The following is a 72089-nucleotide window of genomic DNA, read 5'->3' on the forward strand; positions in this document are numbered from 1 at the left end:
ACGAGCTTGAGGACAAACTCTTTCTCCAAATGGAGGGGGGCCAAATGTTGAGGACTCAATAGGTAACCAAGTCACCCAAAGTTGGTGCCACTGACTCACTGAGTTAATTACTTTTACTTTTATATTTTATATTTTTTTAAGTATATTTTTCATTAAATATTTAAGGCAACATGTTGTAAGGGAAGAAATGTAATTATGAAACCTTAAAATCTATTTGTGTCAAACCCTATTTAGTGGGTAAAGGAATGAAGAGAAGGCAAGTATTGATTTTTTTGTTAAACAGGGTTTAAGAGTTCTCCTTGACGAGCTCTAGGTCCAGGTTCCCTCTTGAATCTGATTTCTCTTCTACCCTTTTGATCTTTATTGTTCTTTACAACATTACCAAGAGAGAGAAAGCTCCTATTCTCATTTTTCGTGAACCACAAGAGGATAAAAACCCTCTCTTTCCGTGAAGAACAAGAGGGTTCTCAACCTTACATCCGACACCAGCAAGGGGGCATTGAAATCTTCCTTTTCCGAGTTCCATAAGAGGTCACTATACCTCTTATTGAGACCAGCAACACCTACCAGTGCTGAACTCGTTTTTCTCACTCTGGATTCACCACTCCCATGCTGAGTTACTAGATTCATGGCTAGGGACCATAGCAATCAATTCCTTCTTATTGAGTATTTTGCCTAAATAGTTTCTTTTGGTTTTAAAAATCCATTTACAGGCTATGGCTTTTGTTAAGCACCCAGTCAATACTACTCAAAAGACCGGCCTGTTAGGAGCGAAAGACATAGGTTCTTAACCCATGACCATAACATCACACCCACCTTCGCGAGCTGATGACCACTGTGGTGCAACGACATTGACCCGACCGCGATAATACCTAGACGCGACCTACCAGTATTTTAATCCAACCTTTGCGCCTACGCAATGACACTGGCCCTACCCAGGGCTTATCACAAGGACTTAGCAGTATTTTAATCTAGCCTTTGCGCGTCCCGGGACTCGAACTCGCGACGTGGGAGCCCGCTCTGATACCAAATGTTAAGTACCTAGCCAATACTACCGAAAAGACCGGCCTGTTAGGAGCGAAAGACATAGGTACTTAACCTAGGACCATAACACCTTAGTACCAGGTTCCCCTCGACAGTTGTGCCCCATGATACATAGACTATTCAACCCCTAGAGCAAGTGACTGACACCACACTTGCCTAGTTAATAGATCCAACAGAGGTAAGTCCTTCATCCCCAGTTATTTTCGGCCCTCAATATGATACTCGTCCTATTTTTGTAAGGAAAGAACCTAGATCATGCACTAGACCTTCTACTTCTCATCACATTTCAAATTTTGTGTCTCATCATCGGCTCTCACCTTTATGTTGTCAGCTTCTTTCTTCTATTTCCTCCATATCTATTCCATAGTCCTATCAGGAGGCTCTACAACATCCAGGGTAGAAGGCAGCAATGGATAAAGAAATGAAGGCACTTCATGACAATCAGACATGATCCGGATGGGTCAATTGCAAGATCGAAGGCTTGACTGGTTACCAAAGGTTATACTCAGTGTTATGGAATTGATTTTGAAGAAATCTTCTCTCTAGTGGAAAAAATGAACTCCGTACGTATATTATTATCTCTGGCAGCCTATTCATCATGGCCGATATTTCAACTTGATGTGAAAAATGCATTTCTGAATGGGGATATTAAAGAAGAAATTTATATGCAACAACTACCTGGGTATGTGGTTGAGGGGGAGTTAGTATGCCACCTCAAAAAATCTTTGTATGGTATAAAGCAGTCCGCTCTGGCATGGTTTGAGAAATTTAGTCAAGCCCTCATACTGGCCGGCTTTTACAGATGCTCTGGAGATCACTCAGTATTTATTGAAAACACACCGAGAGGTAAGGTAATTTTGGCTGTATATGTTAATGATATCATGTTAACTGGTAGTGATTCTGAGGGCATCCCGAAAACAAAGGAAAAAATATGTACTGAATTCAAAACGAAGGATCTTGGACTACTCAAATATTTTTTGGGTATTGAAGATTTACAATCCAGACATGGGATTGTGCTATCCCAAAGGAAGTTTGCCCTTGATCTACTAGAGGAGACATGAATGATGGGATGCATACCAGTAGACACTCTTATGGACTCAAATACAAAATTATGTGGAGGCACTGGAGAAGATGTAGATATTGGGAAATATCAAAGACTAGTGGGAAGACTTATTTACCTGTGTGTAACAAGGCCGGATATATCATATCTAGTAAGTTTGGTAAGTTAATACATGCACAAGTCACAACATAGTCATTGGAAAGCACTTGAAATGATACTACAATATCTGAAAGGACCTCCAGGAAGAGGGTTTCTCTATAAAAACCATGGTCACTTCAACATAGAAGGATTCTTAGATGCAAACTGGGTCGGATCCCGGGATGACAGAAAATCTACTTCGGGATTTTGTACGATGGTTGCAGGGAATTTTGTTACATGGAAAAGCAAGAAGCAAAATGTAGTAGCACGATCTAGTGCAGAAGTAGAATACAGAGCCATGGCACACACTATTAGTGAACTCCTATGGATAAGATCTCTTCACACTTAATTGGTATTCTATAAAGAAGCTCCGAGTGATCTATATTGTGATAATCAAGCAGCAATACACATTACATCAAATTCAGTCATCCATGAAAGAACAAAGCATATTGAAGTGGACTACCATTTTATACGAGAAAAGTTTCAAGCAGGTTTTTTATCTCTAAGGTAGTTGCTAATATTCTCACCAAGCCAGTCACTCACAAGATTATGTCTACCATCTACAGTAAGCTGGGCATTTATGATGTTTTCTCACCCCCACCTTGAGGGGGAATATTACAATGTGAGACCCACCAAGGTGAACGAGCTAGTGGGATCCACCATGAGGATGTGGGACACCAAGAAGAGTCCTCACCCAAGCTAGCACGAGTTAAGAAGATAAGAAGCACAAGCTGAAATGAGTTAGAAGACTTGAAGATTTAGTGGGACCCACAAAGATACCACAAGCTGGCAACCTTATCAATATGAACTGGAAGATCATGTGGGACCCACAAGGATAAGGCCATGAGCTGGCATCCTCCCTTATATTCATGTTCTAGAAGAAGAGTTCTTGTTCAACTCATATTAGACTTCTAGTAGATTGTGTTGATAGACTTATATTAGAGAGTTAGAGTTGGAATGTAATTAGGAGATTGAAAGGCTAAATGTATAAGGACTCTATCTCTTCCTCTACTATAAATAGAGGTGTTGTAATTCAGAATTAATCAAGTTACACATCTCCTTCTTGAGTAAATCTCTCTCTCTTCGCTTGGCACACATCTCTCTTTTCTTTTTTTATTCTCTCTACCCGAGAGCTCTTCTTCCCTTTTCTTCTTTTTCTTTCTCCTTTCTCTTGCTTAGAATATTGGAAAAGGGATCCAAAATTCAACAGAAGGTAGCAGAGCAATTAAAATATTTTGTCAACTGACTAACAGATAATAGATTCAAAGGGAAAGTAGGAATGAAAAGAATTTCAGTGAGCAAAAGTGATGGTGTGACAAAAGTGGATCCTTTCCCTTGGACTTTGGTTTGAGAATCATCAGCTATGGTAACAATTTTGTGTGAAAAACTTAGAGATAGAGAATGTAATAATTTTTTGTTACATGTAAGATGCTCGGAGGCTCCTGAGTCAATTATCCAAGATGAAGATGAGACAAGCAATAGTGGCAACAGTAGTTATGGAGGAACTAGGAGAAGAAACCAACAGTGTCTTCATTTTTTAAAATAGCTCATACTCTTCATCAGTAAAAGATTTTTGTGCTGCTGATTTTGTGGGTTGTTCTTCTTTTGTATCACTTACAAAGGCTTGATTAAACTATGTCAATTCTAACTATCCATTGCCTTTGTAGCATATTGCTTTATAATGACCATATTGTCCATAGTAACTGCATGCCTTGTAATCCTTGTAATAGCGTTGATCTATAGTGTGGCCAAATTTCTTACAATGAGTATATTCTTTCCGATTTGCCTTTCCAACACCAGTCCTTCTACCTCTTCCTCTGCCTCGGCCTTGGCCGTGGTCAGATGATGATCATCTATGATCGAAATACATAGCGGATGATACTTCAGTAGTGGAGGAAGAAGTGTCTTGAATACGGAGTAGTGTTGCACAGACATCATCAAACATGGGGACAACAAAAGCACTCAGAAGTTGACTCTTGGCAATCTCAAGATGGGGTTTAATATTTGCAAGGAAAATAGCAGTAATTAAGGCTTCCTTTTGCTTTTCTTGGATAGAAATATCTATGGTTGAAGGCTGAGCTAACTTCCACTCTTGAAGAAAACCTCTAAAGCGGGCCAAGTACTCATGGATATTTTCTCCTTGTTTAGTATTTAACATCCTTTGGAGAATATCATATAGTCTATGTAGAGTATCCAGGAAAAAGTACAATTTAGCACATATCTCCCAAATTTTTTTAGTAGTGTCAAGATTGTTGGAAGATAGGGCTCAATCCCACACGACTAAGGAAGGCCCACATACCTAAGAGTATTATAAGATGGGCCAAACGACCAAAGAAGGCCCAAAAGATGGGCCCAAGTGTTAGTGTGTCAATGCCCACCTCTCACGAGTTACTTCTAATCTAATGTATTCACTGGCCCCCAATTATGAGGAGCTCCAATGTCGATAGTGAGTAAATTAGTTAGCAGTTCTGGCTTAGACGCTGATGAGGTCAAATTGTGACCGTAATGGTTATTTGTGAAGAAACTGTAAAATAAAGGCAGGGTTCGGGGCGTCAGCCCCAACGGGGGTCCAAGGGGTCTAGCCCCCTTGGCTGTGGGGTCCAGAGATTTTCTCTGATTTCCGCAGCTGTCTCCCAGTTGTCTTCCGCGATTCAGTGCTGCAAATCACCTATAAATAGGGGTGTTCTTCAGCAACAAATCGCATCTAAAGTAATACCTATTCCCTGTTTTTTTTTTCTTCTGTAAGTCCAGAAGCCATTGAAGCTCTTCTAAGAGTGTGTGGTGGGATGAAATTAGTTTTGTATTGAAATAAATTTTAGCGTTAGCTTTCTTCTTGATTATTGTTAAGATGTTTCTGGGTTGAGCTTACTCTGTTTTACACCAATCCCATAAGAAGTAGGACCCACAATGATTACCATGAGCTGGCATCCTTATCACATCAGTTGGAAGATCAAGAAGGACTCAAGAAAGTATCTTTATCTAATGCTCCCGTCGTAGAAGAGTTTTAGTTTGAATTAGGTTTGTCTTTTATCTATATTGAGTTATTTAATTATGCTAGGACTTATCTTTAAGTGTTAGAGTTTGGGTGTAATTGGGACAAAGGTAGTTTTATTGTAATTGGACTCTACTATCTTCCTCTATTATAAATAGAGGTTCATGTACACTGATTACATCAAGTCAATGAAGTATTTCTCTTTTCCATAAATTCAACAAAGATGAAAGACATTGTTGGATACATGTTCTTCCATGCTGCTGATTAGCCAACTAATCACCAAGGTATCATTTTTCAACCATTTGTTATAAAAAATATCATCTTCATCAATAGGTGGTCCTCGGGTGGTGAGGTGACCAAGTAGATTTTTTGTTATAAGAAACCTTTGAACCGATGTGGATCAACTCATAAAATTTGATACCCCACGTAAGGGTTTAGTGGTAATTCTCAGTATATCACTTTTGATATTCATATTCTCCTCGGCCATGATAGGTCCTTCTTCAAAAAATTCTAACAATAACATCAAGTAGTATTCTTCAAACAAATCGATGTATGGGGAACTTTACCATTAATGCTAAATTATTAATCTGATTTTTTTTCTCTAATACCACTCATAAGAGACTCAAAAACAATCTTCTATATTAGGGGACTTGATCTCACATGCAAACAACTGCTCATCGGGGAATGTTTCTTGGATCATTGAATTTGGTCTTACTTTACTCTTGCTCCTGCCGAGAGAGATGATCAACAACTGAATTCTTGCTTCCTTTCTTATCTCAAACCTCCAAATCAAATTCTTGAAGAAGCAGGATCCATCGAATCAGCCTAGGCTTAGCATCCTTCTTGCCAAACAAATAACGAAGTGCTGCATGATCAGTGAACACTATCACCTTTATACCAATGAGGTAAGACCAAAATTTGTCACAAGCAAACACCACAGAAAGCTTCTCCTTCTGAGTTGTTGTATGATTAGTGCAAAGTCATTTGCATCACACATGATTTCAAAAGGTTGACTCCAATCAGGTACAGTCATAACTGGTGCTGAAATTTAACATAACTTGTTGATTTACTGAGAAAATGTTACGTGACAATGTTAAACTATAGGCAATGACCCTTTTGGCGAGTGAGTCTCTTCAGACCAGTAGCCGTGCAGCCTTGGGTATTCCAGCCGATATAATGCAAGTCTCAATATATCAGTGTTTCAACACAAGATACTCTCCTAAACACATATTAGGATCTAATAGGCCCAACATAACTTCTGCTACTACTCAGAACTATTCAGGGTTTGACCCTATTCCTGCCGGCTGAACACCATGTGGGTTAAATTATTATACGACCTCATGGTTTTCAGAGGTCCCCAAGCCATACATGTCAACCGATGTAGCTCCATGGCTGCTTCAACAGGGTAGAGTATAGCTCCGTTTCGTTTTCTACCTTAGAGCGTAGTCGAATATCACTAAGTACCTAGCTTGGATCCTATTAGGCACTATTTTGATATTATTAAAATTATGAGTGAATAGTAAAAATAAATAGTAACTTTTGAATAGTAAAAATATTTACTGTAGATTTATATATATATATGCGGAAAATTCAGTAAAAACAAACACTGTGTGAATTTAAATATTACACACATGCGGAAAATTGAAATATTGTTTCAAACTATAAATATATACTACATAACTCCCAAAGTTACTAACCATGCTACCGGTCGGCTCCCTCTTTACTACTCAGCCATTATGGCTGTTTTCCACATACCGTGCTTTAAGAACTTTGCCGGCGGATGCTGATCGGAAATCGCCTTCTTTTTCAAATCATCTTCTTCTTCTCAGAAACCTCAGAGTGATTTTTCGAATGCCTTGAACACTGTCGGAGCTTCAAATTTATAGCCCAAGGTTTTTTCTTTTCTTCCCTTTTTACCTTCAATCGAAGGGTCTATGTTATAAGACAAAGGGTATCTTTTGTCTTTTTGTTTTTCCTATCTGCCCTTGCATTATTTACCTTTCGACGCCGAAATCAGGGGTAGTAGTGTATTTTCTTCTTCTAACATCATCTTGCTGATGTAAAGGAATCTTTTATCTCTGTCATTTTGCTGACTCAGATATTTGTCTTCTGCCTTTGTGGCTACTGACGTGTCTTCTGCCTTCATGGCTGCTGACGTTCCTTCATTCTGACATGCTGTCTTCTAATGGTTTCTTGGTGCATAGTTGGCATTTATGCAATTTGTTGAAATTAAGCTAGGCCATGCCGCAAAAACTTTCTTTTGTGTTTTTATTTGCTGGGATTTTCCCGTTCAGTATTTTTTTGAGTATTTCTTCCAATGATTTTTGTACATTGGTTGGAGACTCTTTAAAGCTTTTTGATACAATAGTCAGTGGAATTGATGTTTTGTATATGTAGTTCTTTCTTTTTTGAACCAGTAGTTGAAAGTACTGGATAATATTTTTAATACCCATGGTCCTTCTATTCTTCCAAACCTCTTTGGGACATGATCATGATTTTTGTTTTAGCTTGGGATCGAAACCCGGAAGCTTTTCTTCTTTGTCAAGGATTTCAATAGTAATCACTAACAGATTTGGTATAAATTTGTTGTTTTCAACAATTTCTGCTATGGAAGAAACAAATTTCAACCTTATAGCTTTAGCCTTGGTAGCAGAGTAGAAACTCTTGCAAGCCTCGGTTATTTCTTTTGGTAATATTTTGAGTACAGTTAAATCTGTTGCTCTTATAAAAAAATTTCCAATTAGTCCATATGTGTATAACATACTGACATATTTACTATCTATTTTTGGATGTATCACCAAACGGTTCCGGTGTTCAATGGCGTCTGTGGTCATAAAGGGAGTATGAATCCTTATGCCAAGGTTTTCATTCCAATTTTGGAACTAATTCTTATGAAAAATAGACTCTTTTGAACTATCACTGGCCACCTTTTGAGGGCGTAGCGAAGGTTCTGTAGACATAATGTCTTACAGTTTTAGAGGTTTGACTTTCATAAGGAAATCGAACTCATTAAACTCTTTTTTATCTGGTTTACCCAGGCTTGTCAACCTAGTGAACTCAGATGGGGTAACTAACTATGCCTTGAAAGAAGTATATTTCTTGGGCATGTCTGTCTCCATGGGTTCTGGAGTCGTTTTGGCTTCCTTTCCAGCTCGAGACTGGCAAGTAGAAGTCACTGATTCCCCTTTCTTCATAGAAGACTGGGTTGTGATTTCCTTTTCGCATGACCAGTAGAAATCCCAGGTTGACCTGTGTTTATCAAAACACTAAAGTCATCTGGCTACTTGTCGGCCGACGTTATGGCTCCCTTTTCTCGCGATGGAGATCCGGTAGAAGTTTCGAAGGAGCTTGGCATATCATGCCTTTTTGTGAGTTCCTTTAACTCTTTGGTTAATTCCTTAACCTTGAGTTGTAAATTTTCTCCATTTAACCCGAAGCGGGCATAGTTCTCAGACAATTCTCCTCGTTCAGAATGAACTAAGAGTGTGTCGAAAAGAGACTGTAATGTTGTGAGCAATACCATGAGGGTGGCGATTGCTGGTGCCAGATCTGTCAATGTGCTATTGAGGGGATCCATTTTACCTGTCTGTAACACAAGAAAATTCTCGAGTAAGAGTATTAGGTAAATAATTTTTGTCTCTTTTAATGTGTTCAACAGTAAAGAGAATTGAAAGAACCACTACTGCCAGCAGAGTAATCTACCATGAAAAAGTAAATCTTCTTAATTTCTTGTCATAAAACTGACAAAATTCTTACAGTCAGTTCTAACTAGAAATTCTTTGGGGGCAAGATATATATAAAATTTCTTTATCCCATTTTTTATTGCTAAAATTTCTTTTCCATAAGAATAATAGTTTATTTCAGCTGATGTAAATGTTCCTAAGGTATATTTACATATTCTCTCAGAATCATTGGTTTTACATTTTAGTATTGTTGCCCACGTATGATCTGAGCCATCCGTTTCTAAAATTAGTTTTGCATATGGATCTGGAAGAGTTAACTCCGGGTGGTGTTTTATCATTTGTTTAATCTTGATTACTTCTGAACTGTCAATGGGAGTCCATTCCCATTTGACATCTTTCTTTAACTTCTGTTGAAAAGGTTTTCTAATTTCTGATAATTTTTTTATGAAATTTTCAGCATACGTTAGGCATCCTAAGAAATGTTTAAGTTGTTTTACATCTTCAATTTCATCTAGAAAAGCTGCTATTTTTGTCAGAATACCCGCAGACATATACTGAATAATCATTTGCAGTGGTGTCCAATGACATACTGTTTATCACAGTTAAAACAAAGGCCCTTGGCCTTTCTCTGGTCCATTTCCTGTCTAGTAAGTTTTTTGAAATAAGGAACAGGTGGAGCCGAATTAGAGATGTCTGGGCGTGGGGCTGCACTGTCTCTGAATCTTGGAGGTCCATAGGAAGGATTTGGCGCTGAGGCATTGTGCCTCCCTGGCCAAGCTGGTTTTCTGACCAGTGATTCCTTTAGAACATGCTACTTGTGCTCAATTGGCCTGGCTAAATTCATAGCGTGGTCTAAATCTGTAGGAGCATGTAATTCAACTTCTAATCGCAAAGCTTCTGTCAAACCAGCAGTAAAAATATTAACATACTATGTGTGGCTAACAAACTGGTTTGCTCGGGCTAACCTTTCCTGGAAGGTCTTTTGGTACACCTCTAGTGTTCCAATTTGTTTGTAATTGATTAATTCTCCCAATGGATTGCTACTAGCTGGAAGACCAAATCTCATCATGCAAGACTGTCAAAAAGTTGCCCAACTCTGAACCACTTGGTCATTTCGGAATTGGTGGTACCATAGAAGCGCTTCATCAAGCATGTGGTAGGCGGCCAAATACACTTTCTCATCCGCAGGTGTTTTTTGATGATAAAAGAACTGATCACACTTGGCCAACCAAATCAAAGGGTCCTTAGACTCATCATACGTAGGCAAGTCAAGTTTTAAATACCTGGGCACAGTGTTTGGTCCTTGAACGGCAAGCCCTAGATGGAGATGGTGTTGACGCATTGGTGGTTGTGGAGGAGGTGGTGGGTGGAATTGATGGTGGTCGGCCGGTAGAGAGTAGGCAGCTGGTGGTTGGGCTTGTGTATCATAGTCCTCTTGTCGACGGAGGAGAGCTTGGATGGCAGCATCCATTGATTTTATTGCCTCACGCAAATCAGAGGTTGTTTGACGCACCTCTTCCAGGGCATGAGCCTGGTTATCTGTCCTCTGCCTAGTATCTTCCACTAACTGCCTCAAATCGTCAGGGGGAAGAGGAATCCCCAAGGGTGGACCTGTCTGATACCAAAATGTTAGGTTCTTCCCTTGCCATGGATCGAGTCACCCTTCTTTCCTCTCTTCCCTCCATGGATGATCTTGACGTTGGAAGAGAATTCTTGTTTCTTGAACGAGTAATGGTGAAACTCAATTAGAACGAAGGAGCTTTGGAGGAAGCTCAACCTTGGACCTCAAAGGGAGAAATCCAACCTAGACCTCTGAGGGAGAATCTGACTTGTAAAATATAATTTTCTCAATACTTGCCTCTCTTCTCCTTCACGTCCCCCTAAATAGGGTTGAGGACGAAAATACAAAGATGACCCATAGGTCAAGTGGTTCACGCCACATTACACTGAACCAACCCAAATAAAGTAAACCAAACCGAATTAAAATTACATGAAAAGTAAATTGACATAATTTAATTCCTATGCCTATGGATAACTTGTGATGTTATGGCCATAACAAAGATGGAGGGACGCTGTGAGATAGAGCTTCAAAGGAGCTCCAACCTTAGGCCTCGTGAGAGAAAGAACCTGATCTCATTTACCTATTGAAATTCCTCCTCATTCCATTCAATGACGCCCTTATAAAGATAAGGAACGTCCCCTTACAACAGCTAACGTAAAACCAAAGTTTTGAAAGAAAATTACACCCATGCCACTAAGTTGAGAAATTCAAAAAATTACATACGCTACCCTCTATGTCTACCTGCTACTCTGGATGCTATGGAGTCCATAACACAACCAACCGGTCTTTTACCTTTTGGGAGTGATGTTAAGGACCAGGTTTGATTTTCCTAGTGCATTTCTTTATCCATAGTGGCCTTCCATCCTAGATGCCTCAGATCCTTCTGATACGACTGTGGAATGGAAGTAGAAGAAAGAGACGCAAGGAACTAAAAACACTTAGAAGACAAGCGATGGTGAGACATAAAATTTGAGATAGGATACGAAGTAGTACAAGAACAACGTTCCTATCTTAAAGCAATAGGCTGAGTACCAAATTCAGGCCCATACATAGGAGGAGAAGGTCTTACCTCTGGTGGATCCGACAACTCCAAAGATGAAGGTACGGCAGGTGTATCAGGGGTTGGGTTAACTTCAATATTGAAAGGCACAAGTGAACAAGGAGTGGTAGAAGGAAAATTCCATCTTGGAGGAGCATCATGGGAGGAGTAGAAGGAGGTGTCCTCAAAGAAAGTAACATCCCTAGGGATAAGCATCCTCCAAAGGGTAGGATTGTAACAAACATAACCTTTATGGGTGCGAGAGTACCCAAAAAAATGCACGTCATAGATCGAGTATCAAGTTTATTTTTATGTGGGGATGTAACATGAACAAAACTAGTACATCCAAATACTTTCAAAGGAAAAGAAAAAGGATCTTCACCATTAAATAACACAGAATAAGGAATTTTATGATGAACAATTGATGAAGGTAACCTATTAATAAGAAAGCATGTCGTAAGTATAGCATGAGGCCAATAGAAATAGGGTACCTTCATGGAGTAGAGGAGGCCCCGAGCAACTTCAAGAAATGACAATTCTTCCTTTTAGCAATACCATTTTGTTGAGGGGTAGGCACATGATGTTTGATGAATAAGCCCATTACTCTCACAAAATGATTTGAATTCATTAGACATGTATTCCTTAGCATTATCAGATCTAAGGATTTGAATTTTCTTCCCAAATTGTACCAAGACCATAGCATGAAAATTTTTAAACAAAGGAAGAATTTATGAACGCTCTTTAAATAAATATAACCAAGTCACTCGAGTAAAATCATCAACAAAAATAACAAAATACTTAACTTGGGAAATATTTGAGACACATAAAGGTCCCCATACATCAGAATGTATTAGCTCAAAAGGAGCAGTACTTGTAGTTGTAAGACGAGGAGAATATGTACTCCTAATATGTTTATTTAATTGACAAACCACACAACTGAAATTAGAAAGTTCTTTTAAGGACGGAAGCAAAGAACGAAGTGAAGGGGTAGACGGATGACCAAGCCGGTTGTGCCAAAGTTGGGCCTCATATGTAGTGGATGATAATGCAGCTAATGGTGGAAGATTGAAGTAGTACTAGCCCCCCTTTTCATGGCCACCACCAATCACCTGCTTCATAGTGAGATCCTAAAATACACAAGAATACGGTGAGAAGGTCATAGAGAAATTTAATTGTTTGGTTAATTGACTAACCAAGAGCAAATTTAAAGGAAATTGAGGGACAAACAAAACATCTTGAAGGGGAATAGATGAGGTAAGAGAGGAGGAACCTTTGCCAAGGACCTTGGTTTGGGTACCATTAGTAATAGTAACAAATTTTTGAGGACGACAAGGAGATAAAGACTGCTACAAGTGTATGTTACCTGATAGATGTTTGGAGGCCCTGGAATCAATGATCCAAGAGGAAGAGGAAGGAGAGGAAGAAAGCATAACTGAGGCAATAGTAGTAGCAGCAGTAGATGATGGGGGAACAGAGGATTCCATGAAGGACGTAATTTTCTAAAATGCAACATAGTCTTCAGCAATAAGAGTCAGATTTTTGGAGGATGATTCAGCCTTATCTTCATGTTTCTCAATGTTAACAGAGACTAGGTTAGCCATGGCCCAATCAGGCTTGCCATGAAATTTCCATCATGTTGCCATAAGGTGGTTCTGACCATCACAATAAGTGCAAAGTTGAGGCTCAGTACAGGAATTATTCGGACCCGTTCAACCACCTCTATTTTCAACCCCTCTCATAGTTCTACCCCTCTCATATTTTTGCCCCGTCCTCGGTATGATGAAGATGTACCCTGATTGCCAGAGAACACAGCCGATAAGGCATCAATAGGAGAAGGAGGGGATGGATTAGGTATCTGAAGTAATGTAGCACTAATGTCATCAAAGGATGGAAGAGTGGAAGAACTTAGAAGCTGATTTTTTGCAACCTCAAGGTAAGGTTTAATATTCGATTAGCAAATAGCTACTGCCAAGGCTTCTCATTTTCGTTCTTGAATGGAAATATCAGTGAAGTATGGCTGAGCTATTTTCCATTCTTGGAGAAGGCCCCAAAATCGGGCCAAAAATTCGTGAATATTATCTCCATGTTTAGTATGCAGCATATTTTGTAAGACATCATATACTTTTTTTAATGAGGAAGTACTTGAGTAAAGCTTAGCACAAGTGTCTCATATGTCCTTGGCGGTTTCCAAGTGGACCACATTGTTGGCCACATGCTCTTCCATGTTATTGATGAGCCAACTTATCACCATGTTATCATTTTTAACCCACTTGTGGTAGGTCTCATCTTCTTCATCAATCGGAGGACAAAATTTAATACCATGGCTTAAGACACAAGTTACATAAAGGTAATTGAATCTCGACCATCAATCTCAATAAGACACAAACAACAAATGATCTTGATCACGCTTGTAATTGATTTATAAAAAGATCAAGATTATAACATCAATTTAGTCATAAAAATAAATCTTCACAACATATAAAGATTTATCTTGACTTGATGTGATTCAAAGTTCAAGAAGTAGAAAAACAATAAAAAGGAGTATGTAAATAAGGAAAGGAAACAAAATGTAAATAAGAAGAGAATGAACTTATCTCTTCATGACTGAACTCCTTCTTTTACAACTTCTTGAACAGATTCCATAATAACTTCATCAATAGGGATCCTAAACTCCTTGCTCTGATACCATGTAGAATTTAGGATCTCATGAAAGGAACTTTAGATCAACGAGGAAGAAGAAGAAGAAAAGAGAAGGAGAGGAGAATAAGAAGGACAGGGAAGGAGAGAGTTTGGATTAAGGGAGAAGAGGTTTGATTCAAAGAGAAAATGAGGGCTAGACGAATTTGTGGAAAGAGATGAGAGTGCTTCAATGCTCTACCTCTTAGCCAATGCCTTTATTTATAGTCTTTACAATGCTCTTAGGGCTACAACTTGATGAAATAAAAGACATAAAAAGAACACATATTTACTCCTCTATGCCATCTTTAACTGAAGTATCATATTTCACACATATGCAACTCCTTTGATGTATGAGTTACTTTCCTTGAGCTTGTGGGCGTGAGCCCATCTTCCAACAGAAGTGGAGGGTGAGGACGTAGAAGCATCAGAGGTAGAACAGCCAGAAGAGGAAGACTCTGCCATTTCCATACACGCTATAACAGGCCTCCAGTCCACCAAAACAATGCAAGTGTGTACCCTGGTCAGAGATCAACCACTCTTAAGGCTTGTGGACTCAGGGAGTACTCATACTTTCTTGAAGTTCAATGCTGCCAAACTTTTACAACATATTCAATCGAGAACAATAGCTTCTATTTCAAAGGCAAATGGGGAAAATGTTCCAATTTATGGGGTTAGCAAGGCAGTGATGTTTTTGGTTGATGGTAACCAATTTTTTACAGAATTTTTTATCATTCCACTAGCGGGCTTTGATATAGTTTTGCCATCAAATGGCTTCAAACGTTGGGGCCAATCTTGTGGGATTTTGCATCCTTAACCATGAACTTTGAATTTTAAGGTCACACAATTACCTTATAGGGTCTTCAGGCATAGGTTACAGCACATTTACATGGACTCTAGGAACAGCAAAATCCGACTCCCACGTTGGACAATTTGTTGGATGAGTTTACCGACCTCTTTCAGGAACCGACTGCTCTACCTCCATTGAGACATTGTCACCACCGGATTTGTTTAAAGGCCGGATCTGAAGTGGTAGTTGTGCGACCATATAGGTACCCACACCTCCAAAAGGATGAAAGTGAACATCAATGCATAGTTATGCTTGAACAAGGACTCATTAGACCGAGTAAGTCTCCTTTCTCCTCTCCAGTCTTATTAGTGAAGAAACATGACAATACTTGGAGGATTTGCATAGACTACAGAGAATTAAATGCCAAGACCATCAAGGAGAAGTTCCCTATCCCAGTAGTGGATGAGTTATTAGATGAATTACATGGGGCTAAATTTTTTACTAAGTTGGAATTGTGTTTGGGGTATCATCAAGTCAAAATGTTTCTTCTGGATATTGAGAAGACAACATTCCGTACTCACCATGGCCACTTTGAATTCATCATGATGCCCTTCGTTCTGTCCAATGCTCTCTCCCCTTTCCAGACCCTAATGAATGAGGTATTTAGTGCCTATCTTATAAATTTTGTTGTTGATATTTTAATCTTCAGCAAGTCATGGAATCAGCATTTACAAGACTTACGTCTGGTTTTCCAACTTATTTGGGCACATCATCTTTACGTAAAAAGGTCCAAGTGCTCCTTTGGTAGAACACATGTGGCTTATTTGGGACACATTATTACAGCATCAGGGTCACAGTGGACCCGAGAAAAATTGCATCTATCACACATTGCCCACCGCCTAGAATCATTTCTGTATTATGAGGATTTTTGGGCTTAGCGGGATACTATAGAAAATTCATTCCTAATTATTGCCACTCGCACCTCCCTTATCCAACCTTCTCCGACGCAATGCCTTTCAGTGGAATGAAACCACCGACCAAGCATTCCAAACACTCAAGCAAGCATTAGCCTCGGCACCGGTATTACAGTTACCAGATTTTGAGGTTGTATTTGTAGTAGAATGTGATGCATCGGGAGGAGGTATTGGGGCAGTTCTTCAACAATCTCAGCACCCTATTACCTATTTTCGCCATCAAATCGCACACCACCCTCACAAATTACCGGCCTACAAAAGAGATCTTATTGGTTTAGCCAAGGCAGTCCACCATTGGAGACCTTACTTATGGGGTAGATATTTTATCATTCGCACTGACCACTACAGTTTAAAATTTATTTGGATCAGCGCATATCAACCTCTCCCCAAAAGCACTGGATTAGCAAATTGATGGGGTTTGATTTTATGGTGGAACATAAAGTGGGCACATTGAACAAAGTTGTTGATGCACTCTCTCACCGGTCTGAAAAACCAGTGCAACTGTGTGCAATTAGTCATCCACAACCCCTTCTTTTGGAGTCCATAAAGGAGGAAAACCGGAGCAATCCAGAACTATAGGAGTTGTCTCACCAAATTGCAACAGGGACCCTGCCAAAAAATGGTCCTTTAAGGACAACATTATTTTATATAAGCAGCACATTTATTTATCTCTGTCTTCACCGTTGGTGCCAGTGGTGTTATCCTCTTATCATGACAGTTGTCATGAAGACACTCAGAAAACATTACATCGGATTCGAGGGGATTTTTATTGGGATGGGATGAAATCCTCCATTCCAACATATGTGGCTGCTTGTCAGGTGTGTCAGAGGAACAAGGTAGATCATTTAAACCCTGTGGGGGTGCTACAACCACTCGCTCTTCCCACCCAGGTTTGGTCTGATATCTCTATGAATTTTATTGAAGGCCTCCTTAAGGCTTCGGGGAAATCTACTCTTTTTGTGGTCGTGGACAGATTTTCCAAGGATGCCCACTTCCCTCCATTGGAACACCCTTATACAGTGGCGACCATAGCACAAGTGTTCTTCTCCATTTGGTCAATGACCAGGGGGAGATTCTAGTCCAGTGGACAAATACTGAACCTGAGGTTGCTACATGGGAGCGGTTGGACATCTTCAAATAGGTCTACCCAGCTTATGAGCTTGAGGACAAGCTCTTTCTCCAAGGGGAGGCAGATGTTGTGGATTCAATAGCACACCGAGTCACTCAAAGGAGGAGACAATAACTCACCGAGTTCATTAGTTTTATATTTATATTGCTTTTCTTTAAGTATAATTTTTCATTAATTATGTAAGGAGTATGGACGTAGGGGAAAATTTGTAATTTTTAGCCCTAAAACACTTATGACGTCAAACCCTATTTAAAGTGTAAGGAAATAGAGAAAAGTCAAGCATTGATTTTTAGGTTAAACAGGCTTGGAGTTCTCCTTGATGAGCTTTGGGGTTTGGAGATCTCCCTTGATGATCTCTAGGTCTTGATTCCCTTAGAATATTCATATCTATCTATCATTCTTGATTTGTTTTCCATTGATCTATATCGAGGAAGGGAAGGATAGTTTTTGTCCCTTTTCTGAGTTCAAAGAGAGGCTTCCCCCTCTTCTTCATCAACAGAAGCTATGGATGGATCTTACCCTCCTTACCGAGCAAGAAGTGTGGATTTTCCATCCTCATATCACGAGCAGCATTGGTGCAAAGTGTTGAGGCTTGAAGATCAGCAAGAAGAAGGTAAGGATCCTCCAATACATGATCCTAAACTCATTCAAGATAGCAGCTTTTCAGCCCTATCACGAGCAGCAACCAATTGGGTTCCCAAACCCTCTTTTCCATGATCAAAAGAAAGAGGCTTTCTTCTCCTATCTGAGCAGTAGCAGTAAGGGTTATCTGCCCTTACCCTAAGACAGCAGATCAGCCTAAAAAAGAGAGCTTCTTTCCTCCAATCCGAACAAAGAAAGGATATTTCTCTGTCCTTACCGAGGCCAAAAACTCACTTACCGTGCTGGAGTCTCAAGTCCCACACCATAAGTTGTTACGGTCCCTAGTCATGGATCGAGTAACACGGCGTGGGACTTGAGACTCCAACACTGTAAGTGAGTTGTTGGACTCGGTAAGGACAGAGAAAAATCCTTTCTTTGTGCTGATCTCAGATTGGAGGAAAGAAGCTCTCTTTATGAGGTTGATCTGCTGTCTTAGGGTAAGGGCGAATAGCCCTTACTGCTTCTGCTCAGATAAGAGAAGAAAGCCTCTTCCTTTTGATCATGGAAAAGAGGGTTTGGGAACCCTCTTGGTTGCAGCTCATGATCAGGCTGGAAAGCTCCTATTTTGAATGACTTTTGGATCACGTATTGGAGGATCCTTACTTTCTTCTTGCTGATCTTAAAGCCTCAACACTTTGCACCAATGCTGCTCGTGATATGAAGATGGAAAATCCTCACTTCTTGCTCGGTAAGGAGGGTAAGATTCCTCTCTAGCTGCTGTTGATGAAGAAGAGGCTGAAGCCTCTCTTTGGGCTTGGAAAAGGGACAGAAACTCTCCTTCCCTTCCTCGGTATAGATCAATGTAAAACAAATCTAGAATGATGGAGAGATATGCATATTCTAAGGGAATCAAGACCTAGAGATCATCAAGGGAGATCTCCAAACCCTAGAGCTTGTCAAGGAAAACTCCAAGCCTGTTTAACCTAAAAATCAATGCTTGCCTTTTCTCTATTTCTTTACCCTTTAAATAGGGTTTGACGTCATAAGTGTTTTAGGTCTAAAAATGACAATTTTGCCCCTACATCCATACTCCTTACATAATTAATGAAAAATTATACTTAACGCAAAGCAATATAAATATAAAACTAATGAACTCGGTGAGTCATTGTCTCCTCCTTTGAGTGACTCAGTGTGCTATTGAGTCCACAACACAGATCCCTTCTAACTAAACTGTGATTCTATAAAGAAGCTCCTATGGATCAACATTGTGATAATCAGGCAGCAATACATATCACCTCAAATCCAGTCTTCCATGAGAGAATAAAGCACATTGAAGTAGATTACCATTTCATATTAGAGAAATACCAAGCCGACATATTATCTCTCAAACATATCTCCACACTAGGGCAAGTTGCAGACATTCTCACCAATCCTATCACTCATAAGATCTTATCCACCATATGCAGCAGGCTGGGCATTTATGATATTTTTTCACCCCCAGCTTGAGGGGGAGTGTTACAAGGTGGAACCACCATGATCACACGAGCTGGTGGGACCCACCATGATAACGTGAGGTGGCATGATGAGTTATCACACAAGCTAGCATCCTTATCACATGAGTTGGAATATTTGGCAATCTTCTTTAATTAATGTAATCGATTTATCTTCCCTTGATTTATGTATATTTGGATTATCATGATTGATGTAATTAGGGATATTAGGGATCTTATCTTATCTCTAAATATGTAATGAAAATAGTATAAATAGGGGTCTTGGTTGAAGGGTTCAATCAGCTCTCCACTTCTGAACTCGTGAAGAATCTCTCTCTAGCCTAAACTCTTTTTCTCTCTTTTCTCTTCTCTCCTCTCCTCTCTTCCCGAGCTCTCTCTCCCTTTGCTTTTTTTCTTCTCCCTCTCTCATCTTGCTTGAGGTTTCAATCATGGGGTCCTAAATTCAACATTAATCAACTATATCTGACATATTATGAAATTTTAAAAGTCTGCTATTAGTAGTATTTACACTAAGTTAATGTATAAATAGAACTCTAAAACCACCATTAAATCTAAAAATCGCAATCACATAACAGAAGAAAAGAGAGAGAAATGGGAGAGAGTGTTATGGACTCCATAGCATCGAGAGTAATTAATAGACGCAGAGGGTAGAATATGTAATTCCCAGCTTTATTCCATTAGCATGTTTTGATGTAATTTCCTTCAAACTTATGGCCTCTTATTTGGCCTGTGTTGGTGACGTTCCCTAATCCTTTTATAGGGACGTCGGGTTATGAATGAATCAAGCATTGAATAATTAGAGTAAACGAGGTCGGATTCTCTCTCTGATGAGGTCCAAGGCTGAGCTCCTTCGAAAGGTTCAAACTGTTACAGCAATAGGTTGTTCTAAGCATGCCAAATCGTCTTCAACATCACCATTTAATCTGGAATCTAGAGGTGATCGCCGGGTGACTCGATCCATGGCAAGAAAACTCAACAACTTGGTATCAGACAGGACCACTATCGGCGATTCATCTTCTCCCATTGATTTATGAAATCTCATTGAAGAAGTTCAGCTAGAAGGCTAAACTCGCACAGACGCCCTCTGAAATGAAATGATGTAACTCAAAGATGCAATCATGTAGATAAATCTTCGGATTGGGGAATGGTTTGCGCGAGAGGCTGCTCTGCCAGGAAGCTCTAATCGAACCACCGAACAACCACCTCTTCATCCACCCCCTCCTCATATGCCCAGGCATCCACCACACCCAACCACTGGGGGTGGCCATGGCCCCAACCCCACCAAGGTTCCTAGGTATACCAAGTTAGAATTTCCACATATGACGGGTAATCCGATCCTCTGGTCTGGTTACATAGATGTGACCAATTTTTTGGAACGAACGAACACAAGCAAAGAACAAGGTACCTTTAGCTTCCTTCCACATGCTTGACGAAGCGCAGCTATGGCACCATCAGTTTGATTCAGAGCATCATATCCACGATTGGGAGATTTTCAAGGATTATTGCATGTTAAGATTCGGTCCCCCCGCCCGCAGCAATCCCTTGGGCGATTTGGTCAATTTAAAACAGACCGGTTCCATCGAGGCATATCAAAAATAATTTTAGGAACGGCTGGCCCGCGCCAGTAGGTATGTGCATCCTACTCAATATGTGCACTTATTCTCTACTGGATTAGTTGAGGCCCTTCATCTTGAAGTGGAATTACATGACCCACCGGACCTAGAACATGCCATGAATCTTGCCCGCACTGTAGATGCTAAAGAGTCCTTGGGGCATAGGCCTCCATGGCCAGGCCGGGTGGCCCCTGCTGTCCCCACCCACCCTTGCATTACCACAACGCCAAGGCACTACTACTTCTTCCATATCGGAGGAGCCAAGGCACCCCGACCACAATACATTTGTTGCCTGTCTAGACCGGAGATGGAACAACGGAGGGCCAAAGGCCTCTGTTATAATTGTGATGAGACATACAAATAGGGTCATATATGCAAACGCCTGTTCTAGTTAGAGATGGTTGATTCAAACAAGCCTACACCGTTGGAAGAGGTTGTCCAACCTGAGCCGGAAGAACCTAAAATTTCCCCCCATGCTATGACCGGGCTGCACAGCACAAACACAATGCAGGTCTTAGCTGCCTTCCAACATGTACAGTTGCTGGCCTTAGTGGATCAGGCAGTACCCACAACTTTATTAGCCAACCAGCAGCACACCAACTCGGCTTACTGATTCAGAAGAACACTAGAATTTTGGTCTCGGTAGCCAATGGGGAGAAAATTTCCAGTGCTGGAGTTTGCACTGTTGTACCTTTTGCAATTGAAGGCCACACATTTGTGATAGACTTTTTAGTCATTCCACTCGCTGGATTTGACTCGGTGTTGGGTATTAAATGGCTGCAGCAACTGGGGCCTATTTTGTGGGATTTCAAATCCCTCACTATGAGTTTTACACAAGACCAGCACCAGCTCACCCTTCATGGGACTCATGCTGAGTTACCGTGGACTCTACAGCAACTCCAAGTGATGGGCTCTAATCGAGGTAAGTCAAATTCACTCCTAATAGAATTTGCTGATTTATTTTAGGAGCCCACTGCACTTCCACCCATACGTACTTGTGATCATCGGATACGGTTAAAGTTAGGCACTGAGCCAGTAGTGGTGAGGCCATACCGCTACCCCCACTTGTAGAAAGATGAGATAGAGTGCCAATGTTAGCACATGTTACAACAAGGCATTATTCAGCCCAGCCACTCCCCATTTTCTTCGCTTGCATTGTTGGTGAAAAAGCATGACAACTCTTGGAACTTTTGTGTGGATGACAAAGAGCTCAACACTCATATGTTCAAGGATAAATTTCCCATACCTGTGGTGGAAGAACTCTTGGATGAATTGCATGGGGCAGAATTATTTACCAAGCTGGATTTGAAATCAGGCTACCATCAAATCCAGGTCCACCCTGCCAATGTGGAAAAAACTGCATTTCGTATGCATCATGGTCATTTTGAGTTCTTAGTTATGCCATTCGTGCTCTCCAACGCTCATTCCACTTTTCAGGCTCTTATGAACGAGGTATTTCGTCCACTCTTACAAAAATATGTCATGGCATTCTTTGATGATATTCTGATTTATAGCAAGAATTGGGAAGACCATCTCCAGCACTCCTACGTTCCCATTATCTCTTCCTCAACCAATCCAAATGCGCTCTGGGGACTTCAGAGGTCACTTATTTGGGTCATGCTATCTCAGCCTCAGGGGTTAAAGTGGACACTAGCAAAATACGCAGTGATTGACTAGCCTACTCCGCATTCAGTCATGGCCTTATGGGGATTTTTAGGCCTGGCCGGGTATTACAGGAAGTTCATTCACGATTATGGCCAGATTGCGGTGCCACTTACCAACTTACTCAAGCGTAATGTATTCCATTGGTCCGAGATTGCGGCTTCATCTTTTCAGCAATTGAAACAAGCCTTATCCTCTGCCCCGGTTCTCCAACTTCCCAACTTTGAAGAACCATTTGTTATTGAATGTGATGCTTTCGGAGGGGGCATTGGCACGGTCTTACAACAACAAGGCCACCTCATCGCCTATTTCAGCCGCCACCTCGCCCTGCACCACCACAAATTAGTTGTGTATGAAAGGGAACTATCTTTGTGTAAATTACCTAGCCAATACTACCCAAAAGACGGGCCTATTAGGAGTGGAAGACATAGGTACTTAACCCAAGACCATAACATCACACCCCACCTTTGAGAGCCGACGACCACGGCGGCGCAATGACACTGGCCCGACTGCGATAATACCTAGACACAACCTATCAGTATTTTAATCCAGCCTTTGCACCCACGCAATGACACTGGCCCAACCCAAGGCTTATCACAAGGACCTACCAGTATTTTTATCTGGCCTTTGCACGTCCTGGGACTCGAACTCGTGACATGGGAACCCGCTCTGATACCAAATGTTAAGCACCTAGCCAATACTACCCAAAAGACCGGCCTGTTAGGAGCGGAAGACATAGGTACTTAACCCAGGACCATAACACTTTGGGGTCGACCTTTCGTGATCTGGACAGACCAGTAGAGTTTGAAATATTTGTTGGAGCAACGAATCGCTACTTCGCCGCAGCAACATTGGCTGAGTAAACTAAGGGGTTTTGACTTTTAGGTGGAGTACAAACCAGGACACCTTAACCGGGGGGCGATTCCTTGTCCCAACGGGACATGTTGGAACCGCAGTTGCACGCCATTATCAACCCGGGTCACTTTTGCTCGATTCCATCAGAGATGACATTCAACAACATCCTGAGCTTCTGGAATTGTATAACAAAATCGAGCAACGCACTATGGACAGCAACTAGGAAATTCAGGACCACCTCATATTGTATAAGCATCGCAATTATCTCCATCACACTTCTGCCCTCCTCAACAACATTATCTCTTCCTTTCATGACAACACTCATGAAGGCCAGTAGAAGACCTATTTCCATATTAGTCATATATTGGAGGGGCATGAAAAGGATGATAGCTGAATATGTAGCTTCATGCCAAGTTTACCAACGGAACAAATCTGAATCCTTAAACCCAGCCAGCCTATTGCAACCTCTTCAGCTACCTTCACAGGTATGGGCATACATCTCCATGGACTTTATAGATGGCCTTCCCAAATCTTCATGCAAATCTATTATTTTGGTAGTCGTGGATTGGTTCTCCAAATATGGGCACTTCATGCCCTGGCGCATCCTTATATGGCCACCCATGTCGTTCAGGTTTTCATGGATCAGATTGTTCGCTTTCATGGCTTACCAGAGTCCATCACCAGTGACCGAGATGCAGTATTTACCAGTAACTTCTGGACTGAATTGTTCAAATTATATGGCACCAAATTGGCCTTCTCCTCAGCCTACCACCGTCAGACCGATGGGCAAACCAAAGTGGTCAACCATACTTTGGAGATGTATTTGCGGTGTTTTTTAGGGGACACTCCCCACATTTGGGTCCGATGGCTGGCCTGGGCCGAGTATTGTTATAACACATCTTACCACACAGCACTAGGCACCAAACCTTTCAAGGTGGTTTATGGACGAGACCCCCCTCGTCTCTTATGTTATGAACTTGGGTCATCTCGGGTAGTAGCGATCGACCAAGCTTTGGGGTAACGGGATACCTGTTAGGATCCTCACGAGCCATGGATCTTGTCACTCCCTCTTTCTCTTCCTTCCATCACCTTGCTTGACGTTGAGATGGAATGAGGGATTGATGGGTATTGAATTTTGGAAAGGAGAATTGGGGGAAAAATGGAAGAGAGCTTAAAGGAGCTCTTGACCTGTTTATCTAATTTACTCTAGCTAAAGTAGACTCAATTCATACTTCTCATTACCCTAGTCGTCCCCTTAAATAGGGTTGAGGACGTCCAAAACACTAAAGATCTCTTGGGTCAATGGTTCAAACCAATAAATGCTAAACCAAACCAAGAAACAATTACATGGAAATTGAAAAACACATTCATTAATTCCTACGCATGTTATTAACTCGTGATGCTATATAGTCCATAACATCACCCCCCATCCTATAGAAAGAGCTTGTCCTCAAGCTCGAAGGAAGGATATAAGAGTCGAAATGCTAAAAACGGCTCCCATGTGGTGTCACTGGGGTCGGCCACCTTGAATGTGGCGTGCTTGTACTACCTGAACTGGAATAGAAAGGACTCTGCCCTCATGTAGTGGCGGCAGTGGAGTGTGCAGTAGGGGCGAGTCACCCTGGAAGGGTTTCAATTGGGAGACGTGAAATACATTGTGGATCTTTGATTCCAGTGGTAGTTGCAAGCGGTATGCCACGGGCCCAATTTTTTCCAATACCTGAAATGGACCATAATATTTTGGAGACAGTTTATGGCGCTTGGATGCAATCAGGGACAGCTGGCGGTAGTGTTGAAGCTTTAACCACACATAGTCTCCAAGGAAATAAGATGCCTACCGGTGCTTCTTATCATAATAGCATTTCATAGAGTGTTGGGCCTCCTGTAGATGAGTACGTACCTCAGTAGCGTCTCATTCAGCTAACGCTTGGTCCAAAGTGACGACTTTGTATGCCCCAGGTTCATATGGTAACAGAGGAGGTGGATCTCTGCCATAAACTACCTTGAAGGGTGTAGCTCCCAGTGCTGTGTGGTAAGATGGGTTATAGCAAAATTCTGCTCATGAAAGCCATTTCACCCACCTTCTAGGTGCGTCCCCAAAAAAACAACGAAGATACATTTCAATCGTGCGATTGACAACCTCAGTTTGTCCGTCAGTTTGTGGATGATATGCAGACAAAAATGCCAATTGGGTGCCCTGTAATTTGAATAATTCCTTCCAAAATATACTGGTAAAAATGGCATCCCTGTCACTGATAATGGATGAGGGAATTCCATGTAATCGGACAATATTGTCCATAAATAATTGAGCGACTTGAGCAACAGTATATGGATGCACCAAAGCAATGAAGTGACCATATTTTGAAAATCGATCAACGACGACGAATATCACAGATTTACCTATTGAAATGGGAAGTCCAGAAATGAAGTCCATGGAAATGTCAAACCAGATTTGAGATGGTAGTTGCAGAGGTTGCAGTAGGCCGGCCGGACTTAAAGATTCGGCCTTGTTTCGTTGATAAATCTGACAAGCAGCTACATAATCAGCAATTGTGCTCTTCATGCCCTTCCAGTAAAAGTCCCGACTGATTCGGAAATATGTTTTCTGTCGACCCTCATGTGTGCTATCATGGATAGAGGACAGGATGGTGTGAAGAAGTGGGGATATATTATGCAAAAAAATCCTGTTTTTGTAGAGTATGAGATGGTCCTGAATCGTCCAATGAGGAGCTGATGTCCCCTGTTGAATATCCTGATATAATGACATGAGATCCGGATATTGATGTACTTCCTCACGAATTGAATCTAATACCAGTGAGCATGGGTGACTGATAGCATAAATTTGTGTGGCTGAATTATCTCGACGTGATAAAGCATCATCCCCCAAATTCGAACTACCTAGCTTATAGTGAACCGTAAAATCAAAGCCCATGAGTTTAGTTAACCAATGCTGTTGTGGGGATGTGGTGAGGCGTTGTTCAAGAAGATACTTGAGGCTGCAATGATCTGTACGAATGAGAAACGGTCGTCCCCAAAGATAAGGTCGTCAATGTTGGACAGCCTTGGCTAACCCAATCAATTTCCTCCACGCTCTGATACCACGTTGTTAGGATCCTCACGAGCCATGGATCTTGTCACCCTCCTCTCTTCTCTTCCTTCCATCACCTTGCTTGATGTTGAGATGGAATGAGGGATTGATGGGTATTGAATTTCGGAAAGGAGAATTGGGGGAAAAATGGAAAAGAGCTTGAAGGAGCTCTTGACCTGTTTATCTAATTTACTCTAGCTAAAGTAGACTCAATTCATACTTTTCATTACCCTAGTCGTCCCCTTAAATATGGTTGAGGACGTCCAAAACACTAAAGACCTCTTGGGTCAATGGTTCAAACCAATAAATGCTAAACCAACCCAAACCAAAGACAAACCAAACCAAGAAACAATTACATGGAAATTAAAAAACACATTCATTAATTCCTACGCATGTTGGTAACTCGTGATGCTATAGAGTCCATAACAATACCATGCTTGCAAGGTCAAAGCTCATTTGCAGAAAGCTCAAGACACTATGAAGCACACCTATGACAATGGCCATCACGCTCTTTACTTTGCGCCGGGAGATTATGTATGGCTTAAACTTCAACCCTACCGCCGGCTTTCCCTTGCAACATAAAAACAGCACAAACTTTCTCCCAACTTTTATGGTCCCTTCCCAGTGCTGAACCGTATTGGCAGTGTGGCTTATCACCTGCAACTTCCGCTAGAAGCCAAGCTCCATGACGTCTTCCATGTCTCTCTATTGAAGCCCTTCAGGGGCGACTCTCCGCTGCTGCACACACCTTTGCCACCAATACAAGATGGACGGGTTTTTCCTACTCCAGAGAAGGTACTGCATGCTCACCGTGTCCAGGGATCTTGGGAGGTTTTAGTCCAAGGGGTTGACTGTTATGGTCCTAGGGTTAAGTACCTATGTCTTCCGCTCCTAACAGGCCGGTCTTTTGGGATGTATTGGCTAGGTGCTTAATATTTGGTTTCAAAGCGGGCACCCACGTAGCGAGTTTGAGTCCCGAGATGCGCAAAGGCCAGATTAAAATACTGGTAAGTCCTTGTGATAAGCCCTGGGTCGGGCCAGTGTTGTTGCGCGGGTACAAAGGCTGGATTAAAATACTAGTAGGTCGCGTCTAGGTATTATCGCGGTCGGGCCAGTGTCGTTACACAGCCTTGGTCGTCGGCTCGCGAAGGTGGGGTGTACTGTTATGGTCTTGGGGTTAAGTACCTATGCCTTCTGCTCCTAACAGGCCGGTCTTTTGGGATGTATTGGCTAGGTGCTTAATACTGATGCAGATCTGGTTGAAGCTTCCTGGGAACCACTCGAGGCCTTCCACGCACTCTACCCCACTTTTGAGCTTGAGGACAAGCTCTTTCTCCAAGAGGGGGGTGATGTTATGGACTCCATAGCATTGAGAGTAATTAGTAGACACAAAGGGTAGAATGTGTAATTTTTAGCTTTATTCCATTAGCAGGTTTTGATGTAATTTCCTTCAAATTTATGGCCTCTTGTTTGGCCTGTGTTGGCGTCGTTCCCTAATCCTTTTATAGGGACGTCGGGTTATGAATGAATCATGCATTGATCAGTTAGAGTAAATGAGGTCGGATTCTCTCTCTGACCAGGTCCAAGGCTAAGCTCCTTCAAAAGTCTCAAACTATTATAGCAATAGGTCATTCTAAACATTCCAAATCGTCTTCAACGTCGCCATTCAATCTGGAATCTAGAGGTGATCGCAGGGTGACTCAATCCATGGTGAGAGAACTCAACAGAGAGTACCTCTATTCCATTACTTCCGTCAGCGACGTTTGGTTACAAAAATTGATTGAGCAACAAAGATCGAAGAAAGTGAGGAAGAAAAACCAAAACCTAGTAGAAATATAGGATGAAATCTAAAACCATAATTAAAACTAAACAAATGCAATCATTGTCCACATAAAAAAAGGCCAAGAGAGAGAAAGGGGGGAGAGTACCTTTGTTCCATCACTTCCATCAGAGATGCATGGTTATAAAAATTGATTGAGTGACGAAGATCGAAGAGATTGAGGAAGAAAAACCAAAACATCGTAAAAAAGAGGATGAAATCTAAAACCACCATTAAAACTAAAAAAAAAATCATAGTCCACATAATAGAAGCCGAGAGACAGAAAGGGGAGAGAGTACCTTTGTTTTGTCACGTCCATCAGTGACGAAGATTGAAGAGATTGTGGAAGAAAAAAAAAACATCATAGAAATTGAGGATGAAATCAAATAAGAAATCATAATTTACCTGAAGGGACAGATTACAGTCTGATTCTTTCCCTGTTTAAACTTGGGAAAGATCAGAGAACCACAGCGAAGCAACTTCACATCGCTACCACACCGTTTTCTTCTTATTTTCTCGAGCTCTGAATCCTTGATTGCTGATTCTCCGATGCCCAAAAGTTGTCGAATGCCAAACTCTGAAGTTTGAAGCCTTGTTTAAGTAATGAGCCAGCTCATGAGCTTCTGAATTAACTAGGGTTCCCTCATGCTCGGCCCGTTTACTTAAATGAGCCAGAGTCTGAATTGAGCCGAAATCGAGCCCAACTCAATTTGATGCCACCCCTATTTGATTGAGGAATTATGATTGAAAATGAACTCCTCAGTTGCTTGCCTTGGGTTCATTATTTGTTGATTATTGTCAGCATTGGTTCATATGATGAAGAATTGGAATTACTTAGGAAAATAAATACATGATGACCTCGACTTCTTCATCTTATCTTCCTAATTACTCATTACCCTTTTATCATTTGATTGCCTTTCTTCTATCGTCCGTTATTTGACTCTCATTACCTCCTTTGACCAACCCTTATGGTGTGTTACTTTGGTTGGTCCTTTCCATTGAGACTTTGTATTGGTACCCTTGAGTTTCTTATAGCCATCTTGTGAATGATAGGCATTACCTACTTTAGTGATTATTTTCACTATATTTGTTTGAAATCATTTGAAGTTGTCTTAACTTATGTTTTATCACCCATTTCTACCCTTTGAGAGTTTGTGCCTAGTTTCATACTTATCATTGGGACACCGTGATGGAGGAGATTATTTTTACATCTATATTATTTGTTTCAAGTTGGGATCATTGCCATTACCTCCCAACTTGAGGGGGAGTGTTGGATGATATGAATATGTTGGAGTACCATTGATGTAATTAGTTTATGTTTTTTGTCTCTTCTTCACTCTTACTAGGGTGAAGGGTATAATTTTTATATTTTTACTTTTAGCATCTATAAATATAGCTTAAGTGGGAGGGTTTGGACAATGTCCATAACCCTATTCTTCCTCATGTGCTCTCTTCTTTCTTCTCTCGTCTCTCCACTTTTCCTCTCTTCTTCTTCCTTCTCTTCTTTACCCAAGATGTAATCTATTGCACACTGGTTGTTTGTGAATCATGTGATATATGTGTTTCCATTATTATCTTTAGTTTCAGGTTTATGCTACGAAAATGGGTAAGATTTTGAAATAGAACTTAAGTGAATGATGCTATTGTAATTTACTTTATTGAGTTAGAGATTATTTTGGAAACTAACAAAATGATTTATTTTATACTATTAATAAAAATCATGTCTACATGCATTGTGGTAGACCACTCCTTCGGAGGAGTTAAATGTGACATAGTAAAGCTACTTGTCTTACTTTGAAATTCTTGCATTTATGATAATCAGAGAAATGAGTTCGTGCCATCAATGTGAACTGTATGTGCAGTTACATGGCCAAATTGATGAGTTGCCATCATTGAGGTTGCTTGCATGTGTTACAATCACTATTTAAGCTCCTTCTTTAGTAGGTTTTGCTAAGAAAGAATCGATTTTTTTAGGATGTGAATGACTAATTAAAAAAAGGTTGATACCCTTCCAATTGATTGTTGCTTAATTAGTTATAATCTATTGCAGTTATGAGTTTCTTGCATTAAACACAGGTTGACTCCTATTTATTTCAAAGTTTTTTTGTGACCAGGAGTTGGACATATTGGGCAAAAGCTCACCCACCTATATGGATACTTTTTCAGGGGAATAAGGGAATTAGGTTGCTTGTTTCATACATGGGTAGAAGCACTTAAGGAGTTAGAAGTAGGAGGATGTTGGAAGATAGGGCCCAATCCCACACAACCAAGGAAAGCCCACATATCCAAGTGTATTAGAAGATGGGCCCAAGCCCATAAGACCAAGGAAGACCTATGTATCCAAGAGATATAGAAGATGGGCTCAAGGTCCACAAATCAAAGAGAAAGCTCATAGGCCCACATACAATGATGGTAGATGGTAAATAAAGAATCATCTCATAGAGATGGCATTGATGTAATTAAGTTAAAAGTTCCAGGGTTAAAACCCTAAGTTCAGGGGTATTATTATAGTATAATAGTTTTATTAATCTATAAATAGAGCTTCAGGGAGAGTGTTAGGACATCAAGTTCATAACCTCTTCTTCCTCTGGTTTTCTCCCAATGGGTCTCTCTCCCTTTTTCTCCATCAGCTAAATTCATGGAATACTGAAAATCAACATGGTATCAGAGCATTCATTTTCAGGATTCCGACAATGGTTTTTTAAGGTTTCATTGTTCATCATTATTTTTTTTTCTTTTCCTTTATCTTAGTCTCCTGAATTGATATTTTTGTTTCCTTATTTTGATTAAATCATATTGCCTTGTAGTCTTGAGTTTAGTATCCTTGCTTTCATGATTCATATTACCTCATGGTCCTGCATGATTTGGAATTATGCTCTGTTGCGGATGTTTGATGATTAAGCCATAACGATTTACTGAAATCAATTAATAGCAGCAGTAGGAAGAAGACAGTTTGTTCTTCTCTTTGAGAATACTTATTATAGCTATTCTTCTCGTTGGTACGAGCATAATGAAAATATTTCTGTTGTTGCTCTATATGATCACCCCAAAAACCCACTACTCTGGTTGATGATGAGAAAATCTCATACCTCGTGGCTAAATTCTCCGCAGAGACCTTGGCGAATTTCACGACAACGTTGCCGAGGCCACCGAGACCAACATGAAGGCCAGACTCGGGGAGGCCAAAGTATTTGAGTGGGCTGTAGGCGGTTATACCGATGCAAAGGAGCAGTGTTGCAACGTCTAGAGGCAGACCGTCAGGAACTTGAATGATAAAGTGATTGTTGATGAGCTTGCGAGATCGTTCGGCGTGTGGTATTTTCTCTCCGTCAAGTGTTTCTGGTTGCGGGAAGAACCTCCAACTGGATCAACAGAAGATACACCATTTTCGGCGTCGTGGAAGAAGACGCTCTGTTGCTTAATTCAGGTGCAACTATTTTTTGACTCATTGCCTACTCTGGTTTTTCCAACATTTCCTAACATTGCTGCCATCAAAAAATCATATCTTCATTGCTGATACTCCACTAAATCCTGCCGTTTTTACAGTTCCATTAATAGAGGAAAGTTTCCCTTCCCGACTACTTCTCTGGGTTCCTCGGTCCGAAAGTTGTTGCGGTTGGAAAGTTCCCTCCCAAAGAAAAGGTTTTCCACTCTTTTTAGCGCGGGGAAGATGATACTTCTTTCTATTTTTCGTTTACTTTCAGAGAGTGCAGAATCCGGAACAACCGCTCTGTTCGGCATCAGGAGGAGGAAGAAGCATTGTTGCCAATCGGAGTGTGGCTTCTGGTATACCTAGTCAACTTGGACCAACTCGATCCAGGTCAACCCGGTTTGGGTCAACTTAACTCAGGCCGCTTATTTTCTGCCTCAGTATACGTGTTTGGCATAAAGCTTATACATATTTCTACAACAACTCAAATATATTGGTCTACTATTTGACTCGGTGCAACTCAATAAATTTTTCTCTGGCTATTATTTTGAAGAATTGATAGATTATTCCTTGGTCAGCATATTATTTGGTACAAATATTTGCATTGAGATTATTTCATGGGTCAATTTTACAAGGATTTTTTTGGTTCGTGTTATATGGGCCCAAGCCCATTTCAACTGTTGTTATTGTGTCTCTTTTTATGAGACATTATTATTGAAGAAGAGGTGGCCTCATACCATTATTTATTTGTCCCCGTCAAAAATATCAAAAATATTTGTGATTGGGATTCCATGACGGAGGAACTTAATACCCTGTCAAAAATATTTGTGGTTGGAATTCCATGTCGAAGGAACTTAATACCTCGGCAAAAATATAAAAAAAAATTGTGGTTGGGATTCCATGACGAAGGAACTTAATACCCCGTCAAAAATATCAAAAATATCCGAGTCGATTAGTCGCACCAGTTCGCGGTCGATGACATGAGCTCGGACTTGCATTGTAGTAGGCGATTTCTGCCCAGTAATAGCATGCAAGGATATCTCTGGTGGTTCCTCCTCGATAATATCCTCTGGTTCCTCTGGATCCTTTGACTCTTCCACCTCGAGCCAAAATAATCGTTTACATTGGTGTCCGACCCGATATTGCTCATCGTATTTATAACAGAGATTTTTGGACTGCCTTTCTGTCATCTCAGCACTCGTCAATTTTTTTATAAAGCTAGGTAGGGAATTACCAGGGCGGGGATCGGCTACCCGAGTCGTAGTTGGAGTGTGTCTGGATGGTGCTGCTGTAGATGCTCCCTGAGATGAATTATAGTGACGCCCTTGCCACGTGGAGGAAGTGTTCCTCTCACTCGACCAACCCGACTTACGTTGCTGCAGTTGTTGTCGTTGTTCCATTGCTCGGGCCATATTCATGGCATGAGCTAGATCCGTGGGCATAAGGAGTTCTACCTCTAGCCGTAAATACTCATTGAGACCTGCTGGTCAACCAATACCCTCTCCCCAACATGAGCCAACTTTTCCTGGAATAGCTTTTTATATTGTTCCACCGAACCCGTTTGTCTCAATAGGACTAACTCTCCCAGGGGGTTGCTGTTGGCGGGAGGCCCAAATCTAACTGTGCATAGATTTTTAAATTCTGCCCAAGTCATTCCCGGTCTCTCTTTCTCTACTTGAGTCACCCATAACATGGCTTCATCTGTCATATGGAAAGAGGCTAGTTGCACCTTATCCCATTCAGTAGTCCCTTGGTTCAAAAAAAATATTTCACATCTATGCAACCAAATTACGGGATCCACAAAACCATTGAAAGAGGGAAACTCTAACTTGGTGTACCTTGGGGTTGTGCCTCCATGCTGAGGTGCTTGGACAGCAGTGCGCCCAGGCCATTGCTCCCCTCTTCTGTGATATGGTTGAGCAACCTCTCTCACCTCTGGACTCTGATGTCTCTTTGTCCTCAACTCCTGTAGCATGCTAATGATTCGGCTCCTCTCTTCTTCCAAACCACAAACCTTTCCCAACACTGGTTGTGCTATTTCAAGGCTATCTTCTATCTTTTGTATCCTGATTTGGATTTCCCTTAAATAGGTCACGTCAAGGAGTTTTAGGGTTAGGGTTACAATAATTCCCCATAATGCCCTTACATATAAAGTAATTAGAAATAACTCCTACTTAAAACAATATAAGAAATAAATCCTACTCAAAGAAATATAAGAATTAAATCCTATTGAGTGAGTTGTTGTTGTCTTCTTCGTTGTGTGACTCGGTGTGCTATTGAGTCCACAACAAGACCCGTGGAAATTTTGCCTATGGCGTCGACGGAATTTCCTGTTCCCCTCCGATTTCGGATTTGAGGTCACCCCTAAACCGTCCAGTGCCGACGATTTTGGAATTTCCTCTGTTAGGAAATCACCTCCCCGCTGCAGCTTCGGTTCAGAGAGACACGACGTCCATTGGGAAAGGGTGAGCTGAATACCCTTCCATTTTTTAAATCCTTTCGTTTTCCGTGGGTTTCGCCAAAGGGATTTTGTGATATCCTTCCGATTTGGGACATGTTGAGTCCCCAATTTCGGAGGTCACCATCGCAGAATCGATGCCGGTGGTCGGCGCTGGTGGAGGGGAGGGTAGATGGTGGTGCTAAGGCATTTGGAGTGAATCTGGATTTGAGGTTTCCCCCAAATCCTTCGCAGGAGTCTCAATCGGTAGACAGAACGAAGCCAAAGCCTCGGCGTTACCCTTTTCCCATCAGAGACAGTTTTTCCATGGGATGCCTCTCTATACCTCGTCATTCGCCATAATTTCACTCCATCAGAGATATCTTCTTCTTGGAATGCCTCTCTGTACTCCGTCCTCAGCCAATATTGCACCAGGCAGCACGCCAGATCTGTATACTTTCCGGCGTGTCACCATCTTCAGCCATTTCATGGACTTGTCTGTGCATCGCCAAATATGGGTCTTCAATGGGCATCATGTTCCTACTCTGATACCAATTGTTACGGCCTTGGATCTGACACGTGAGGAAGACGATGGCGATGAATAGGAATGGGATGATTGAGCTTTGTAGGAAGCTCGACCTAGATCTCAAAGGGAGAATCTGACCTGTTTACTCTAAGCTTACTCTAAATTAACTTCAATACTCAATGCCTCTTTTTCACATTAATCTTACCCCTTAAATAGGGTTTACTCAATTAGGGTTTACAATAAAATATTCTAAAAATACCCCTATAAATAAAATATCAAAAAAATACCCCTATAAATAAAATATTCCTAAAATACCCCTGTAACCTAAAACTGAAATAAAATAAACTAAATTAAAGAAAAAAACTAAAATAATAATGTTATTACATACATAACATTTAATGTTATTGCGTGCATAGCATGTGAACCAAAGGAGATTGATGACCCTGAAGCTAAGAAGCCCAAAGATTGGGATGATGATGAGGAAGGTGATTGGGAGGCACCGAAGATTGATACTCCTAAGTGTGAGTCTGCTCCTAGCTGTGGTGAGTGGAATAGACCTATGAAGAGAAACCCAGTTTACAAGGGTAAATGGCATGCACCATTGATTGATAACCCTCACCATAAGGGTACCTTAGCAGCTTATAAGTTCAAGATCATTTATGTCATTGAGAAGGAAGGGAATCAGGCTAACCTTACTATTAGCATTCTGGGCTCCGTGGTTGTTGTCCTTATAACAGTCATTTTTAGGGTTATCTGTGATGGAAAGAAACGAGCTCATGTTCGAGTACCGCCCAAGGAAAAGCAAAGCTTTGAAGCTGACATTAACAAACAAGGAACTAGTGGTGACAAGGAAGATGAAAATGAGAAGGAAAATGTTGTTGCCCCACGACAAAGGAGGTCTAGAATGGACACATAAAACTCCAAGTGGGAGATCCAAAATTTTGAGGAGAGTTGGTTATGTAGTCACGATGTTTAAAAAAAAATTGCTTCTCTGGTTGGATGCTCAATTTTTGTAGTCCAAAGGGCTGACACAGATACCGCGGTTGACAATTGCGAATGGATGGCAACGTCGGCATACAGATCCTACTTTTGAGCTTGAGGACAAGCTCGTTCTTCCATGGGGTGTAATGTTATTCACACAATAACATCAATGTTTTAATTGTTTTTCTTTAATTTATATTTTTTTTTTCAGTTTTAGGCCATAGGGGTATTTTTGTAATATTTTATCTTAAACCCTATAAGGGTGAACCCTATTTAAGGGGTAAGAGTAATGAGAAAGACAAGCATTGATTTTTAGGTTAAACAGGCTTGAATCTCTCCTTGACGAGTTCTAGGGTTTTCAAGCTTCCCTTTGGCTATCTTCATCTTTCTCTTCTTCCTCCCTACGAATCCCTGTGTCAGATCTAGGACCATAATAGTTAAGGTTACTTATATTTTCAAAATATTCAGGTTGTTCAACATATACTTCTTCTTGAATGTTCCCATTTATGAATGCACTCTTATCATCTATTTGGTACAATCTGAATTTCAAGTGACAAACATAGGCAAATAGGATCATAATTGCCTCTAGTCTTCCCACGAGTGCATAAGTTTCCTCAAAATCAATACCATCTTCTCGGTTGTAACATTTGGAAACTAACCTAGCTTTGTTTCTCACAATTTGATTTTCTTAATTAGCTTTGTTCACAAAAGCCCGTTTTGTTCCTATCACTTGATGATTTAGGGGTGTAATCACTAGAGTTCAAACTTATTTCTTTCAAAATGATTTAGTTCTTCTTGCAATGCCATGATAAAAAAATCATCTTTTTTAGTTTCATCAAAGCACTAGGTTTGAATTTGAGAAAGAAAGGTGTTATTTGCCAGAACTTCATGAATTGTCCTTAGCATTTTTGCCTTGAATGCAACCAATTATTTGTTAAATTATGGAGCTTAATCAACGCCATAGGCTAAATCTATCAACAATATATTAATTATTGTTCCGTTAAGGGTAATTTTGGAATTTTACTCTTATATCGTAGTTGCCCTAATTTTTTCTTTATAATTGAGGATGCCACTATTAGGGTTTGATCATCCAAGAAACTTCAATTGTAGTCGAGTGAGGTTAGAGAAAAGTAACACCTGTCAGTGTGTGTGATCTCTCTTGTAAACTATTTCATCTTTATAGTGGATTACTGCAGCGGCGGAAGACAGGACATAGTCTCACCTTGAGGCGAACCTGTTTAAATCTTGCTTGTATTCTCGTGCTTGTTTTTTTCTTCTTCCACGATTATTATTATTACTCTTATTAGTTTGGAATTAGGGTGTCTAATTCCTAACAAGTGGTATCAGAGCTTTGGTTTGGATTGAGAGCAATGGCTGGTGGAGAAAGATTGGCACTAGAAATCAACAAGTCCAATGGTATGGATTTTGCGTTTTGGAGGATGCAAATTGAAGATTATCTGTACAGTAAAAAAATTGCACATGTTATGACCTCAATAACAGATCGAATCATGCAGAGGCAATGACTGGGTCATTTAGTATTAAGTTACTTATTTTTCTTTCAATTTACTTTTACTTTATTATATTTCAGTTGAAGAGTTAATATGTCGTAGAGGCATTATTGTAATATTTTATCTAGAACCTTGTTAGCGTGAACCCTACTTAAGGGGTGAAAGAAATAGGAAAAGGCAAGCATTGATTTAGAGTAAATAAGGGTTTTGAGTTCTCCTCAATGAGCTCAGGGTTGTTCATTCTCCTTAACGAACCAAGGGTATTCAAGCTTCCCTTCAGTTTTATTTTCTTCTTTTCTTCTTCTTTCCCTACGAATCACTGTGTGAGATCTGTGACTGTAACAATTGGTATCAGAGCAAGGTAACACAGGGGAGCCCAGCAAGTTAGTTAAAAGAATTGATGATCAATTGCAGAGTAGAAAGGATTACCAATGTTGGAGTGGACCCTTCTATAATGGGCATAGGCCCAGCCATTTCAATTCCTACTGCGGTGAAGATTGCTGCCATACTGGCAGAGTTGGTAAATACTATGCATGAAATCAGTGGGTTGCAGGACCTTGATTCTGTCATTGAAGCTTCCCTAAAGGAAATTCGGGCTGGACCAAATAAGCCACCTCCAGCCTCAAAAGTGGCGGTTGCCATCCTTCCAGTCACACATGAAATCTTAGTAAACCTAGGGAGAGAGACAGAATGTGAAGTTTGTAGGTCGCACTGGGGTATAGATGACAACATGCAGGAGTTGCCTTGCAAGCATTTATTTCAACCAAATTACCTCAAGCCATGGCTGGATGAGCATACTTCGTGCCCAATCTACAGGCATGAGCTACAAACAAATGACTATGCCTATGAGAGCTGCAAAGCATGTGAAAAGGAGATTGAAGATGACAGGACAAGAACAGACTCCGAGGAAGAGTAGGAAAAAAATTAAATTTTCAAAGGAAACTTTCGGCCAATAGGGGGGACCAATGATGGGTTTAATACCGCAATCTCTCTGACCGGCATGTTACATTGCAACACTTACACAACTTGTGTCATCCAGTGGGTTGAGCCTCAGATGCTACTTGGGGAGACGTGGTGACGTTTTGGCACGCATCCCCACCTTTGAGCTAGAAGACAAGATCTTTCTCTAGGAGGGGTGTAATGTTATGACCTCAATAATAGGTCGAGTCATGCAAAGGCAGTGACTGAGTCATTTAGTATTAAGTTAATTATTTTTCTTTCAATTTACTTTTACTTTATTTTTATTTCAGTTGAAGAGTTAATATGCCATAGGGTCATTATTGTAATATTTTATCTGGAACCTTGTTAGTGTGAACCCTACTAAAGGGGTGAAAGAAATGGGCAAAGGCAAGTATTGATGTAGAGTAGCTCAGGGGTATGCATTCTCCTTAATGAACCTAAGGTTTTCTAGCTTCCCTTCAGCTTGATTTTCTTCTTTTCGTATTCTTTTCTTATTCTTTCCTTACGAATCATTGTGTGAGATCCGGGACCGTAATAGCATGTACCACTTCTGCAGATGAAAGCAGAAGGTATGAAAGATGATGAGTGGAATCTCCTCGATAGACAGGTGTTGGGAGTAGTCCAGTTAACACTGTCAAAGAACGTTGCTCACAACATGGTGTCGAAGAAAACCACTTCATTGATGATGAATATTTTGTCCAACATGTATGAGAAGCCTTCCTCAAATAGAATGTACATCTAATGAAAAACTCTTCAATTTAAAGATGACAAAAAATACATCATTGGCATCTCATTTGAATGAGTTTAGTATGATTGTTAATCAATTGACCTTTGCTCAAATTAAATTTGATGATGAGGTTTGTGCTTTTATTCTTTTGGCATCTCTACCAAATTTTTGGGAGCCTAAGAGGGATGTGGTCAGCAATTCTGTAAGCAATGAGAAGTTGATCTTTAATGATGTTCAGGATACCATTCTCATGGAGGAAGTTCGTTGAATGCACTCTGGAGAATTGTCAACATCTAATCCTGCAAGAGGTACAAGATGTTTTACCCTTGTCGGTTGATAGCTCTATTAACTCTTGGGTGTTAGATTCAGGAGCTTCTTTTCACACCACCGGACATCATGAGATCATAGAGAATTATGTTACTGAAGATCATGGGAAGGCGTATCTTGCTGATGGAGAACCTTTGGGTATTATCGGGATTGGTAATGTCAGTTTGAGGATGTTAAACGGGACAGTGTGACAAATTCACAAGGTGAGACATGTACCAAAACAGATGTGTAATCTGATCTCAGTAGGGTAGCTTGATAATGAAGGTCATAATGTGACTTTTAATGGTGCTGCCTGGAAATTCATTACGGGAGCCATGGTTGTTGCACAGGAATTTAAAACTAGAACTCTTTACATCACTTCCAGTTATAGAAACACAGTTGCAATTGTTGATGCTATTACTGATACTGATTTGTGGCATTATAGGCTCAGTCACATGAATGAGAAGGGAATGAAAGGGTTTCATTCTAAAGGGAAGCTGCTAGGGTTGAAAATTGTGAACAACAATTTGTGTGAAGGCTGCATTTTTTGGCCAACAAAAAAGTATTAGCTTTTCTAAGGCTGGAAAAGAGCAAAAGAAAACAAAATTGGAGTTGACTCACATTGATGTGTGGGGGACTTTAGATGTTACCTCCCTTGGTGGTTCAATTTACTTTGTGACATTTATTGGTGATGCAAGCAGAAAGGTATGGGTTTATTTCCTAAAAAACAAATATGATGTCTATGATACCTTCAAGAAATAATGAGACAGATTTGAAGGTGAAATGTTTATAGTCAGATAATGGAGGAAAATACATAGATGATGATTTCAAGCGGTACTGTGCTGATAATGGAATCAAGATGAAGAAGCCCATTCCTGGAAAACCTCAACAAAATGGTGTGGTAGAGAAGATGAATAGGACTTTGAACGATCGTGCTAGAAGCATGAGATTGCATGTAAGATTGCCAAAGATGTTCTGGTTTGAGGCTATTAGCACCGCTGCCTATTTGGTCGACAAAGATCCCTCAACACCGTTTAATTTTAAAAACCAGAAGAGGTCTGGAACAAAAAAGAGGTAAACCTTTCATTCTTGAAAGTTTTTTGTTGTGTTTCTTATATTCATATTGATTGTGTTGTTAGAAATAAACTTGATGCTAAATCTAAGAAATGTTTCTTTATTGGCTATGGTGGTACCAAGTTTGGTTCACTTCTGGGATGACCAAAATCGTAAGGTTATCAGAAGCAAGTAAATGATCTTCAATGAAGGTGTCCTATATAAAGAAAAGTTGAGAACAAATTTTGGGAGCAGAAGTGATGAAGCCAAGAAGTTTGAAGTGATTCAGTTCAGAGATCTTCCAATTATTGAGATGAAGAATATTGCTCAGGAAGACCACGAAAACATACCCAAATAAATAAATCAGAATATTCTTGTGACAAAACACAAGAGATCTGCCAGAATTAGCAGACCACCATAGAGGCACTCCCCTGCATGAATTATATTTTGTTGATTAATAAAGGTAAACCAGAGAGTTATGAGGAAGTCGTGCAAGTTGATGAATCAACCAAGTGAGAGTTGGCCAATTAGGATGAGATGGATTCACTATTATCCAATCAGACATGGTAGTTCACTGAGCTACCAAAAGGGAAGAAGGCCTTGTAGAACAAATGGGTGTATCGAATAAAAGACGAACATGATGGCAGCAAGTGGTACAAGACAAGATTGGTGGTAAAGGGCTTTCAACAAAAAGAAGTCATTGACTACATTGAAAATTTATCTCCAGTAGTGAAATTGACTACTATTAGAAAAGTTCTTGGACTAGTGGCAAATGAAGACTTGTACTTAGAGCAGTTGCATGTAAAGATAGTCTTTCTTCATGAAGGAAGAAATTTACATGATGCAGTCATAGGGTTTCAAAGCACAAGGAAAGGAGAAAATGGTGTACAAACTTCAAAAGAGCTCTTATGGTCTTAAATAGGCTTCAAGACAATGGTATAAGAATTTTGACGCATTTATGAGTAGTAATGGTTTCTTAAGGTGCCAAGCGGATCATTGTTGTTTGTGAAGAAGCTTGATGACTCCTACATCATTCTACTGCCATATGTTGATGACATGTTGATAGCAGGTGCTTACAAACAAGGAAAAGATAAGTTGAAAAGGGAGTTGTCCAAGAGGTTTGGAATGAAGGATTTGGGTGCTACTAAATAAATCCTTGGGATGAGGTTGACTAGGGACATTGATGTCTTGAAACTATGACAAGAAGAATATGTGAAGAAGGAGCTTAGCAGATTCAACATGAATGATGCAAAACTAGTGAGAACTCCTTTGGCTAGTCACTTTAGGCTATCTAAGGAGCAGTCACCTTCTACAAAGTAGGAGTGAACCTACATGGCCAATGTGCCTTATGCTTCTATAATTGGCAGTCTCATGGTGTGCACTAGACTAGACATAGCTCATGCAATCAGAGTTGTGAGAAAATATATGAGTAATCCGAGTAAACAACATTTGGAAGCAGTGAAATGGATTCTCATATATTTGAGAGGCACTACAGATTGAGCCTTATGTTTCAGAAAGTCAGACTTGGGATTACAGGGTTATGTAGATGTTGAAATGGCTGGAGACATTGATGGCAGGAAGAGTATCACTTGATATGTATACACATTGGGTGGTACAAGAGTTAGCTAGGTCTCTAAGTTGTAGAAGATATTGCTCTTTCACTACTAAAGCAGAATATGTTGTCGTGATCGAAGCCAACAAAGAGATGGTATGGCAGTAATCCTTCTAGGAAGAATTAGGTCTCAAGCATGGGAAGAATGTGTTGTATTGTGACAGTCAAAGTGTTAATCATTTAGCACAAAATCATGTTTATCATACAAGAAAAAATCACATACAGTTGCATTATCACTTCATCATATCGTCTCTCGAGGATGGAGTCTTAGCACTTGAGAAGATTTAAGGAAGTCAGAATCAGACTGATATGTTGACAAAGACTGTTACTATTGAGAAACTGAAGTTGTGTGCAACTTCAGTTGGACTTCTCTCTGAGGATTGAGAAGTTTTTGCAGCTGTAAAGGAGATATTGATGATGGATTAGCCACTAAATAGGAGATTGTTAAGTTGTGGCGCCTAATCAAGGATCTCCACTGAGTCGTGGTCATTAAGGGTAATTTGGAAATTTTACTCTTGTATCACGATTGCCCTGATTTTTTCTTATAATTGAGGGGTGCTGCTATTATGGTATGATCATCTGAGGAACTTCAGTTGCGGCCAAGAGAGGTTAAAGAAAAACAACACATGTAAGTGTGTGTGATCTCTTTTGTAAATTACTTCATCTTTATAGTGGATTACTATAGCAGCGAAAGAGAGGACATAGTCTCACCTTGAGGAAAACCTATATAAATCTTGTTTGTATTCTCGTGATTATTTTTTTTCTTCCATGATTATTATTATTACTCTCATTAGTTTGGAATTAGGGAGTCTAGTTCCTTAAATTTTTTGTTCTAAGGGATAATCAACCTTGAACCTAAAGTTTTTTTGATCTATTAGAAGATGGGCTCAAGCCCACATGTCCAAGGAAGAAAACCCACAAGTCCAAGAGGTGGCATCTTGGTAAATAAGAAGAGTTCTCATAAAGATGTCATGAAAATGTAATTATTGAAGAGATACATGTCTATATATGTCTTTTCTTTTGTAAAGCTTGTAGCCCTAAGGGCATTATAGTAATTGTAACACACCCTAAAACTATAAATAGAGGCCTTTGGCTAAGAGGTAGAGCATCAAGTTCTCTTCTCTCTTCTCAAAATTGTCTAAGCTCTCTCCCTTTCACTTTGGCAGTCGAGCTCTCTTTTAAGCTCTCTTCTCTCTTCTCTTCTCCTTCTTCTTCCTCTTCTTCCCTTCTTCTACTTACTTTGGTCAAGGTTCTTATCATTGGATACTAAATTCTACATGGTATCAGAGCATAGTTTTTAGGATTCCCCACATTAAGGTGAGACAAAAAGGTTTATGAAGATCTCATGCAAGTTACTCATCAAGAGATAAGTTATTTTTGGTTATTATTTAAAAATTTTCTTTGCTATATGCTGAGAATTTGATCTCTGGATTCCATCAAGGAAAGATGTCTTTCATATGAGAAGTTGTCAAAATTAATTCTCTGTGTTAAGAAGATGTTATAATCTTGGTCTTCTTGTAGCTAAATTACAAGTTTGATCAAGATCGGTTGTTACAAGTTTTTTCTTATCAAGATTGATTATTAAAGAAGAGAGTGTTTACGTGATGGGAATTATTTTACCTTCAGTTGATACTTTCATGAGACTTGTCTCAAATTCCTAATGTTTAAGATTCTTTCTTTGCTGATTTGGATTCAAGACAAGTTTTTTATATACTCGGATTAGTCTACAAAGCATAAGGAAGTTCGCTCTTTGAATTTTTCCAAGTTAAAGTGATTGATAATGTATTATTGGTACTTCCTCCTACAAGATGAGATTTTTAAGAGACCTTATTTGCAAAAAGGATTTCAAAGAAAGTTCAAAATTTTTGGTTTTTATGTGATTAGCCATGATTTTGGAATTTTGGGTTAAGCACGAGTTTTTCACTCTATCCTCTTGAGTTTTGCTTTAAGGTTATAACAGCATTTGATTTATTAATGGAAGGTGATTCCACTTGACATAGGCACGAATTTTTGGTTGATTTAGTGCTTGATTTTGTGGATAAGATACTCTATCTCAATTTAAAAGTAACTGATTTGGTACAAGATTTTTTCAAGTTTGAATTAGTGGATATTTTTTATGTTAATTTGGTACAAGATTATCTCATCTTTTTCTGCCAGGATATCTTTTTCAAGTTTTAAATCTTGAAGAGCTTTGAAAGTAGATTTTAGTTAATTGAAATTTCCAATTTTAATTTAAGCATTAAAGGGTTCGGTTTGTTATTCAAATTTGGAATGCATAGGAAATTCTCTCCCCTCAAAATGATCTATTTATCAGCCTATTCATGACTTTAAGTTACTTATCTTAGCCATGGCAACTCGATTTTACTCACTCTTAAATTTGGCAATTATGTATTTGGATCTTGAGTGTGATTTATTACCATATCCTCTTCTTATTTGTCCTTTTCTAAGCATTTTTTTGATTTAAGATGGCTGAAAGAAATACTAGTAAGAGTGAAATACCCAAAATTACTACTATTCCCTTAAAAGGATTATCCAATTATCCTAGTTGGACTCAATCAATTAGGAGGTTTCTTGTTACTCGAGACTTTTTGGGTCACTTAACCAAGCCCTCTCCACAAATTGAGGAAGAAGATGCATCCTATGAAAGTGGGTTAAGGATGACGATTTGTGATTAGTTGGGCTATTAATAGTATGGAAGAACATGTAGACAACAATGTTGTTCACTTAGAAACAGCTATACACATTTGGAACACTTGTACAAAGTTATATTCTAGTGTGAAGAATTTACAAGATGTGCTACAAAACATGTTTAATACTAAGGTGACAATCTTCATGAATATTAGACTCGATTTCACGGTTTAATTCAAGAGTGGAAGATCACTCAACCATACTCCACCAACATCTCAGTTCAAAAAAAACCAAAGGGAAGATTTAGTGGCAGCCATTTGTTTGACAAATATCAACTTCTTAGCTCTTCCTCACTTCCATCTTTCGATTATAAAAGTGTCACTTTGCTACGAATTCCAAATACTTCTCCCACCTCAAACAATGAAGAGTCATCTACTATGTATTCAGGTAATAGATGTGTCTCATCCTCCAATGAAGGCCGCAATAGAAAATATAGAGAAAGAACAAGAGATGGAAGAAGCGGTTCTAGGTCTTCTAGAACAGAGGCTTGGTTATGTACTGTTGAATTTAAGGACAATAAAAATACTTCATTGACTTTGTTGAATTCTTATAATCAAAGTACATGAACATCTATTTATAATAGAGGAAGTTAGTAGAGTCCAATTACAATAAAACTACCTTTGTCCCAATTACACCCATACTCTTACTCTTAAAGATAAGTCCTAGCATAATTAAATAACTCAATATAGATAAAGACAAACATAACTCAAACTAGAACTCTTCTAGGACGTGACCATAAGATAAAAATGCCTTTGTGAGTCCTTCTTGATAAGGATGCCAGCTCGTGGTAATCATGGTGGGTCCTACTTCTTATGGGTTTAGGCTCATCTTGTGGGCCTTCCTTGGTGGTGTGGCCCATCATATAATACTCTTAGGTATGTGGGCCTTCCTTGGTCTTGTGGGCTTGGGCTTATCTTCCAACACTCCACCTCAAGTTGTGGGTGAGAGAACAACATGAACTCCCAGCTTGTTGCAAATGATGTATAAAATATTGTATTATAAAATGGCACATCTTCCAACACTCCCCCTCAAGTTGTTGCGTCCTTCTATGAGGCCCTGCTGGCATAATATAAGTGAGAGTAAAAATCACTCCTAGCTAGTAAGACATTGCTCCATATTCTAGTCCTAATGTTGGATGTAGGACACACTCCGTCTTCTATAGGTAGTGTGTCTATCGGCATTACTCTGAAGTGTCCACCACCGTGTCCCTCCATAGGTCAATGACTCTCAAGTGGTAGGAGTAATAAAATCCATTATAGGGGGAGTAGTGGGTTTATTCTCATGGTATCCCAACTGTGATATTTTTTAGAGTTAAATTTATCATGGTATCCCAATCTGGGAACCGACTCTCATGGTATCCCAACCGTGATAGTTTTAAGAGTTAAATAAATTATGGTATGAGAAAAGGTACTAAGGCCACGTCTTCTTCAATAATAATGTCTCATCCAAAGAGACATAATAGCAGCAACAGTAATGTAACACGACCATCTTCCAACACGTATAACATGAACCAAAATAATAAACCATGTAGAAGGACCCATGAAATAATCATAATCCGATATAAATTTTTTTTTCTTAGATGTAGAAGCTTCATCTTTTGTGCGACATACACAAAAGATAGGCCCAAGCCCACACGACCAAGGAAGGCCCACAATATGGGCCCAAGCCCATAAGAATTAGGACCCACCATGATTACCATGAGTTGACTTCCTTATCACATAAGTTGGAAGATCAAGAAGGACTCACAAAGGCATCTTTATCTTATGTCCTAGAAGAGTTTTATTTTAAGTTATGTTTGTCTTATATCTATATTGAGGTATTTGATTATGCTAGGACTTATCTTTAAGAGTTAAAGTTTGGGTGTAATTGGGTGTAATTGGGACAAAGGTAGTTTTATTGTAATTGGACTCTACTACACTCCTCTATTGTAAATAGAGGTTCATCTACTCTAATTATAAGAAGTCAATGAAGTATTTTTATTGTCCTTAAATTCAACGTGGTATCAGAGTGGGTTCTATGAGTTGACTTGGTCAACTCACAGAGATAATGAGATCCTTTTCTCTAAACCCTAAACCCTAAGTCTAGGTTCGTAGTTATTTTTTTTCAATCCCTACACTAGTAGTTTGATTTATGTTTTTCACCTCTATACTGAGATTTTCATATTGAAAATTATATATTTAGGGAAATATATTTGAGTCTACTTTCCAAAGAAAAATTATTTTTTCCAATCAAAGTTATCTAGAAAGATAAATCGATATTTTAATGAGCGAAGGTCAGATTGCAAAAGAGGTTCGAGCACCAGCAAAACACTACAACTTCTAAGGTATTTTATGTTATCAAGAACAAGACTTTATATGGAGAATTATATATCAAAAAAATATCTATAAGTTTATTTTCTTACCTATTCAACCAATTCTCGATCTGAGTTTTTTATAAGGACATATTGATCTTAGAAGAGTCAATGGTCATGCTGGAAAAAAAAGAGAAACAGTGCTTAGTTCGGCCAGATGACAGAGACCGAAATCTATCAAATTACTTATCTTCTGATAAATTTATTTTATGAAGAGAATTTATACTTGGATGAAAGGTATTTAAGTCTAGTTTTAGAAGGAGAAAATTTGATGTCAATCTTATCGATATTTAAAGATATATTTTCATTGGAAGAATCAAAGGTTATGTTGGTATTCTGTTGTATTAAAAATCCAAATTTATGCCCTTTGTTTTGTGTCACTGTTTGAGTTTCTATATCAGAAAAACATCTCACTTCTCCCTGGTTTAAGGGCTTATTACTATATCTCTATTATTTTGGCTTATTAATACATCTATGATATTTGGTTCAAGCTGGGATCAATGCCATTACATCCCAACTTGAGGGGGGGAAGTAGAAGAAGTACAAGAAAGATGTCTTTTATTCCATATATTGTGGATAAGTTTAGGTGACCAAAATATTCAAGAAATGGGTGCACAAAACATCATAAATGCTCAGCTTGTTGCAGAGGGTATACATAATAGCTGCAGTTGAATATAATACAACCAAGGATTACAACACCTCTATTTATAGTAGAGGAAGTGATAGAGTCCTTATACAATTAACCTTTAAATCTCCTAATTACATTCCAACTCTAACTCTCTAAGATAAGTCTATCTTGAAATGATAACACAATCTAATAGAGTTCTAATATAAGTTATGTACTTATTGTGGTGGTCAAAACCACCTTGTGGAGACTTGTTTGAAGCTCCATGGTAAACCCCAATGGGTCGTGGCTCCTCCAACCTCCATTACCAATAATAAATGGTAAGACAAGGCTGAGTCCCAAACTGGAAAGGTGACTCTCAATCATGAGAAAATGAAATTTTTAGTGGTATCTTTTCTTATTCATTCTCCCACGACGGTTGCCACCAATTCTTTAGGTATACTTTCTTCCACTTCCCCCTCTTCATCTTGGATTATAGACTTTGGGGCCTCTGAACACCTCACAAGTAACAAGCATGCGTTACAATCTTTATCTCCATGTATTCACGATAAGTTTGATACTATAACTAATGGCTCCCAAAACAAAGTCGTTGGCAAGGGATATTCTCCTCGCTTTACAAATAAGAGTGTTGCACTTTTCTCTTTAGTACACTCCAATGTATGGGGCCCTTTGAGTGTCTCAAACATTTCACGAGTTTTTGTTACCTTTAGCAATTTTTATTTACAGAGAGATCTGAAATTTTTATTACATTTAATTATTTTCATGCTATGGTGTTCACTCACTTTGGCAAGAAAGTTCAAATACTTCAGCCTAATAATGCTAAAGAGTACTTGTCTAGTGAATTTCAGTCCTTCTATGAAGATAATTGCCATATCCATCAAACATAATGTGCTTACACACCTCAATAGAATGGAGTCACTGAATGAAAGAACTGCCATCTTCTTGAGGTTGCCTTGGGCCTCCTCTACTCCATGAAGTTACCCTACTTTTATTGGCCTTTTGCCATACTTACGGCCTGCTTTATTATAAATAGGCTACCTCTATCTGTACTTGGTCATAAGACTCCATATTCCGTACTATTTCCTAGTGAAGACCCATTTTTTCTTCCTATGAAGTTCTTTGCATACACTTGTTTTGTCCATCTCACATCTCCTCAGAAAAATAAACTAGCTCCTCGCTCTATAAAGTGCATTTTCTTGGGTTACTTTTGGACCCAGAAAGGTTATATCTATTACAATCCTACTCGTTGGTAGTTAACTGTGTATAGGGATGTTACCCTTTTTTAGGACACCTAATTTTGTTCCTCGAATGATGCTCCGCCGGGTCTTCAATTCCTTCCAACCACTCCTCATTCATTTGTGCCCTTTAATCACAATATCACTCAGCCCCCTGAACCATCGACCAATACCACACCTATGGAGTTTTCAGATCCCACCAAGGTAAGTCCTTCTTCCCCTATTCCATTTGTTCCACAGTTTGATACTTGGCCCATTGCTCTTAGAAAAGAACCTCACACTTACACTACTTCTCACCCCAACTCTTTGTGTCTCACCATCGGTTTTCTTCTGCATGATGCCATTTTTTTGCCTCTCTTTCTTCTACCTCTATTTCACATCCATATCAAGAGGCCCTAAAATTGACAGCGGCTAGCCAATACACCCAAAAGACCAATCCGTTAGGTGTGGAAAATTATCGCCTACAAGAGTGGATAGAACCACTCTGACATCCACCCCGCCCATTCTTTACCGCATCTCACGGGATTCGAACACGAGACGTGGCATACCCAACTCTGATACCATGATAGCGGCTAGCGAATACAACCCAACAGACCGATCTGTTAGGTGCGGAAAGCTACCGCCTACAAGAGTGGACAAAACCACTCTGACAAAAATATCCAAGAAGGAAGGTGGTAATGGATGCAAATATGCATGTCTTATATGGGAATCAAACATGGACCTTAATACCTCTATCAAAAGGGAAGAAATTAGTGGAATGTAAATCTGTTTTTACGTTAAAACATAATCTGGATGGTTTCGTTGTTCGCCTTAAGGCCCGCCTCATTTCCAAATGGTACACTCATTGTTATTGAGTGGATTATGAGGAAACCTTTCCTCTCATTGCCAAATTAAATTTAGTACGTATCTTGTTATCACTCGCCCCTAACTCTTCATAGCTTGTCTATCAACTCGATATGAAATATGCTTTCTTAAATGGTGATATGCGCTAGGAAATTGATAAGATTCAACCACCTAGTTATGTGGTGGAGGGGGAGTCCATATAAAGTCCTTATATGGGTTTAAATAGTCTCCTCGTGCCTGGTTTGATAAATTTAGCCAAGCACTACTACGGTTTGGATTTTATCTGTGCTCCATAGATCATTCAGTATTTTTAAAATATACCTTAAAAGGAAAAGTATTATTGGTTGTGTATGTTGATGATATTATCTTAACTGTCAATGATGTGAATAGCTTACAAGAAGTCTATTAAGCACCTAGCCAAGACTACCCAAAAGATCAGCCTGTTAGGTATAGAAAGCCAAGTACTTAACCAAGGACCACAACAACACACGCCCCTTGGGGAGAAAGCTTGTCCTCAAGCTCTTTAAAATCCCAAGTCCAAGCTCCCTTGCTATGAACCGACCGCCCATGGACAGCCCATACCATCCAGAACGACTCTGACGGCCCACCTAGCGATGGCCCACTCTAGCGACACTGGCCCAACCCACTTTTTTGTGACCCTACCAGTGATTTTAATCCAAACTCTAGGTCGCCCCCCTCCGCTAGGTTTGCTCACACCAGGATTCAAAATCGCAACATAAGCACCAGCTCTGATACCAAATGTTAAGCACCTAGCCAATACTACCCAAAAGACCGACCTATTAGCTGCGGAAGGCAAATGTACTTAACCCCAGGACCATAACAGTACACAAATGTTAAGCACCTAGCCAATACTACCCAAAAGACCGGCATGTTAGCAGCGGAAGGCATAGGTACTTAACCCCATGACCATTACAGTACACCCCACCTTCACGAGCCGACGTCCACGGCCGCTTAACACTTAGCGACGGGAGCCGGGTCAGGATCCCATAATCCCTCACGGCCACCACATCCGGGTTCGCGATCACCCGCGTCAGGGAAGTCCCCTCAGGGATTCGAACTCGTGACGTGGGAGCCAGCTCTGATACCAAATGTTAAAAACCTAGCCAATACTACCCAAAAGACCGGCCTGTTAGGAGCGGAAGGCATAGGTACTTAACCCCATGACCATAACAAAGTCAAAGATATGATATGTCATGAATATAAAACCAATGATATTGGACTTCTTATGTATTTTTTGGGCATTGAGGTTCTTCAGTCCAAGTATGGTATAGTATTATCTCAGAGGAAGTATGTCTTGGACCTTCTTGAAGATACAGGAATGATGGGGTGTCGCGCAGCTGACAATCCCATGGATGCCAATATTAAATTATGTACTAGTTCTATAGGAGATAGAGATATTGGTAAATATCAAAAACTTGTGGGCAAACTTATCTACCTCATGGTAACTAGACCAGACATATCATATGCCATAAGTGTGGTTAGTCAGTACATGCATAAACCACAACTTATCCTATGGAAAGCCTTGGAGGAGATATTATGGTATTTAAAAGGAACTCGAGGAAGAGGACTGCTTTATAAGAAAAAATGGCCACTTCAACATAGAAGATTGCTTGGATGCAAATTGAGTTGGATCACCTAATGACAGGAAGTCCACCTCTAGATATTGCACTCTTGTTGGAGGGAACCTGTTTACATGTAGAAATAAGAAGTAGAATGTAGTTGCAAGATCTAATGCAAAAGCAAAATGCATGGCTATGGCTCACACAATTAGTGAACTCTATGGATCAGGTCCCTTCTTACCAAATTGGGATTCAATAAAGGAGGTTTTATGGGTCTATATTGTAATAATCAAGTAGTTATTCATATAACTTCAAATCCGGTCTTCCATGAAAGGAAAAAACCTATTGAGGTGCACTGCCATTTTATACGGGAGAAATTTTAAGATGGTATAATATCTCTCAAACATGTTTAATCACAAGAGCAAGTAGCAAATATTCGTACAATACTAGTTACATCAAAATCCTATCTTTTATATGTGACAAGCAAGGTATTTATGATGTTTTCTCATCTCCAACTTGAGGGGGAGCGTTAGAAGATTGGCTCAAGTCCACGCATCCAAGAAAGAAAACCCACACATCCAAGAGGTGGCATCTTGATAAATAAGAAGACTTCTCATAAAGATGGCATAAAAATTTAATTAGTTAAAGAGATACATGTCTATTTATGTCTTCTGTTTTGTAAAGCTTGTAGCCGTAAAGGTATTATAGTTATTGTAACACACCCTCTAAAATTGTAAATAGAGGCCCTTGGCTAAGAGTTAGAGCATCAAGTTCTCTCCTCTCTTCTCAAAATCGTCCAAGCTTTCTCCCTCTCTCTTTGGTAGCCAAGCTCTCTTTTAAGCTCTCCTCTCCCTTCTCTTCTCCTTCTTCTTCCTCTTCTTCCTCTTCTTCCCTTTTTCTTCTTACTTTGGTCGAGGTTCTTATCATGGGATCCTAAATTCTACAGGCTTCATCAGAGGTTCTTGGTTATTCGTGTCATTTGGGTTCTCATCAAGATTTTGGTCTTTGGGTTGAGATGTCGGGGATGAGTCAGAACGGTTTCCCTCTTGGTCATCTAAAATTGGAGATTCTCATAGATGTCTTGTTGTATACTATATATGCCTTGCTAGAGATGAATAACCTAAAAATATTCTTGTATCGTTCCTAGAGTAAAACTCTCCTAATTCTTCCTTTGGTTCTTTAAATACAAATACCTTGCATCCAAAGGTTCAAAAATAGGTTATGTAGGGAAGTGTTGGAAGATGGGATCAAGCCTATAAACTCAAGACTAGAAGCCCACATGTCAAAGGAGTGGTATATGGGTAAAATATGATACATTCCATAAAGATGGCATAAAGATGTAAATATGTAGTTCTTTTATGTTTTTTGTTTTATCAAGTTGTAGCCCTAAGGGCATTGTAAAACTATAAATAAAGGCACTTGCTAAGAGGTAGAGCATTGAAGCCCTCTCCTCTTTTCCCACAAATTCGTCCAGCCTCCCTCATCTCTCCTTTCCTTAATCCAAAATCTCTCCCTCTACGTCCTTCTTCTTTTCCTCTCCTTAATCCACTGACATTGCAGTTCAAGAACGTCAACGAGAGGCCTTGGCAGCAGCTATTTGCATGTCAAATATTAAACCTTATCTTGAGGTTGCTAAGACCCAGCTTCTTAGTTCCTCTGCTCTTCCATCCTTTGATGACATCAGTGCTACGTTGCTACGGATCCCTGATCCATCTCCTCCGTCTCCTATTGATACCCCATCTGCTATGTTCTCTGGAAATTGGGGTACATCTTCCTCATTCCAAGGATGTGGCAGAAATATGGGAAGGGGTCACAATAGAGGTGTTCAAACATGTCCAAACAATTCTTGTACTGAGCCTCGACTTTGAACTTACTACAGTGGTTAGAACCACCTTGTGGAAACATGCTGGAAACTTCATGGCAAGCCTGATTAGGCCTCTTCTAACCCAACCTCCATTAATGTTGAGAAACGGGAAGAAAAGGCCACCTCCCAATCTGGGAATGTGACTCTCATGGCTGATGACTAAGTCTTCCATTCCTCCATTACCTACAGCTGCTACCACCATTGCCTCGGGTATGTTTTCTTCTTCTCCTTTCTCTCTTCTTCTTCTCCTTCCACGTTTTTCTAAATTTCTTCTCATGGGATCCTAAATTCTACAGGAAGGGTGCTCGTGTACAACTCATAATGAGTCTTGTTGTGAAGGGGCCTTTTTCTTACGCGATTTATGATTTAGCAAGCTGTATTTACAGCTTTGGCCCAAAATCTATGTGGCAAATTGTACGTATGTAGAATAGCTCTTGCCATTTCAATTAAGGTTCTATTTCTTCTCTCAACGATAGTTGGGGAGTTCAAGGAACTGGAAAATTATGGTCTATGCAATGTCATATACAATATTCTTGGAAGTGTCACTTTTCAAATTTACCTACATGGTTGCTCCTAATTTTGATAATGTTACAACCTTGTTCTTTTTAACATTGTCACTTAGCTTTTAAAAGGCTGGAAAAGCATCATCCCTGTGTGCTAGGAAATCTACCAATGTGAACCTGGAATTAATCATTTATGACCACTAAGGTGAGACACTTTCCATTTAATTTAGGGTTCAAATAGGTCCAACTAAATCCATGTGGATTTGTTGAAGAGGTCGAGAGGTGAAAACTATATTCTTAGCTTTGAAAGAGCTTTAGTGTTGTTTTCCAAGTTGGCAAGCTTGACAAGGTTTCTCACTTACAATTATTTGATTTGGTATTCCTCTCACTAAGTTTTTCTTTACTAATTTGTTCAAGGAATCTATTCTTACATGTCCTAGCCTCATATGCCTATTAGATTTAGGATCCTATGATAAGGCCCTCGACCAAGAGAGTGAGAGCAAAGAGAAAGAAGAAGAGGAGAAAGAGAGGAGAAAGGAGAGAGAGGGACAAGTACGGAGAAGTAGAGAGAGAGAGAGAGGGACAAGTAAGGAGAAGTAGAGAGAGAGAGAGATTGAGAGAAAATTCTAAGGGTGAATTTGAGAGAGAAGAGGGGAGACTTAATGATCTACTCTATTTTTTGAGTCTCTACTTATAGTAGAGGAAGTAAGTTTACAATGACTACAATGCCTTTAGGGCTACAAGCTCTCAAAAGGAAAAGACACAAGTAGACATGCATCATCATCTTTAATTGCACCTTTGTAGCATCCTTATGAGAAGACCATTAAATTACACCCTTTGCCATCTCTTGGATGTGGAGAAGGTATTTAACTTAATGCCACTTTGAGATGTCTTCCAACACTCCCCCTCAAACAGGGGAAGAGAAAACTTTGTAGATATCCAACTTGCTGCATATCATGGCTTGTATCTTGAAATTAACCTACTTTGTGAGTATATCTACCTCTTGTCCTTGAGACGAAACATATTTTAGAGATAAAATTCCAGTTTTAAAATGTTCTCATATGAAATGGCCATCTACCTTAATATGTTTTGTTCTCTCGTGGAAGAGTGGATTTGAAGTAATATGGATGGTAGCCTAATTATCACAATAAAGTTCCATAGGAGTCTTTTTATGGAACCCTAATTCAGTAAAGAGTGATTTGATCCATAGAAACACACTAACTACATGGGCCATAGCCCTATATTCTGCTTACCCTAATTCAGTAAAGAGTGATTTGATCCATAGAAACACACTAACTACATGGGCCATAGCCCTATATTCTGCTTTAGCACTAGATCCAGCAACCACATTCTAGTTTTTACTCCTCCATGTTCCCTCTAACTAAGGTGCAATACCTAGAAGTGGACTTCATGTCATCAGGTGATCCAACCCAAGTTGTGTCAACAATTCCTTCAATGTTGAGGTGACCATGACATTTATAAACGAGTCCCTTGCCTGGAGCTCATTTTAAATATTGGAGGATTCTCTCTAGAGCTTGCCAGTGAATAACTTGTGGTTTATACATGTACTGAATTACCACACTTATGAAATATGTTAAGTTTGTTCTGGTCACTATAAGATAAATGAGCTTTCCAACAAGTCTCTGATATTTTCCTACATCCATATCTTCGACAGAGCTAGCACACAACTTGGTGTTAGCATCCATAGGAGTATTTACATGTTGACATCCCGTCATCCCTGTGTCTTCTAGCAGATAAAAAACATACTTCCTCTAAGATAAGATAATCCCATGTTTTGAATAGAAGACCTCAATACCCAAAAAATATTTTAGAAGTTCAAGGTCTTTTAGTTATGAATTCCTTGTCGAACGCCTAGCCAATGCTCCCAAAAAGGCCGACCTATTACGGAACAGAAAGCCAAGTACCTAACCCATCAGTGGTGGACGGAACCACCTAAATTTGATACCCACCGTTCCCGCCCCCTACTGCTTCACCCTGGATTAGAACACGGAACGTGGTGCCCAGCTCTGATACCATGTCAAACGCCTAGCCAATACAACCTAAAAGACCGGTCTGTTAAGTGCAGAAAGCCAAGTACTTAACTCAGGTGGACCAGGGGTGGACGGAACGTAACCTAGGTGGACCAGAACAACCTAACTCTGACACCCACTGCTTCCCTTCCCTACCGCTTCCGTCGGGATTCCAACGAGGAATGTGGCACCTAGCTCTGATACCACGTCAAATGCCTAGCCAATACAATGTAAAAGACCGGTCTGTTAAGTGCAGAAAGCCAAGTACTTAATCCAGGTGGACCAGGGGTGGACAAAACCTAACCTAGGTGGACCGGCGGTGGATGGAACCTGACCCAGGTGGACCGGAACCACCTAGCTCTGAAATTCCTTTCATGTATTTGCTTTGACTTCTTGTATTCCTTCTGCATCACTGCTAGTTAAGACAATATCATCTACATAAATTTCCAGTAATACACAACCCTTCAAGGTGTTCTTAACAAATATGGAATGATCAACTGAGCATATATGGAAACCAAACTGCAACATTGTTTGGCTAAATTTGTTGAACCAAGCCTGAGGAGACTATTTTAAACCATATAATGATTTCTTCAGTCTGCATGCCAACTCCCCCTCAACCACAAACCCAGGTGGTTAACACATATAGGTCTCCTCCTCAAGTTCACCATTTAAAAAAGTATTTTTAACATCAATTTGGTATATTGGCCAAGAAGAATTCACAACAAGTAATAATAGGATTCGTACCAAATTTAACTTGGCCACCAGGGAGAACGTTTCCTCATAATCAACTCCATAGCATTGAGTGTATCCCTTGGCAACAAGATGAGCTTTAAGATGGACATTGGAACCAACAGGATTGTGCTTGATGGTAAAAACCCATTTACAGCCCATGGGTTTCTTCTTGGAAGTAAGCGGAACCAGGGTCCATAGATTCTCATATAAAGCATTCATTTCCTCTTCCATTGCTATCTTCCATCTTGGATGTCTCAGAGCCTCCTAATATGACTTTGGGATAGATATAGAGGAGATAGATGCAAGAAATTGACAAGAAAACGAAGACAACCGATGGGGAGAAACAAAATTTGATATAGGATGAGAAGTGGAGGGCCTAGTGCAATCCTAGGCTCCTTGCGCAGAGCTATGGACCTAGTATCAAAATGTGGACCAAATATGATAGGTGAAGATGGGCTTACCTTAGAGGGATCCTTAAAATCCAAAGGTGTGCTATCGGTCATTGATTTAGGGGGGTGAAGTAGATCCGCATCAAGTGGTTGAACAGGCTTTGGAGTTTCCTAAACCAATGAAAAACCCAAAGGGGCATATTTTGAAGAATAAAAAGATGTATCCTCAAAAAAAGTAACATCCCTAGAGATAATTACCTTCTGAAGAGAAGGATTATAGCAGACAACATAACTTTTTTGGGCACGAGAGTAACCCAAGAAGATACAATTAAGAGACTTATGATCAAGCTTACTCTTCTATGGGGGAAGTGACATGAGCAAAACATGTGCCTCCAAAAACATTCAACGGAAGGGAGACAAGGTCTTCATCATGAAATAACAATGAATAGGGGGATTTATGATTAAGCATTGAAGGTGTTGAAACTTAGGACTCAATGATGTAAAATCACAATAGAAGAGGATTGAGGGGTGAGAAGAAGAAGAGGATTTGTGGAGAGAAGATTTTAGGAGAAGAAGAGGAAGAGTGATGAACTTGGAGAAAAGAGGAGGAAGAATAGGGTAATGGACTTAGTCCAAACCTTCCCTCTTAAGTTCTATTTATAAATGATAAAAGTACCAATATTACAATTATACCCTTCACCCTAGTAAGAGTGAAGAAGAGACAAAAAAACATAAACTAATTACATCAATGAAACTCCAACATATTCATATCTATAGGGAGGTAATGGCAGTGATCCCATCTTGAAAGAAATAACATAGACATAGCAAGAATCTCCTCCTTCAAGGTGTCCCATGGATAAATACGAAACAGAGCACAAACTTTCAAAGGATAAAAATGGGTGATAAAACATAAGTCAAAACCAACCTCAAATGATTTCGAACAAATATAATGATAATAATCACCAAAGAGGGTAATGCATGTCATTCACAAGACGAGGATAAACCCAAGGGTACCAATAAAAAGTCTCAATGGACTTAAAAACACCCAAATAGAAAAAGGACCAACCATAGCAATGCACCAAAAACGATTAGCCAAAGGGGGTAAATGAGAGTCAAATAAATGATGATAGGAGAAAGGTTGCCAAATAATAAAGGGGTAATGGAGAATCACAAGGAAGATAATATGAAGAAGTTGGGGCCATCATGTGCTTTATTTTATGAAGTAATTCAAATTCTTTAACATACGAACCAATGCCAACAAAAATTAGCAAATAATGAACCCAAGGCAAGCAACAGAGGAGTTCTTCAATAATATTGTCTTAGTCAAAGAGACACAATAGCAGCTGCAGTAATGAGCCAATGCCCAAATGACACATACCAAGTTGTTATATAGCAGTGGATAACTAGTAAATAGTAAAATTCCTTAAGAGTAATAAGGATACATGAGATAATCTGAAAAAAAAAAACCATCATTGAATAAGAAAGATGTGAACCGAATAATAAGCTAGAACCGAGTAATAAGTTGTTAATAAGTTGAACCGAGAGATGTTAATCTTCTTGTTACAATGTGAGACCCACCATGGTGCTGGAGCTGGTGGGACCCACCATGAGGACGAGGGACCTCAAGAAGAGTCCTAGAGGACATGGGACACCAAGAAGAGTCCTCACCCAAAGCAAGCACGAGTTAAGGAATCAAGAAGCACAAGCTGAATTGACTTAGAAGACTTTAAGATCTAGTGGGACCCACAAAAATCTCACGAGCTGTCTTATCAAGATGCGCTGGGAGATCATGAGGGACCCACAAGGATAAGGCTACGAGCTGGCTTATCCCTTATATTCACGTGAATGAAGATGGACTCCTAGTTCAACTCAAGTTAGTCTTCTAGTAGTTTCGTTTGAATAGACTTATATTACAGAGTTAGAGTTGGAATGTAATTAGGATTGAAAGACAAGTTGTATAAGGACTCTACCTCCTCCTCTACTATAAATAGAGGTGTTGTAATTCATAATTAATCAACTTACACATCTCATTCTCGAGTTACTCTCTATCTCTCTCCCTTGCTTGGCGCAACCTCTCTTTGCTTTTTTATTTTTTCTTCTCTCTACTCGAGAGCTCTTCTTCCCTTTTCTCTTTTTTATTTCTTCTTTCTCTTGCTCGGAATTATGGAAAAGGGATCCTAAATTTAACATGGTATCAAAGCATTATATTTAGGATCCCTCATCAAAGGAATTCTCTAGAGAAGTGATGATCAACACACTCATAGAAGGCTCTTTTACAAAGGAAGAACACAAGTTGAGAGATAAGTGTTTAAAATTATTTTTTTATGCTACTGGTTTTTGAATTTAGAAGATGATTCAAGGATGAATATGTGAATTCTTTCATATTATTATGTTCTAGATATGCATGCAAAATAGTTTTATCAATTTGGAAATTTTGTTTACTGAGACCAGTCCATTATCAAATTATGGAATTTTTTTTCGTGGGATAAGAGTTCCCTGATATAGAAGATTGTTATTGAGCTTCTTATGAGTGATTTAAAAAAAATAAGAATATTGTTTAGCATTGATGCTAAATTTTTCCCATACATCGAGTTGATTGAAGAAGTGTTACTTGGTGTGATTATTAGAATTTCTTTTTTGAAGAAGAGCCTATCATGGCTGACGAAAATATGAAAGGTGATATACTGAGAATCACCACCATACCCTTACGTGGGGTATCACATTTTATGAGTTGGTCCACATTGGTTCGGAGGTTTCTTATAACAAAAGACCTACTTGGTCACCTCACTACCCGTGGACCCCCTGTTGATGAAGATGATATTTTTTATATGAAATGGCTGAAGAATGATACTTTGGTAATTGGTTGGCTAATAAATAGCATGGAAGAACATGTCTCTAGTAATGTTATTCATCTTGACACTGCTAAACAAATTTGGGAGACATGTGTTAAACTATACTCATTCCCGGATACACTACACAGACCCTTTGATATTCTCCAAAGAATGTTGAATACTAAACAAGGAGAAAATATTCATGAGTACTTGGCCTGCTTTAGAGGCTTTCTTCAAGAGTGGAAGTATTAATTACTGCTATTTGTCTTGCAAATGTTAAACCTCATCTTGAGATTGCCAAGAGTCAACTTTTGAGTGTTTTTGGAGTCCCAAAGTTTGATGACGTGTGTGCAACACTACTTCATATTCCAGACACTTCTTCCTCCATTACTGATGTATCATCTGCTATGCATTCTGATCATAGAGGATCATCCTCTAACCGTAGTCGAGGCCGAGGTAGAGGTTATAGAGGGGACAGAGGAAGAAGTGGAAAGACTGGTGCTGCCAGAACAGATGATACCAAATGTACTCATTGTAATTTTTTTGGCCACACTATAGATTAGTGCTGTTACAGGGCATGCACTTACTATTAAAAATATGGTCATTATAAAGAACTATGCTATAAAGCAAATGAAAAATTGAAATTGACAAGGGCTAATGAAGCCTTTATGAGTGAGACAAAAGAAGAACATCTCACAACACTAGCTGCACAGAAAAATATTACTGACGAAGAGTATGAGCTATTTCAAAAAATGAAGACCATGCTAGGTTCTTCTCCCAGTTCCTCTAAAACTACTACTGCCACTACTACTTCAGGTATGCTATCTGCCTCATCTTCATCCTGGATAATTGATTCAGGAGCCTCTGAGCATCTTACAGGTAAAAAAATTTTATTAATTCTCTATCTCCGAGTCTTTCACACAAGTTTGTTACCATAGATGACGGTTCTCAAACCAAATTCCAAGGGAAAGGTTCCACTTCTGTCACCCCATCACTTCCGCTCACTGATATTCTTTTTGTTCCTACTTTTCCTTTGAACCTATTATCTATTAGTCAGCTCACAAAATATTTTAATTGCTCGGTTCCCTTCTCACCCACTTCATGTGTTTTTCAGGATCTTGTAACGAAGTAGATCATTAGTGGAGGCCATGAATAAAGGGGGCTATACTACTTGGATGTACCAAATATCAATATGGTTTCTACTACTGAAAATGAGACACGTTTATGGCACAATCGGTTGGGACATCCTTCTACATAGTCTCTTCATTATATGTTTCCATCTCTTAAAGTCAGGTCAGAATTTCATTGTGAGGTGTGTCAATTGAGTAAACAATAAAGGAGTACATACCCTCCTCGTCCAGAAGTCCAAAGTGATACTCCATTTTCATTAATACATACTGATGTTTGGGGGCCCTTGAGTGTCTCTAATATTTCTCAAGCAAAATATTTTATTACTTTTATTGATGATTTCACTAGCACAACTTGGTTGATTGTCTTTAAGGAGCATCTGAGATACCATACATTTTTGAATCATTTCATGCTATGGTACACACAATTTGGTCAAAAAATAAAAATTCTCTGGTCTGATAATGCCAAAGAATACATTTCCAAAGACCTTGACTCTTTTTGTTAAGAAAATGGCATTATCCATCAAACATCATGCACCTACACTCCTCAACAAAATGGTGTTGCCGAACGAAAAAATCATCATATTCTTGAGGTAGCTCGAGGTTTGTTATATGTCATGAAAGTTCCATACTTTTATTGGCCTCATGCTATCCTTACGGCGTGCTTTCTAATTAATCGTCTACCATCTCCTGTTCTTGGTAATAAATCTCCCTACTCTAGATTATTACCAAATGATGATCCATATTTCATTACCGTTGAAAGTCTTTGGATGTCAATGTTTTGTTCATAACTCATTACCTAGACACAGCAAACTTAATCCTAAATCTATCAAGTGTATTGTTTTGGGATTCTCTCGCACACAAAAGGGTTATGTTTGTTATAGTCCTACTCTTCAAGTTTATTTTTGTCCAGGGATGTACCATTTTTTGAAGACTACTCATATTATTCTGATAGCGCTCCTCCTGGTCTATCCTCAGTTCCAAGTTCCCCAGACCGGTTGTGCCTCGTGATACAGAAATCATTCAACCCCAGAGCAAGTGGCCGACACCACACTTGCCAAGTTAACAGATCCACCAGAGGTAAGTCCTTCATCTCCAGTTATTTTTGGTCCTCAATATGATACTCACCCTATTGCTAAAGGGAATGAACCTCAATCATGCACTCAACCTTCTACTTCTCATCCTATTTCCAATTTTTTGTCTCATCATCGCCTCTCACCTTTATGTTGTCAGTTTTTTCTTCTACTTCCTCCATATCTATTCCACAGTCATATCAGCAGGCTCTACAACATCCAGGATAGAAGGAAGCAATGGATGAAGAAATGAAGGCCCTTAATGACAATCATACTTGGTCACTGGTTCCTCTTCCCATAGATAAAAAACCTGTTGGTTGCAAGTGGGTTTATACTATCAAACATAATCCGGATGGGTCCATTGCATGCCTGAAGGCTCGACTAGAATTGATTATGAAGAAACATCTTCACCGGTGGCAAAAAAGAACTCGGTACGTATATTATTATCTCTGGTAGCCAATTCATCATGGCCAATTTATCAACCGGATGTCAAAAATATATTTCTTAACGGTGATATTAAAGAAGAGATTTACATGCAACAACCACCTTGGCATGTGGTTGAGGGGGAGTCTATCTTCTGCCTTAAAAAATCTCTATATGGTCTAAAGCAATCCCCTTGGGCATGGTTTGAGAAATTTAATCAAGCCATCCGACGAGCCGGTTTTCACAGATGTTCTGCAGATCGCTCAATATTTATTGAAAATATAGCGAGAGGTAAGGTGATTCTAGCTGTATATATTGATGATATTTTTATAACTGGGAGTGATTCTGAGGGCATTCAGAAAACAAAGGAGAGAATATGTGCTGAATTCAACACGAAGGATCTGGGATTACTCAAACATTTTTTGGGTATTGAAATATTACAATCCAGTCATGGGATTGTCCTATCCCAAAGGAAGTATGCCCTTGATCTACTGTAAGAAACATGAATGATGGGATGCAAACCAACAGATACTCCTATGGATGCAAATATGAAATTATGTGGAGGCACTGGAGAAGATGTAGATATTGGAAAATATCAAAGACTAGTGAGGCGACTTATTTATCTGTGTGTAACAAGGCTGGATATTTCATACGCAGTAAGTGTGGTAAGTTAATACATGCACAAGCCACAACTTAGTCATTGGTCGACACTTGAAGGAATAATACAATATTTGAAATGAGCTCCTGGAAGGGGACTTCTCTATAAAAACCATTGTCACTTCAACATCGAAGGATTCTTAGATGCAGACTAGGCTGGATCTCCAGATGACAGAAAATCTACTTCGGGATTTTGTACGATGGTTGGAGGGAATCTGGTTACATGGAAAAGCAAAAAGCAAAATGTAGTAGCACGGTCGGGTGCAGAAGCAGAATACAGGGCCATGGCACACACTGTCAGTGAACTCATATGGAAAAGATCCCTTCTCACTGAATTGAGATTCTACAAAGAAACTCCAATAGAATTGTACTATGACAATCAAGCTATACACATTACATCGAATCCAGTCTTCCATGAAAGGACAAAGCATATTGAGCTGGATTGCCATTTTATACAAGAAAAGTTCCAAGCTGGTTTCTTATCTTTGAAGCGTATTTCATCACAAATCAAGTTGCAGACATTGTTGTTACAATGTGGGGCCCACCATGGTGCTCAAGCTGGGGGACCCACCATGAGGACGTAGGTCATCAAGAAGAATCCTAGAGGACTTGGGACAATATAACTCTAACTCTAATTACATTCTAACTCTAACTCTTCAATATAAGTATGTCTAAATATAAGTAAGTTTATTCAAACTAGAACTCCTAGAAGACTAAATGGAGTAGAACAAGGAGTTCTTGATTATCCACGTGAATATAAGGGACAAGCCAGCTCATGGCCTTATTCTAGTGGACCCCTCATGATTCTCCAGTGCAGCTTGATAATTGTGCCAGATCGTGAAATCTTGTGGGCCCACTTGATCTTCAAGTCTTCCAAATCAACTCAGCTTGTGCTTCTTGATTCCTTTACTCGAGCTTGCTTTGGGAGAGGACTCTTTTTGGTGTGCCAAGTCCTCTAGGATTCTTCTTGATAACCTACATCCTCATGGTGGGTCCCACCAGCTCGAGCACCATGGTGGGCCCCACATTGTAACACTCCCCCTCAAGCTGGGGGTGAGAAGACATCATAAACACCTAGCTTGCTTCATATGGTAGACTCTTGTGAAGGACTGGTTTGGTGAGGATGTCTGCAACTTGATTTTGTGAGGAGATGTGCTTCAGGGATAAAAGACTAGCTTCCAATTTTTCTCGTATAAAGTGGCAATCAACTGCAATGTGTTTTGTCCTCTCATGGAAGACTAGATTCGATGCAATATGTATTGCTGCTTGGTTGTCACAATATAGATCCATTAGAGCTTCTTTATAAAATCCCAATTCAGTGAGAAGGGACCTTATCCATAAAAGTTCACTTACAGTGTGTTCCATGGCTCTGTATTCTGCTTCTACACTCGACCGTGCTACCACATTCTGTTTTTTTCTTTTCCATGTAACTAGATTTCCTCCAACCATCGTGCAAAACCCAGAAATAGATTTTCTATCATTTGGGGATCCAGTCGAGTCTGCATCCACGAATCCCTCAATGTTGAAGTGTCCATGTTTTTTATAGAGGAGCCCCCTTCCATGAGCTCCTTTCAGATAACGTAGTATCCTCTCAAGTGTTTGCCAATGTCTAAGTTGTGGCTTGTGCATGTACTGACTTACCACACTTACAACATATGAAATACCTGGCCTCGTTACACATAGGTAAATAAGACGCCCTACTAACCTTTGATATTTGCCAATATCCAAGTCTTCTCCAGTGCCTCCACAAGACTTTTGTATTTGCATCCATAGGAGTGTCTACAGGTTTGCATCTCAACATACTTGTTTCTTCTAGTAGATCAAGGGCATATTTTCTTTGGGATAGAATAATCCCATGTCTAGATTGTAAGACCTCAATCCCCAAAAATTATTTCAGTAGTCCAAGATCCTTCGTCTTGAATTCAGCACATATTCTTTCTTTTATTTTTTGAATGCCCTCAGAATCACTCCCAGTTAAATAATATCATCAACATAAACAGCTAGAATCGCCTTACCTCTTGTTGTGTTCTCAATAAAGACGGAGTGGTCTGCAGAGCATCTGTAAAAACCTGCCCATACGATGGCTTGACTAAATTTCTCAGACCATGCCCGTGGGAATTGCTTTAGCCCATATAGAGATTTTTTAAGGCGACATATGAACTCCCCCTCAACCATATATCCAGGTGGTTGTTGCATATAAATCTCTTCTTTGATATCATCATTGAGAAATGCATTTTTAACATCCAGTTGATATATGGGCCAAGAATAATTAGCTGCCAAGGATAATAATATACGTACCGAGGTCATTTTTGCCACTGGAGAGAATGTCTCATCATAATCAATGCCATAGCATTGAGTGTAACCTTTTGCAACCAGTCGAACCTTCAGTCATGCAATGGTCCCACCCAGATTATGTTTTACTATATAAACCTACTTGCAACCAATGGGTTTTTTATCTGTAGGTAGTGGAACCAGAGACCATGTGTGACTATCATTAAGGGCCTTCATCTCTTCATCCATTGCTGCCTTCCACCCTGAATGTTGTTGAGCCTCCTGATATGACTGTGGAATAAATATGGAGGAAATAGAAGAAAGAAACTGACAACATAGAGGTGAGAGGCGATGATGAGACACAAAATTGGAGATAGGATGAGAAGTAGAAAGCTGAATGCATGAACAAGGTTCTTTTCTTATAGCAATAGGACGAGTATCAAATTCAGGACCAAAAATGACTGGTGAGAAGGACTTACCTCTAGTGGATCCGACAACTCAGCAGGTCTGGTATCGGCCACTGTCTCTAGGGGCTGAACAATCTCTGTATCACAAGGCACAACCAGTCGAGGAGAACTTGGTACTGATGACATACCAGGTGGAGCGCTATCAGAATAATATGAGGAGTCTTCAAAGAATGTTACATCCCTTGACACAAATAAACGTTGCAAAGGGGGACTATAACAAACGTAACCCTTTTGTGTTCGAGAGTATCCCAAAAAGATACACTTTATAGATTTATGGTCAAGTTTGTTATGTCTAGGTAAAGTATTATGAACCAAACATTGACAACCGAAGACTTTCCATGGTAATGCAAACGAATCATCATGTGGTAAAAGTTTAGAGTAGGGTGATTTATTCCCAAGAATAGTAGACGATAGATGATTTATAAGAAAACACGTTGTAAAAACAGCATGGGGCCAATAAAAATATGGAACTTTCATGGCATATAATAGACCTTGAGCTATCTCTAGAATATGATGATTTTTTTGTTCGGCTACACCGTTTTGTTGAGGAGTGTAGGCGCATGATGTCTGATGGACAATGTCATTCTCTTAACAAAAGGAGTCAAGGTCTTTTGAAATATAATCTTTGGCATTATCAGACTGGAGGATTTTTATCTTATGACCAAATTGTGTGAGTACCATCGCATAAAAAGATTTAAAAATAGATGGTACCTTAGAATGCTCCTTAAAAATAAACAACCAAGTTGTTCAAGTGAAATCATCAATAAAAGTGATAAAATATTTGGCTTGAGAAATATTAGAGACACGCAAAGGCCCCCAAACATCAGTATGAATCAATGAAAAAGGAATGTTACTTTTGACTTCTAGACGAGGAGAGTATGTACTCCTTTGATGTTTACTTAACTAACATACCTCACAACTGAATTCTGACCTTCTCTTAAGAGATGGAAACATATGATGAAGAGATTGTATAGAAGGATGTCCCAACCGATTGTGCCATAATCGTGTCTCATTCTCAGTAGTAGACACCATATTGACCTTTGGCACGTCAAAGTAGTAGAGCCCCCCTTGTTCATGGCCTCCACCAATCACCTGCTTCGTTATAAGATCCTAAAAAACACATGAAGTAGGTGTGAAGGTAACCGATCAATTAAAATATTTTGTAAGCTGACTCACAGAGAGCAAGTTTAAAGGAAAGGAAGGAACAAAAAGAATATCATTAAGCGGAAGTGATAGGGTGATAGAAGTGGAACCTTTTCCTTGGACTTTGGTTTGAGAACCGTCAGCTATGGTATCAAACTTGTGTGAAAGACTCGGAGATAAAGAATGTAATAAAGTTTTGTTACCTATAAGATGCTCGGAGGCTCTTAAATCAATTATCCAGAATGAAGAGGAGGCCGATAGCATACCTGAAGTAGTAGTGGTAGAGGGGCCAGGAGAAGACCCTAGCATGGTCTTTATTTTCTGAAATAATTCATACTCTTCATCAGTAATAATTTTCTGTGCAGCTGGTGTTGGGGGATGGTCTGCTTGCGCATCACTAATGAGGGCTTGATTAGCCCTTTGATAATATGACTTGCCATCAGCCTTATAACATATTTATTTATAGTTGCCTTATCTACCATAGTAAGTGCATGCCCTATAACGGCACTGGTCTATAGTGTGGCCCCAAAATTTACAATGAGTGCATTTAATATCATCTGTTCTGTCAGCACTACCGGGTCTATGCAGTGTATCAGGGCTTGAATATAGTTTAGTACATGTCTCCCAAATATGTTTAGCAGTGTCAAGATGAATAACATTACTAGAGGCATGTGCTTCCATGCTATTTATCAGCCAACCGATTACCAAAGAATCATTCTTCAGCCATTTCATATAAAAAATATCATCTTCATCAATAGGTGGTCCTCGGGTAGTGAGGTGACCAAGTAGGTCTTTGGTTATGAGAAACCTCCTAACCGAGGTGGACCAAATCATAAAATTTGATACCCCACGTAAGGGTATGGTGGTGATTTTTAGAATATCACCTTTGGTATTCATATTCTTATCAGCCATGATAGGCTCTTCTTCTTCAAAAAACTTCAAGCAATATCACCAAGTAGCACTTCTTCAATCAACTCGGTATATGTAAATATAGCATCAATGCTAAATATTTTTTTTCCAGAAAACTACTCATAAGAGGATAAATATAAATCTTCTATTATCAGGCAAATCTTATCCCACAAAAAAAAAATCAATAATCTGAGTATGGACTGGTCTCGACAAACAAAATTTCCAAACCGATAAAATTGTTTTGATAGCTCCTTCTAGATAGAAGGGCATGCATATTCATAACATAATAAGATGAAAGCATTCACATATTCATCCTTGATTCATCATCTAAAAACGAGAACCAGTAGCATAAAAAAATTATTTTTGAACACATATCTCTTGGCTATTGTTCTTCCTTCATACAGGAGCCTTCTTTGAGTGGTGTTGATCATCACTTCTCTAGAGCATTCCTTTGTCGAGGGATCCTAAATATGTTTCTATGATACCATGATGAATTTAGGATCCCTTTTCCATGATCACAAACAAGATAAAAAAGAAAAAAAATGACAAAAGGGGAGGAAAGCTCTCGGTAGAGAAGAGAAAAAAATAAAAATGAAAGGGGTGAGTTGCGTCAAGTAAGGTGAGGGAGAGAGAGAACCAACTCGTGATTGAATGTGTGACTTGATTAATTCCGAATTAGAACCTCTCTATTTATAGGAGAGGAGGAGGTAGAGTCCTCATACAAGTTGTCATTCAATCCTAATTACATTCTAACTCTAACTCTTCAATATAAGTAAGTCTATTCAAACTAGAACTCCTAGAAGACTAATTGGAGTAGAACTAGGAGTTCTTTATTATCCATGTGAATATAAGGGATAAGGCAGCTCGTGGCCTTATCCTATTGGGCCCTTCATGATTCTCCAGCATACCTTGATAATTGTGCCATCTCGTGAGCTCTTGTGGGCCCCACTTGATCTTCAAGTCTTCTAAATCAACTCAGCTTGTGCTTCTTGATTCCTTTACTCGAGCTTGCTTTGGGAGAGGACTCTTTTTGGTGTCCCAAGTCCTCTAGGATTCTTCTTGATGACCTTAGTCTTCATGGTGGGTCCCACCAGCTCGAGCACCATGGTGGGCCCCACATTGTAACAATTCTCACCAAACCGGTCACTCACAAGATTATGTCTACCATATATAGCAAGCTAGGCATTTATGATGTCTTCTCACCCCCAGCTTGAGGGGGAGTGTTACAATGTGGGACCCACCATGAGGATGTGGGACACCAAGAAGAGTCCTCACCCAAAGCAAGCACGAGTTAAGGAATCAAGAAGCACAAGCTGAATTGAGTTAGAAGACTTGAAGATCAAGTGGGACCACAAATATCTCACGAGTTGGCACTCTTATCAAGATACACTGGGAGATCATGAGGGACCCACAAGGATAAGGCTACGAGCTGGCTTATCCCTTATATTCACATGAATGAAAAAGGACTCCTAGTTCAACTCAAGTTAGTCTTCTAGTAGTTTAGTTTGAATAGACTTATATTAAAGAGTTAGAGTTGGAAGGTAATTAGGATTGAAAGACATTTTGTATAAGGACTCTACCTCCTCCTCTACTATAAATAGAGGTATTTTAATTCGGAATTAATCAAATTACACATCTCATTCTCAAGTTACTCTCTCTCTCTCTCCCTTGCTTGGCACAACCTCTCTTTGCTCTTTTATTTTTTCTTCTCTCTACCCAAGAGCTCTTCTTCCTTTTTATCTTTTTTCTTTCTTCTTTCTCTTGCTTGCAATTATGGAAAAGAGATCCAAAATTCAACACATCTCGAAAAGAATAATTGAACTAAGTATTGCTGGTTCCGAAAGCAGCTACAAGGTCTTCTCAAAAACAAAGAAGAGTGAATAAAATAATAATAGATGTTGCTTCCACACTTACTCAATCAGTGATTAATTGAGACACCAAACTGAGAGCTAGCCATATTAAACCAACTAATTAGCAGCCAATGACATAAGTGTCTTGTTTTTGAATATAGTCCATGCTTAGAGATTTAATTATAGAATGAAACCTATTCTAAAAGGGAAGATAAAAACCGAAGGCAAAGCTTGAGGCTAGACTAGTTATATCTTGAAAGGATTACACCAAGTGATAGGTTGAGCAAGGCTACTCACTTCATAAGGGGATAAGTACACCTAGTGTTGCTCCAACACGCTGCAAGGATTTCTTAACCAAATAAGAAAAACATGTTTTGAATCTTATCCAAGATCAGAATCTCCTTAAATAGATACTTCTATCATTTTCAGCATTAAATCAAGTAACTTCTATTTTTGGAAGTTGCCATAATTTAGCATAGGAACATTTCTTCTCTTTGACAAATAAATCAAGGAAAGTTTCTGAAAATAAGATGATCTTCTAAAGATTCTTTCTAGATTTTGTTAGTTAAAAAATAGAAATTTTCCAAGGGTAGATCATGAGATACTTTACTGATATTGTTTATCAATAATGGCAACTCAAAAAAAAATAAAAAAAAAATACAGTGTAAATTCTATCTTCGCATGCAACACGATACCAGCATGACCTTTGATTCTTCCAATGCACATATCTCCTTAAATATAGATCAGATTGACATGAAATTTTATCCACATGAAACTAGACTTAAATAAATTTCACCTAAATATATATTCTCTTCATAAAATATACTTATTTTGAGATAAGTAATCTGATAGATTTTGGACTTGTAATCTGGCCTAATGGAGTACTCTTTCTTCCTTGGCCAACGTGACCATTGACTCTTCTGAGTTCAATATCTCTATATAAAAAAATCAGATTGAGTATTGGTTGAATAGTTAATAAAATAGACTTAAAAATATTTCTTTTGACACATAATTCTCCATATGAAGTCTCATTCTTGATGGCATAAAATGGCTTGAAAGTTGAAGTTTTCTGTTGTTGCACAAAACTTTTTTGTTGCTTCAAATGTCGATTTCTCTTTCTAGAAAAATATGATTTCAATGATTCTTTTTAATTTGGAAACTAGACTCAAATATATTTTTAGATATATATAATTTTATATATGAAACATATGGTAACAGAGATAAAAATCCAATGAAATACATGAATTGGTAAAGAAGACTAAAGGAAAAACATGAAACTCCTCTTGTTTTTTTTTTTTTTTTTTTCTTCTTCTTATTTTTCCTTCCCTTCTTCTCCATTTTCTTATCCTTTTCCATCCCAGATCTTTCTCCACTCTGATATCATGTTGAAACAAAGGATTTCCATGATATATAATCACATTCAAAGAGAATCAAGGGGTGAGAAGAAGAAGAAGAGTTGTGGAGAGAAGGTTTTAGGAGGAGAAGAGGAAGATTGATGAATTTGGAGAAAAGTGGAGGAAGAATAAGGTAATAGACTTAGTCCAAACCCTTCCCCCTTAAGATCTATTTATAAATGAAAAAATTACCAATATTACAATTATACCCTTCACCCTAGTAAGGGTGAAGAAGAGACAAAGAACATAAACTAATTACATCATGACACTCCAAAATATTCATATATTCCAATAGAAGGCAACCAATTAACAAGGAAGCGGGCAATAATAATAACATGAGGCCAGTACAAATATGCAACGTACATAGAATAGAGTAGGCCATGGGCTACTTCTAGGAGATGTCTATTGTTCCTTTCAGCTACATTGTTTTGTTGAGGGGTGTAGGCACATGATGGCTAATGGATAATGCCAAGATCCTAACAAAAGGATCCAATTCCACTAGAGAGGTACTCTTTGGCATTATCGGTATGTTTTTACCAAACTGAGTTTTTAACATGGCATGAAAGGACTTAAATATTAAAAAAACTCACACCATGCTTTAGACAAAAACAACCATGTGACTCGAATGAAACCATCCACAAACGTGACAACTGACATACTTCATAGTTTAAAGTAGACATTGTTTTCAAAATAGGAAATAAGTGTTGAAGCGTTGTTGTTGACGGATGTCTGAACTGGTTGAGCCATAATCTTGCCTCTATCTGAGAAGTGGAAACTGCAGTCACCAAAGACAACTCCAAGTAATAAAGGTCCCCCTATTCATGGCCTCTCCTAATCACCTGATTCATTGTGAGATCCTAAAAAACACAAGAAGATGGTGAGAAAGTGATGATCAATTGAAACATTTTGTGAATTGGCTGATAGACAATAAGTTTAAGAGAAATTGGGGAACAAATAAGACATCAGTAAGCAAAAGCAATGGTGTAGTAGAGGAGGATCCATTCCCAAGAACTTTGGTTTGGGATCCATCGGCTATAGTAACAAACTTGTCTGATAAACAAGGGGACATTGAATGTAACAGACTTTTATTACCTATGAGATGCTCGGAGGCTGCTGAGTCAATGATCCAAGATGAAGAGAAGGAAGCAGAAAATATCATACTTTCAGCAATAGTGGTTGCAGTAGTGGAAGACATATTCTTCATTATTTGCAAAAATTTATAATCTTCAACGGTTATAGTCTTCTTGCCTTTATGTGACTCAGTTTTGTCATCATTTTTAACATTATGAATCGAGGCCTAGTTGGCGGTGGCCAGGTCTAGTTTGCCATATAGCTTCCAACAGGTATCC

At 39.4% G+C, this 72089-nt stretch overlaps 1 protein-coding gene across 1 annotated transcript; it reads left to right on the top strand.

Moving 5' to 3' along the window:
* The first annotated feature begins 37552 nt into the window (after positions 1–37552).
* Positions 37553–38014, top strand: LOC137954913 (E3 ubiquitin-protein ligase AIP2-like). Its single transcript, XM_068801802.1, has one exon. It carries the CDS (start codon positions 37553–37555, stop codon positions 38012–38014), a length of 462 nt encoding a protein of 153 aa, XP_068657903.1.
* Positions 38015–72089: the final 34075 nt, after the last annotated feature.

The sequence above is a fragment of the Aristolochia californica genome, unplaced genomic scaffold (assembly GCF_029961685.1).
Source record: "Aristolochia californica isolate CCGP_79_NKW_82.1479 unplaced genomic scaffold, dmAriCali1.0.hap1 SCAF_2, whole genome shotgun sequence".
NCBI lineage: Eukaryota > Viridiplantae > Streptophyta > Magnoliopsida > Piperales > Aristolochiaceae > Aristolochia > Aristolochia californica.

Bases quoted from the DNA above. Each gene is read 5' to 3' on its own strand.
- LOC137954913 (XM_068801802.1), top strand. From the start codon at position 37,553: ATGGGCATAGGCCCAGCCATTTCAATTCCTACTGCGGTGAAGATTGCT.